The 66,931-nt window shown below is 50.9% G+C and overlaps 5 protein-coding genes across 12 annotated transcripts in view; 2 read left to right on the top strand and 3 right to left on the bottom strand.

Annotated features, from left to right (window-relative positions):
- The first annotated feature begins 3,258 nt into the window (after nt 1-3,258).
- Nucleotides 3,259-17,209, top strand: Ubtf (upstream binding transcription factor). Of its 2 annotated transcripts, XM_046442814.2 has the most exons (21): nt 3,259-3,396; nt 4,464-4,588; nt 6,107-6,282; nt 6,772-6,855; nt 6,952-7,107; nt 9,509-9,573; nt 9,851-9,971; nt 10,322-10,432; nt 10,779-10,912; nt 11,047-11,188; nt 11,489-11,530; nt 11,646-11,759; nt 11,843-11,998; nt 12,361-12,516; nt 12,598-12,708; nt 13,093-13,181; nt 13,284-13,473; nt 14,306-14,353; nt 14,451-14,522; nt 14,624-14,767; nt 14,854-17,209. In XM_046442814.2, the coding sequence occupies exons 2-21, from the start codon at nt 4,531-4,533 to the stop codon at nt 14,977-14,979; spliced, it is 2,295 nt and encodes a 764-aa protein (XP_046298770.1). In that variant the 5' UTR covers nt 3,259-3,396; nt 4,464-4,530; the 3' UTR covers nt 14,980-17,209. The 2 variants fall into 2 exon arrangements, with proteins under 2 accessions (XP_046298770.1, XP_046298771.1); XM_046442815.2 differs by lacking the exon at nt 10,322-10,432.
- A 6,149-nt stretch (nt 17,210-23,358) lies between these two features.
- Nucleotides 23,359-30,971, top strand: Atxn7l3 (ataxin 7 like 3). Of its 4 annotated transcripts, none has more exons than XM_046442816.2 (13): nt 23,359-23,551; nt 24,901-25,011; nt 25,305-25,437; nt 25,648-25,819; nt 25,975-26,072; nt 26,258-26,280; nt 26,582-26,648; nt 26,800-26,885; nt 27,292-27,360; nt 27,624-27,667; nt 27,931-28,002; nt 28,095-28,252; nt 28,357-30,971. In XM_046442816.2, the coding sequence occupies exons 2-13, from the start codon at nt 24,961-24,963 to the stop codon at nt 28,503-28,505; spliced, it is 1,122 nt and encodes a 373-aa protein (XP_046298772.1). In that variant the 5' UTR covers nt 23,359-23,551; nt 24,901-24,960; the 3' UTR covers nt 28,506-30,971. The 4 variants fall into 4 exon arrangements, with proteins under 4 accessions (XP_046298772.1, XP_046298774.1, XP_046298775.1 ...); XM_046442818.2 differs by having other exon boundaries at nt 23,360-23,551; nt 26,603-26,648; XM_046442819.2 differs by having other exon boundaries at nt 23,363-23,551; nt 26,857-26,885.
- Nucleotides 30,972-31,050: 79 nt separating this feature from the next.
- Tmub2 (transmembrane and ubiquitin like domain containing 2) lies at nt 31,051-35,119 on the bottom strand. Of its 3 annotated transcripts, XM_046442823.2 has the most exons (4): nt 34,967-35,090; nt 34,355-34,414; nt 32,483-33,049; nt 31,051-32,243 (listed from the first exon to the last, which is right to left on the bottom strand). In XM_046442823.2, exons 2-4 carry the CDS (start codon nt 34,387-34,389, stop codon nt 31,880-31,882), a joined length of 966 nt encoding a protein of 321 aa, XP_046298779.1. In that variant the 5' UTR covers nt 34,390-34,414; nt 34,967-35,090; the 3' UTR covers nt 31,051-31,879. The 3 variants fall into 3 exon arrangements, with proteins under 3 accessions (XP_046298779.1, XP_046298780.1, XP_046298777.1); XM_046442824.2 differs by lacking the exon at nt 34,355-34,414 and having other exon boundaries at nt 34,967-35,119; XM_046442821.2 differs by lacking the exon at nt 34,967-35,090 and having other exon boundaries at nt 34,355-34,879.
- A 7,192-nt stretch (nt 35,120-42,311) lies between these two features.
- Nucleotides 42,312-50,624, bottom strand: Asb16 (ankyrin repeat and SOCS box containing 16). 2 transcript variants are annotated; one of them, XM_046442904.2, is made up of 5 exons: nt 49,700-50,622; nt 46,928-47,195; nt 44,069-44,561; nt 43,591-43,704; nt 42,312-43,177 (listed from the first exon to the last, which is right to left on the bottom strand). In XM_046442904.2, exons 1-5 carry the CDS (start codon nt 49,998-50,000, stop codon nt 42,992-42,994), a joined length of 1,362 nt encoding a protein of 453 aa, XP_046298860.1. In that variant the 5' UTR covers nt 50,001-50,622; the 3' UTR covers nt 42,312-42,991. The 2 variants fall into 2 exon arrangements, with proteins under 2 accessions (XP_046298860.1, XP_046298861.1); XM_046442905.2 differs by lacking the exon at nt 43,591-43,704 and having other exon boundaries at nt 49,700-50,624.
- Nucleotides 50,625-54,219: 3,595 nt separating this feature from the next.
- Nucleotides 54,220-66,931, bottom strand: part of Hrob (homologous recombination factor with OB-fold) — a 13,863-nt gene continuing 1,151 nt past the window's right edge. Inside the window, exons 2-10 of the mRNA XM_046442896.2 lie at nt 66,775-66,825; nt 63,249-64,436; nt 61,669-61,752; nt 60,593-60,733; nt 59,900-60,008; nt 59,626-59,711; nt 59,117-59,239; nt 57,516-57,636; nt 54,220-54,789 (exon numbers count right to left, since the gene is read on the bottom strand). Coding sequence (XP_046298852.1) covers nt 54,698-54,789; nt 57,516-57,636; nt 59,117-59,239; nt 59,626-59,711; nt 59,900-60,008; nt 60,593-60,733; nt 61,669-61,752; nt 63,249-64,436; nt 66,775-66,825 — 1,995 coding nt within the window. The 3' untranslated portion in view covers nt 54,220-54,697. The remainder of the gene's footprint in view (nt 54,790-57,515; nt 57,637-59,116; nt 59,240-59,625; nt 59,712-59,899; nt 60,009-60,592; nt 60,734-61,668; nt 61,753-63,248; nt 64,437-66,774; nt 66,826-66,931) is intronic.

Here is a 66,931-nt window from a genome sequence, read left to right on the forward strand (position 1 = left end):
AGTAGCCAGATAGTGTGGGGATGGAGAAGGTAGTGTGCCAGGGGACAGTCCAAAGGGGGCTGTGTGACCCGCCTGGCTGAGATGTGGGCAGCAGCAGTGCCAGGAGCAGTGGCGCTGTCCCGTGAGAGATGGCCCAAACTGTAGGCTGGCCTGTTGGAAGTAGACGTCCTTCTCACTGTCTTCTGGTTCCCTGCATCCTGTCCTGATAACCTTTTCTCTGAGAAGGGAAGGCAAAGAGACAAGCCACCGCCGAAGGCCCTGGGAGGCTAGAGAGTGGCTCCCGCCCCGGACTTTCCTTCCCCCGCGGGCAGGATGGTGAACTGCGGACCGCCACCCGAAGGCCGCCGGGCTGCAGCTTCCCCGGCACGGCCGGGGTGCAGGGCTCCCCTCGTGGATCCCCGCTGCCGCCGGGGGGCAGCGCCCGAGGCCTGCTTTCTCAGGGCTGGCCGAGCCTTTTTGACAAGCTGATTGCGTAGCAGGGATTGGCTGGTCCGGGGGTGACGCCGGTAACAACAAAGGTGGAGTTGGAAGAAATTAGATTAAAGGAGAGGGGGGAAATAATAATTAAAGGGGGAGCTGGCAGGGGACAGGAGGCAGACACCGAGGGGGAGATGCGCGAAGCACGATCTCCCGGCTCCAATACCCCCTAGAAGCTCCTTTGCACAAACCCACCAGGATTTTGCTCTTCATCCCCACGCCGGCTCTGGCCCAGTTACCGAAGCCGGGGTAGGAGGGATGGCTGCTGCTTCTTGAAAATCCCAACTCTCACCCTGACACCCCTCACTACGACCCAGGGGGAGAACTTTTTACTCGGATTTCTCGGATACTAAGCCGGGTAAAAGTGGGGGGCAATGCGAACAACGAGGGACTCGCTCCGAAACCCGGAAGGCCCTCGCGGGGCACGGAGATCGGACCAGACGGGGTGCTCCCCCGGTTTTCCGATGTGTTGCAAATCTAAGCTTCTTTCTTGCTTTTTTCTTTTTATAACATCCCCCTTTGCTCCCCCCTCCCCGCTTTGGCTTCAGGGTTGCAAAAGCAAAGAGCAATAAAAAAAAAAAAAAAAAAAAAAAACCCGCGCACACACTCAGACACACACCAGTGGCGACAGGAGAGAGTTGGAAAGACGCAGGAGAAAAGCAGGAGGCAGCGGGAATGGAGCAATGGGAGCGGGAAGCAGGCAGGTTCCCTCGCAAATTCCCCTCCGGCCCCAAACCGCCTCGCCGGCCCCGGCAGGGGAGCAAGAAGCCGGGCGAGCAGATGGAGGAGTGGAGCTCGCTCTAGGCAGCGGGCTTGGCCGGAGAATGGAGGAGCCGCCAAGCGACCGGCTGATTGGAAGAGAAACGCAGAGCGATGGAGGCGGGGGTAGGAGGACGATTTCTCTGCGGGGACTGGCGGCGGCGTACACGCCCGGGTCGGGCGCTGCAGAGCTTGGCTGGCTTTCAACCCGCGCTCGCCGGCTCCAGCCCCGCGCGCCCCCACCCCCAGCCCTGCCGGCGGCTCCGCAGGTGAGTGCGAGCTGGGGGCTAAAAGACCCGAAAGTCTAAGCACGCCCGTCCTGCAAAAAAAAAAAAAAAAAGGGAAAAGAAAAAAGCATTTTCTTTCCTTTTTTAATTTTTTTTTTTTAATTTTCGTACAGCCCCCAGAGCAGTGGGAGGGAAGGGGCGAGGCTGAGCCGTCCGGAGGAGGCGGAGGGGCCAGGCGAGGCCGGGGAGGCCCGGGAGGCGGCGGCGCCGAGGCGGCTCTGACGGGCGAGCGCTCGGAGCGGCGCTGCGCTGCGCCGAGGCGGGCGGGCGGGCGGGCGGAGCGGGGCGGGCGGAGCGCGGCGCGTGGGGCTCGCCATTAGCCGTCGCTCCGCTTCGCCATCTCGGGCTTTGTCTGGCGACTAGCTGCCCCAGCGTCGGCTGCGGCGGAGCTGCAGCTCGGCTCTTCCGCCCGCCGCGCTCCTAGGTGCCTCCGGCCTGCGCTCCCATCCACATACTCGGTAAGTGAGCCTCCTTGCCGCGTATTTCGGGGGAGAGGGGTTACTACCAGCGGCGGCGGCGCCGACCTCCATGCGCCGGAGCAGGCCTGGGGAGCCATGCCGGGCTGGATTGAACCGGCTCCCAGAGCTATTCCACCTCTGGAGCTGGAGCCCGCTCGCGGTTTCTGGGCTTTAAGGAGCAAAAGGAATCGTTTTGTTTGGGGAGTCGGGGTGATATATATATTATATATATATATATATATTTTTTTTTGGTTTCGTGAGTGCCTTTTGGTAGCAAGGGGACCGCGAGGTGGGCGCTGAAGCCTGGCGCCGCTATCGGCGTGCGTGCGCCCCAGCCGGTGGCCACGCTCCGGGGATGAGGGTGGGCGCCAATAGCCCGCCCGGGAAGGCGAGAGAGGGTGAGGACTGGCCTGTAAGTACGATCCTAAGCTGGGAAGACTTGGAAGGGAGCTCCGGAGCAGGGCTGTTGGCACCCCCTGAGCCTTACCGGCCACCGGGGGGCCCTCCGGGCACCCTCTCCACGGCCGCACCTCGGCCCTCCCTTCAGCGCCGGCCAAGCCTGCTAGTTCCCCCGCGGGTCTGGCGAGGTCGCTCTCGGCGTCTGTACGCCCGCCTCGGCTCCGAGCCCCGCCGCCATCCGGGCGGCTGCGTGTCTCCCAGCCCGGCCCCCCCCCCCCTCCGGCGGCAGTGGCAGCCGCCGCCGCTGCTGCCGCCGCCGCCGCCGCCGCCGCCACCACCACCACCACCACTACCACAACTACTACCACCACCACCGCCACCCCCCTCCTTCCTTCCCTCCGCCTCGGCCGCCCGGGTCCCCCCAGCTCCCGCCCCTCCTCCCAGCTGCCCCCCGCGGAGCCCGCCCGGGCAGGCTGTGGGAGGGAGCGGAGCCGGCGAGGCGGGCGGGCTGGCGCTCGCTCCCCGGGGGTCGGTGTGCGCTCTACGGGGAAGGACGCGCTCGCTGCCCCGCTTCTCCCGCCCCCCCTCCCGCTCCTCCTCCTCCCTTCTCCCTCCTCCTCCCCGCTCCGGCGGCGGAGGCTGCTGCGGCGGCGGGGGGTGTGCGAGCTGAGGCCGGGGCCGGCGGGCGGGCGGGCGGGCTGCCTGCAGGCGGAGGGCGCTGTGCTTTGTGCTTTTCGCCGCGAGGAGCAGCAGGCAGCAGCCACAGCCGCCGCCGCCACAGCAGCAACAGCCGCCGCCCCAGCGCCTCCGCCGCGCCGGGAGGAGGAGCCGCTGCCACCGCGGGAGGGAGCTGCGGCTGTGCCCGGCCGAGCGGGGGAGGGCGCCGCCGCTCAGAGCCGGGGAGGGAGCCGCCAGAGCGGGAAGCCCGGAGGCCGCGCTGCGCCGGGTAACCGAGACGGCTAAGGACGCGCGCTAGGGTCGGGGCCAGGACCTGACGTCAAGGGAGCGAGCCGCGGGTACGGTGGACGCCGGGCGAGGACCCGGAGCCACTTCCGAGCAGGGGACTGGGCTCGAGCAGACCAGGGGACTGGGGAAGACACCGAAGCCGGGGGAGGGGAAGGCAGGAAGCGAGGCCCGGGTCGGGCCGGGCCACGGGCGGAGGAGCCCGCGCTTCTCGGAGCCGGCAGGCGCAGTTCTCGCCGGCCGCCGGAGGGGGCGGCGGGGCCGGTGAGCGCTGCGCCCCCGCCTCCCGGCTGCCGTCCTCCCGCCCTCCCTTTGGCTCGGCTCCCCGGAGGCCGGGGCGGGGGCGCCGGCGGGGCTGGGCCGCAGGCTCGGGGGAGGAGGCGGCGGTTCCCGCCGTGGTCGCGCCTCTGCGCCGGGCTCCTCCGTGAGCGTCAGGGTAGCTGGGCGGTGGCAGAGCCTCTAGCCGGGGTGGGTGGCTCGGGGGCTGGGGCCAAGCTAGGCCTCTTCTCTTCGGCTGCTCGCCCGCCCGGGCGGGCTGGGACGGCGTTGGGCGATCGGGAGGGGGGAGCGGCGGAATCCGGATCCGGTCCCCGGGGGCGGTGCGGCCGCTGCGCTCCGGGGCTGGCGGCGGCTGCGCTGCGTCCGGGTCCCCGCCGAGTTGCGGAGGCGGGGGGAACCGGCCGGGGGGAGGCGGGAGGAGGAGACTGGGGCGCGTGCCCGCTTCCGTGGCCGCGCGCGCCCTTTACCCGCCCTTCCTCCTCCCCCCCCGCCCTCCAGCCTGGGGCCTCCCCGGGGCGGGCGCACCGAAGAGGAGGAGATTTTTTTTTTTTTTTTGGTCCGGGTGGGGGAAGGAGGGCGGGCTCTCACTGCACGCGGGAGCTGGGAGCAGTCTCTCGCGTGGACAGGGGAGGGCGCACGCCGCGGAGCCGGGCTGCAGGGGCTGGGGGAGGGGGTTGGGAAGAAGAGGGGCGCACTTCCACACCCTCCGACCCATAAGTCTGAGTATCCTGGCTCGGTCTTACTGAGAGTTGGGACCTGTGCCCACTCCCCTTTGGGATGGGGGTAGGATAGAAAGGCCTCCACCTCTCAGCCTGAGTGGGGACTGGTGTCTCTTCTAAAGGGTGAGGTGGCTTTGACCCCGGGTTGCGGGGCCAGCGCGACCGAGGAGGTGGCTGGACAGCTGGAGGATGAACGGAGAGGCCGACTGCCCCACAGACCTGGAAATGGCCGCCCCCAAAGGCCAAGGTAGGGGTCCTCCACCCCCAGCCCTTTTTAACTTAAATCTTCTTTCCCACATGTCTGTCTGCAGGGCTCTCCTTCTAAAGGATTCTCCATTCTGCATTCTCTGATCTTGGAGAGGATGTCTTGAGCATAATTTTATAAGTTGAGCATCCTTCACACTTGGAAGGAATAATTTAGTTTGGCCAAATCCAAATTATTTGGCTTTGGACTGTAAATTGTGTCTTTCACACACCTCTCGCTCCGTGTTTGAGGGAGAAGGGAGACCCGTGAAAGTCGTCTTTTGAAAGTCGTCTTCTGGGCTTCCCCGTCATCCTGAAGTGTGTCCCCGCTCTGATTCCTGGGCTCGAAGGAAGGATGAGGATTGAGAGGGGGTGGGGGATGGGGTGCAGCAGGACTGGGAAGGCTTTTTAGGTTTTTTATTATCATTATTACTATTATTATTATTGTTGTTAAAAAATAAGGTTTTGGCCAAGGCAGGTGGAGAGTTAAGGCCCCAGGCCATGGAAGTTATATACACAACTAGACCCCGGCTTCATCCAAGAGGAACCTAGTATAGTTGGGCACGGGGAGTAGAACTAAGCTCAGCATCTGGCAATGCTTGTAGGACATTGAGGGGAGAAAAGATTATGGGGTCCATGTGACCCTGCTCTGCAGAAACCCTGGACCAGGTTACCATATGCAAGTAAAAGTGAGGAGCCTCTTTGACTTGGAGCCATGGATGGCTACTATCCCAGCTCACCTTCCAGGACAGTCACTCTTTAGAGAGGCCCCATGCTCTCTGAATTGCATTTCAGTGGCTGAAAATAGCTGGTTCAGATCCCCTTTTTTGTTCCCTAATACAACTTGGAATTGGGTAGGGAGGATGTCTCCCTAGAGCAGGGTCCTGAGAGCCTTTGCCCACCTACGTGCCTTGCCTCAAAGCTGCCCTATATAGTTCTTCATATCCATCCCATTTTTATTTGCGAGAAATTTTCTGGTCTCTCTTGAGGGACTGGGAGGGAGGAGGGATGATATATTCTGTCTCTAATGTAGGTTTCCAGCTGTGCTAGAGAGACATCTGTATGGAGTCTTCTTTTTGTCCACACCCCTTTTTCAGCACTTGGACATTTATGGTATCTACCTAGAATTTGAATTTGGCAATACCTTTAGATATGTTGCCTTCCTGCTTTCTTTCCTCTCTGATAAACTAATTGCTTTCCCAATAGAGTCACAGTTCACAGGAACTTTATTTCCCCCTGCCCTCTTTCTACAGTTAATAGGGGCCCATGGAAGCCTGGAATGTTAGAAATGAAAATATCCCTGAAGGAAGCCAGTCCTGGGTTCAAGCCAGGCTTTCTACATGTGACACTGGACCAGTCTCTGCCCTAATCCAATGTGACCAGTTTGCTTAGGGATAAGTTATACTTAAGGAAAGATACTTTTGTTTACATGGGAAACAAGGACTCTTGGAAAGAAAGGTTGGATAGTAGATCAGTATGATGGCATGAGCCAGGTGTGATGGCTTCTTTTACCCCTCACCAGACCGCTGGTCCCAGGAAGATATGCTAACTTTGCTGGAATGCATGAAGAACAACCTTCCATCCAATGACAGCTCCAAGTTCAAAACCACTGAGTCACACATGGACTGGGAAAAAGTAGCATTTAAAGATTTTTCTGGAGATATGTGCAAGCTCAAATGGGTGGAGATTTCTAATGAGGTAACTGAATCCCCGTCTTTCTGACACACATGAATATGCATCTACACATAACCCTACCTTGTCCTTCTTGGAGGGGGAAATGAAACAAAGTCTGTAAACAGGAAGGAAGAAGGCTAGAAAGGTGTTCATGTGGTCACCTGTTAGCTCTCTATTTGACCTTGTGCCTGTGGAGGAGATGGCACCATTAACATATCAGCCTAGAGGTCTTAATTCTGCCAAGGTCTCACAGGTGGCCATGAATACTAATTGGCCTGGGGCCTGGGGCTTCTGTTGCCTGAACTATTCCAATGAGGTACTTGTCCTTTGGTGTGAGCTCTGCAGCAGGCCTGGTCAGTGCCTGGATCGTGGAGATTACCTGTATTGTAGGGCTGTTGGTCTCTGTTCTTTCAATCAATTATCTGGTAGAGTGGTGGAAACCCATTGGGAAAGGGAGCTCTGTATGGGGTAGCATTTCCCAGCTTCTCCTACTCACCTCCCTTCTTCCTCCAGGTGAGGAAGTTCCGTACGTTGACAGAATTGATCCTTGATGCTCAAGAACATGTTAAAAATCCTTATAAAGGCAAAAAACTCAAGGTGAGTTACCAAGAGGTGGAGCGTGAGGGTCCAGGGAGGAGTATTCCAAAGAAGGATGGTGTTTAACCTCTATTGTGTCTTTGTCCCACCTTCCAGAAACACCCAGACTTCCCAAAGAAGCCCCTGACCCCTTATTTTCGCTTCTTCATGGAGAAGCGAGCCAAGTATGCAAAACTCCACCCTGAGATGAGCAACCTGGACCTGACCAAGATTCTTTCCAAGAAATACAAGGAGCTTCCCGAGAAGAAGAAGGTGGGGGGAGGAGGTTTTAGGTGCGGGGAGGGAAGAGACTCGGAGCAACTGGTGTGTGTAGGTTATTGTGGGGGTAGGCCTTAGAGGGACTTGGCATCAGGGACATAGGAATCAGCACAGCAGAGTGGTGTCCCAGGCAGCTATACCTGATTGCTCTATTCCAGGCCCATACACAGTCAAAACAGGTACCCTTGCAGGTGAAACCCAGGCCCAAGCAGTTGCTCAGACCAACCTTGTCCCCTATGGACCATTCACAGTGTCCTCTTCCATACACCTCTCCACACACATGTCCTTAGTGTTAGGCCTGCACAGCAGTTTTGGATCCTTCATATTTCCCCTCATGGCCTAATTTAATGCCTGTAATATCCTCACAAAGAAACCCCAGGAAAGGGGGGTTATTCTTATGCTGTGGGCAAAAAACTGAGGTGCAGGGAGGTTAAGTGTCATGTCGCACAAGTAATGATGCTAGAGCAGGACTTGGCCTTGGCACCCTAGGCTCCCTGTCTGCTACTTTTCCCCCTGCCACATCCACATGTTAAATGGGCTTTCTTCCCCATGTACAAGAATACACCTTATCTTTCCTGGCCTCATATTATCCCCTGCAGAGGTCAGACACTGTCCCAGACAGTCAGAGGTTGATGACCTCAGGCATAAGTTGCCCAGGTCTACCAGGCAGGGATGGACACAAGTCAAGGACAGCTCAGGAAGTCCCATGCAGTGATAAGAAACAAAATACTGAAGGAATCCTGCAGATGAGACATGTGTAAGGTGGGATGAGAGAGGTAGATGAGAAGAGATACTGTTTGATGAGATGGAGCCAAGGAGAGAAGTTGATGAGGGCCATGGGGAGAGGCCAAAAGGCACATTGACTGGGAAAAAAGACAGTTGTACATAGCCAGCCCTCAAAAAGTGACACCTATTGCCACACTCAGTGGACCTTTTCACTGGTTCATATATACTGGCTGTAGACACATATGCTCTTGGTGCTGAACCCAAAATGGAACCAGGTAAAACTAGCCCTCTGGCCACTGCCCAAGCTAAGCAGGAGCTATGATTTATTGGAGTTATGATTAACCCCCCTGATGAGGTTAAGGGACAACACAGAAAACTCATGGAATGGGAGGGAGAGGCAAAGGATCTGAGAACCAGGGATGGACAGAAGAAATGGGTAAAGTGACAAGATGCTGGCCTGGGGGACACAGACTTGTCCTCTTGGACTGCCACAACATTGCTATGTATGAGGCCTTGCGGTAAGTCAATTCGCTTCTCTGGGCCTGGTCTTGTTTATAAAGGCGAGCCATATCTGTGAGGTGCCTTTTGGCTCCAAAAACTTGTATGTGGAGGGCCAAGATTGTGCAGAGGAGACATTGTTCTGCTCTTGGTTTTCTGTGGGAACCACAGGGGAAAGTGAGCCACTTCTCTGTGCTGGTTGTGTACTCTGTGAGAGGCAGGGGTTGGCTTGATCTCCATGAGCCCCTGACTGCTTCCAGTGCTATTCTTGCAATTATAGGGAAAAAAAGGGAGGAAAAGAGATGGCTACTTTGATGGCTACTAGACAGAAGGTAGATAAGGAAGGGCAAGGATTGGAAACAAGGTATAAGTAGGGGGACTCCTAGAGGGAGGGAGGCAAGGAGAGGGAAAGGAAGACCAGGTGGAGAGGAGGGAGAGGGAAGGGAGCCAAGTGGCAGAGGGGAACAAGAGGCCTGAGAGGGTGCCAGTCAGCCAGCTGCCTGGAAGAAGGGATCAGAGGTAGGAAAGATGGTGGTAGCTGAGGCACCAAGAGGGGATGGTTACAGAATTGGGAAGGAATGTGAGGGGCAGATAGAGCCCCAGGGGTAGTATGGATGAGGAAGAAAAACCCAAGAGACAGATCTGCTGGGATGTGGTCTACCTTATAAGAATTCATTCTAAATTTCCTTCATTACAATCTCGCTTCATGCTTTGGAAGCAGGATTCAGCCACCTGGCCCTATGGGCCATCTCCAAATAGACACACTGATGTCAGCTTCCTCAGACAGTGGGGAGAGGGAGTAATGGGAGCAGGGTCTCCACCAGACTCAACGTTGGAATTTTCTGGTGTCAGAGAAAGGGGTGGGGCAATCCTAGTCCTGCCACTGACAATTTAGTGGTTGTGGTAATGCCAAGTCCCCCTTCTACAACTCTCTTACATAGAATAGGAATAAGATTCCATGTCTGAAAGACCACTGTAGTTCCCACTGTCTGGTTCTCAGCCACCAGGTCTGGTGTGTGGTGAGCCCAATCCACTGGAAGGCACAGGCTACCATCTGTCCACATCACAGCGGGAGGCAAGAAAGCTAGCGAGGAGGGTTCCTGGTGGCTTTTGTAGCTCCGGGTGAGATAGGCCTTGGGTCCTGGATGACCCCGTCCCCTCCTCCCCCCAGATGAAATATATTCAGGACTTCCAGAGGGAGAAACAGGAGTTCGAGCGAAACCTGGCCCGATTCAGGTAAGGCAGTGAAGCCCAGAGGAGGGCCATGGGGCACTGGGTGTGACAGTATAGGCTAATGCTGGCTGGAGGCTGGTGCTGGCCATCTGCAAAATATGGAATATGATGGGTCACATACAGACCCTAATGTATTATGCTCAGGGGCAGGGACAGGCAAGCAGCCTCTGTCCCACTAAGCCCCAGATGGAAGGCCTAGGAGGCTCTATGGGTGGGGCAGCTAACTTGGGTCTGCCCAGCAGTGTCCCCCATTGAACCTTGCTCCCCATGCCCTGGCTAGGGAGGATCACCCCGACCTTATCCAGAATGCCAAGAAGTCGGACATCCCTGAGAAGCCCAAAACCCCCCAGCAGCTGTGGTACACCCATGAGAAGAAGGTGTATCTCAAAGTGCGGCCAGATGTGAGTGTCTGGCCAAGGGGTGGGGGTGGAGGCGCACGGTGGTGGCAAGGGGGGAGCCGCGCCAGGTCGGCTGGGCACGGTGCAGGGGAGCAGGAGAGGAGGCCCCTCCCCAGGGGTGGGCTGCATGGACAGGGCCTGGGCCAGCTGGCGTGCGAGCGTGTGTGTGCGTGTGTGTGAGCCTGTCCCCTTGCACCCAGGCGGGATCCCCGCCTCTCTGCCTTCCCCTCCTGGCCTGTGGGGGACACTAATGTGACCTCCTGTGGCCTGAGGGGGCGGGGGCCTCTGTGCCCCCTACCCCCCTCCCCCTGCCCCTGGCTGCCTGTGTGTGTCTGACGGCTTTTGGTTTGCAGGCCACTACGAAGGAGGTGAAGGACTCCCTGGGGAAGCAGTGGTCTCAGCTCTCGGACAAAAAGAGGCTGAAATGGATTCATAAGGCCCTGGAGCAGCGGAAGAAGTACGAGGTTAGGCTTCCGCTGCGCTCCTCCCCATCCGGCTCTTCAAGAGCCTCTGCCCTCTGACTCTGTGCCACCGCATGCTGCGGGAGGCAGTCACTCCCCAGCCATCCATTGAGGGAGGGGCCTTCTGGGCCCCTCACCTCTGTCTCTATCTTCCCTACCCCCACCCCACCATGAGATCTCAGGCTAGGGCAGGGCAGGGCACCACGGTTCGGCTTGTTTTGTGTGAAATGGCAGACATGGCCATCCCCAGCTTTGCTCCCTGCCCTCCCTCCCCAGCGGCTCTCCCCCTTCCCCTGCCCCGGCTAACCCCACTCCCCATTGCCCTCCACCCCCCCACCTCACTCTGCAGGAGATTATGCGTGACTATATCCAGAAGCACCCTGAACTGAACATCAGTGAGGAGGGCATCACCAAATCCACCCTTACCAAGGCTGAACGCCAGCTCAAGGACAAGTTTGATGGGCGACCCACCAAGCCACCTCCGTGAGCACTGTCCTGTGGTGGGTGGGTGAGTGGGCAGCTAGGGAACTGGGCCAGTGAAGGATGCGCTCTACAGCGATGAGGTCAACTGCTCACTTGCTTATGGGGTGTGTCTCTCTTCCTGCCCGTTTTGATAGGAACAGCTATTCACTGTACTGCGCAGAGCTCATGGCCAACATGAAGGATGTGCCCAGTACGGAGCGCATGGTGCTATGCAGCCAGCAGTGGAAGCTGCTGTCTCAGAAGGAGAAGGATGCCTATCACAAGAAGTGTGACCAGGTGCTTCATAGCAGGGGGCAACCCATGGAGACTTTGGGGCCCTCCTTCGGGGTTTCAAGTGTGACCCCAGCAAAGCTCAAATCAGTCCTTGGTTATAGGTGCCTTGGCACCTGCTTCCAGCATGGCAGTGTGCTAGGTTTGGCATCTGGGCCTGTCAAGGCAGACAGCTCAGGCCTCTTGCCTACCATCTGTTGGAGGAGAGCAGGCCCTGAGGGAGGCTTTCTGAGGGTTCCTGTCCCTAATACTGGAGTCTCTGGTGAGCCTATCCCCAACTGACCCTGATTCCCCTCCCTTTCCCAGAAAAAGAAAGATTACGAGGTGGAGATGCTCCGTTTCCTTGAGGTGAGTGTTGCTCCAGGTGGGGACTGGGCAGAGAAGACAGGCTAGGCGGGAGAGCCCTGAGGATCCCTGGAGAGCAGGTAGACTGCAGCCCCACCCCTCTCGTCTTCCCCGCCAGAGCCTGCCCGAGGAGGAGCAGCAGCGGGTTCTGGGAGAGGAGAAGATGTTGAACATCAACAAGAAGCAGGCCACCAGCCCAGCTTCCAAGAAGCCCACCCAGGAAGGCGGGAAGGTGGGCAGAGGCACCATCGGCCCAGCGGGAGGGGAACGAAGGGCTCTTCGGCCTGTGAATCCCGACCCTCTGTACCTTCCCAGGGCGGCTCAGAGAAGCCTAAACGGCCAGTGTCCGCCATGTTCATCTTCTCTGAGGAGAAGCGGCGGCAGCTGCAGGAGGAGAGGCCAGAGCTCTCTGAGAGTGAGCTGACCCGCCTGCTGGCCCGCATGTGGAACGACTTGTCAGAGAAGAAGAAGGTTAGTCTTGCCCCTGAGAGGCGCCTCCCCACCAGTGTCCCCAGAGGGGCTGCTAGGACCACTTCCTCCCTTGGGGCAGCTGCGCAGCCTCGCCCCTGCCCCTGTCCCTATGGCTTACATGTGTGGCTGGACTCAGATGCTGGGAGCCCAGCGAGCCGACCCGGAAGGCGGGAAGCTGTCAGCCACGGCTGTTGGCTCTGGGGGGAGCGGCCGGTAGGCGGGGCGGAGCCCACGGGGACATCTGTGCCGCCCACGCCTGTGCCAGCCCCTCCTCCCTACCCAGGGCTGCTGCTGCTGCTGGTTGGGCTTAGTGCGCCCCCTAGGGGTGGCTCAGAGGCTGACACCTGTGTGGTCCTCCATAGGCCAAGTACAAGGCCAGGGAGGCAGCGCTGAAGGCACAGTCTGAGAGGAAGCCAGGCGCCGAGCGTGAGGAACGGGGCAAGCTGCCAGAGTCACCCAAGAGAGCTGAGGAGATCTGGCAACAGAGCGTCATCGGCGATTACCTGGCCCGCTTCAAGGTGGCAGGAAGTGGGACGGGTTTTTCCTGTAGCCTCCAGCCCTGGGTGACCCCTTCAGCTGATACCCTTGTGTGTCCCCAGAACGATAGGGTAAAGGCCTTGAAAGCCATGGAGATGACCTGGAACAACATGGAGAAGAAGGAGAAACTAATGTGGATTAAGAAGGCCGCTGAAGACCAAAAGCGATATGAGGTGGGAAGAGGACTGGGCCCACCCCCCATATAAGCTGGGGCTCTGAGCCAGAGATCCCAGCCTTGTTGTGACCCTGAACCAGTCTCAACTGGACGCCGCCCACCCCCCCAATTGAGCCTCAGTCTCATCAGTAAAATGGAGGAGATAGTATTGGCCTTCAGGGTTATTGTTGAGGGACATGAGTTCAATTCCAAAAATACATTGAAATGATAGTGCTTGACATAGGTGTGAGTTGTTAGGTAATTGTTCCCTGGCCATGCTTTGGTTTCTGCTCTTCCTGTCACATAAAAAGAAAACCAGTTAAGGCATGACAGAGTGGGGCAGGGGGCAGCAGTATTTCAGGGGGTGTGGGGATGAGTGTGACCCTTCCAGGTCTCCCCACAGAGAGAGCTGAGTGAGATGCGGGCACCTCCAGCTGCTACGAATTCTTCCAAGAAGATGAAGTTCCAGGGAGAACCCAAGAAGCCTCCCATGTGAGCCTGGGGCTGAAGCCTGCCTTGGTGTGGGGAGGGTGAGGACTAGAGGGCCTGTTGGTTGGGGGTCTTGACCCTCCCTTAACAACCCCCATCTCCCAGGAATGGTTACCAGAAGTTCTCCCAGGAGCTACTGTCCAATGGAGAGTTGAACCACCTGCCACTGAAAGAGCGCATGGTGGAAATAGGCAGCCGCTGGCAGCGCATTTCCCAGAGCCAGAAGGAGCACTACAAAAAGCTGGCCGAGGAGCAGCAGAAGCAGTACAGGGTGCACCTGGACCTCTGGGTCAAGGTGAGAGGGCAAAGGACCCTTGGGAGGGAGAGGGAGGCACCATCCTGTCTTAGTCATCATTTCTTTCAATACCCCAGTAGTCCTATGGGGCAGTGTTTACTGTCACCCTTTTAAACCAAAGCTCAGAGAGGTTAAATAATTTGCCCAAAGTCATACAGTAGGTAGAAAAATTGAAATCAGACTGCCTTTCCTCTCTCCATCTGGGACTGGGGGTCCTCTTTAGACTCTGGCTTGATTCCTAGTCTCTGAGCTTGGTTGAGTAGTAAGATCTGTAAAGTGAGGAGAATCATCTGTGTCCTCCCCAGCCACCCAAATTAGCCAAGAATTTGGCCAGAGATTAGACGCTCCAAATGTTAGATGAGCCCCAATGCCTCATCAGTGGCTCAGGGAACTCAGGACCAAGTAGAGTTGACGATATCAGGCTTTGTTGAGTCATTGTGGGGAGACGTCTAAGTTAAAGAAGGCCCCATCTATGGAGCCTCCATTTGGGTAGAGTAAGAAAATGAAAATGAGCAGTCTTGATGCATAGTGGCTTACATTAACCAGGAATGGTGGCACAAGCCTATAATCAAGGCTGAGGCAGGAGGGTGGCAAATTTGAGGTCAGTCTGGACAACTTAGACCCTGCCTCAAAATAAAAATAAAAGGATGTGGGGATGTAGCATCAAAAGCAGAAACTTGAGCTGTATTCCTAGACCCCTGGGGCACTCTTCAGAGACCAGGTATAAAGATGGGTGATGTAAAGAGGCCTATCGCCTGGCTGGAGCTCAGTATGCTCAGCTGGCAGTAATCTGGGGAGCGTTCCAACCCCCACCTTCTCTCTGTCTCCCCAGAGTCTGTCTCCCCAGGACCGTGCAGCATATAAAGAATACATCTCCAATGTGAGTTTGGGAGCCCGGCAGTGGCATGGTGGGGGCAGGGATCCCCAGGACCTGGAACTCACAGCTGCCCCTTGTGCATCCCCATCCTCTCCTACAGAAACGTAAGAGCATGACCAAGCTGCGAGGCCCAAACCCCAAGTCCAGCCGGACCACCCTGCAGTCCAAGTCGGTAAGGAGCTTCTCCCAGTTAGGGAGCAAGTATCTGTACAACAGGGTCCCAGTGCCTGGAGTGGCTAGGCCAAGACCACTGGTGTCTCTCTGCCCCTCCAGGAATCTGAGGATGATGATGAAGAGGATGAGGATGATGAGGATGAAGATGAAGAAGAGGAAGATGATGAGAATGGGGATTCCTCTGAGGATGGTGGGGACTCCTCCGGATCCAGCAGTGAAGATGAGAGCGAGGATGGGGATGAGGTGGGGCAGGCAGGGCATGGTGGGAGGGGCAGGATTGGGTTCCACAAGGAGGGCCACCTGGTAACTGTACATCTTTCTTCCTCTAGAACGAGGAGGATGATGAGGATGAAGATGATGATGAGGATGACGACGAGGATGAAGACAATGAGTCTGAGGGCAGCAGCTCCAGCTCCTCCTCCTCAGGGGACTCCTCAGACTCTGACTCCAACTGAGGCTCACCCCCCGGGGCAGCCAGGGAGAGCTTTAGAGCTCCCCTTCCCAACTGACCACCTTTGTGTCTCCCCCATGTTCTGTCCCCTACCCCCAGCCTCCCCCACTTTCTGTCTTTCTTTTTCTTTTTTTTTCTTTTTTAAACAAAATATGGTGGGGGTAGGGGACTGGAGGAGCCCAGGCCAGGACTCTGTAGCCTTGGAGCAATCAGCCCTGGGGGTCCTCCAGGGAGAGCAACCATCAGACTGAGCCAGCACTGGACCAGACCGGCCCACCCCACCCCTCTTCTGCACTTGCAGTTCTGGCATGGACAATGGACCAGGGGTGGGGAGTCCCAAAGAGTTCAGTGAGGCCCTCCACACCTGCAACCCAAATCAAGGTGGGGTGGAAGCTTGGGGAGGACTCCTTCCTTCCCAGAGGGGCTCACCACCTGGACCCCTGCATTGGAACTGGAGGCAGGGAAACTGTTGGGGGAGGCGGGCGGGTGCCTTTGAGAAAACAGGCACTGCCCTGATGGTCCTCTCCCCTGCCCCTGCAGAAAGGAGCTGCCTGGACCCACTCATGGGGGAGGGGCAGAAGTGTTTTTTATATATGTGTATATATTTTTTTTTTAAGCTCTGAGCTGTCAACGAGACGTTTCCTACCGATCCCGGCTGCCGTCTCTGTTGTCATTTCTGGGAGAGGGAGGGTTTAGGGGGTAGATTTGGAACTTTTTTTAAATGGTCTTGATGTGTGTGGGAGAGAGAGTGAGTGAGTGTGTGTGTGTGTGTGTGTGTGTACGTGTGCACGCGCACACGCTGTATATAGCATGAGTGCACCTGTGGGTGTGTTTGAGTGCGTGTAGAAGAGAGAAGGGGTCTGTCCTGGAGCCCACCTCAGTTTTTGTGAATCTGGAAAAGGGTTGGTGAGGGCCAGGGAGATGATGATCCCAGTGGGAACAGGCTGAGGCTGCCCTTCTCTGCATGTCTCCACTTTGCCTGGTCTCTGGTTCTATTTGGGGAGGGCACTGAAGCCACTCTTGATGCTTCCTATACAGTTTCCCTGTGCCAGGGTCATGTGCATCTGAGCTGCTGCTGGTCCCTACTGTCCAGCAGGAAGGCGGGAAGGGGCAGACAATGGTGTGAACCTTAAAGCTTTTCTTTGGTGGAAAAGGCCTTCTGGCTCATGTGAGGGGCCAGCCTGGCCACTCTGGGCTCAGAATCTGGGCATCAGGAAGTGTGTTGAGCTCTTATGTACACATCCCTAACTGCCTTCCCCCATGTCCTCTGGCCACCCCATTTCCTTTGATTTCTCAGGTCTGCTCCCCCTCTTCCTTGCCCCTCAACCTTATCGTTGGGAAAGGGGCTACAGAAGCTGCTTTCTGCAGCTGTCCCTTTAACCCTTGCCAGCCATCCCAAGTTTTTTGGTACCCTGATTCCTTGACTCTTAATAAGCCAAGCCACCTTATCTGTGGATTTAATTTTTGTTGTTGGCAGTTTTTACTAAATTGGTTTAAAAAAAAATTTTTTTTAAACAATCATGTCAGTGACCTATTTAATCGGGGCTTTGTGCTTCCCACCTTCCCCTCTGAATGAAAGCCAGGAATGGGGGAAGTGGGACCTCTGCCAAGGTGGTGGGGCAGAAAAGGTAAAGGGCCCCACCCCAGATAGGCTGTGGGTCTCTCAAATGAAAGCAGAGACAATCTGCTTTGCCTGGACCCTGGTGCTTGGATGGGGAGGCCTAGGGAGGGACACTCCCCACTCCCACTCCCCTTCCTTTATCCTGACCCAGGAATTAAGTACAGGAGTTTATAGGTTATTTCTTCCTAAGAACCCCTGCAAAGACCCCCCCACCCAACATCCTTTATCTGAATGCCCCTGCACTATTATGTTTTAGTGGAATGTGTTTTCATTTAAAAATAACTTTGAACAGGACACTTTTCCTGTTTTAAAAATTGAAAAATTCTTACAGTACAGACAGGGCCATGGGGGTGGGGGTGTTGGTGCTGTAAGAGGTCGCTCTGAGTGCATTTTGGCACTGGGACGGGATGGCTGGGGTGGGAAGACCCCCATTCCCCCACCTTTTTTTTCTAATATTTAAGGAGTGTTTTGTAGGTTTCAACAACAACCACACTTGAATTTGTATTATGGGAGGTGGGAGGGAATGGCTTAGAGGTGTCTGCCTAAGCTTAAGGCCAACTGTGGAAGTTTTGTTTTCCCTTTTTTTTGTACAATAAAGTGAAAAACAAAGGTCTGACTGCTGTCTGGTCACTGGAATAAGTGAAAGTGGGTGGCAGGGGTGACCCAATAGGTCAGATAAACTCTTGAAGCTATCTTTTTTGCCCATCTTACATCATTTTGTGCTACTGTTTGGTTCTTTCTAAATTCAGTTGGTCCACCTGAGGTTGTCAGTCACGAAGGACTGACAACAAGTTTTGGGAACAAATGCATTTTCACCAGAGGGCACCGCCTTAGAAAATGAGGTGATAAACCACTGAGGTCAAGGGTTCATCCTGGGCATGCCAGCCCTCCTGGTTGGTGCAGGATTTATCAAGTAGTGTTTGGGGCACCCTCCCACGTTGAGCCCTCAGCTCCATCTGGGTTCAGCATGATTTCTTAACCATCCAGGCCTCTGATAGGAAGTGGCTGGGACACGATGACTTGCCCTCTGCAGCTTATGGATGTCTGCTTTCCTGGGACAGGATTCTGTTGGGTTCCTGGAACAGCCAAGGGCTGCAACACAACCTCTGTCCAAAGACTCCACCCCTGACCCCTCTCCTGTTCTGGGCCAAACTTCCAAAACTTTCCCACTCACCATTCTCCTAAGAATACTCTTTACAGTCAACAACATGTTCATCTTTACACCCAGTGGACACTTGCCTGTGTCCTGCTTTCTTGGTTTACCTCTGCCCTCCCTCCTCATTCTGTCCTAGGTGTTGCTGTCTCTCCCTTGAACCTCCTGCTAAAAAATGAGTCCAGCCATATTTCCTGTCTCCTATATGCTTGCTTGCTTGCCCTCCCATCATAGTACAACAACACAGAGGCCCTCGCCAGATGCTAGCACTATAATCCTGGATGTCCCAGCCTCCAGAACCATGAGCCAAATAAAATTCTATTTTTATAATTTACCCAGTCTGATATCCTGATACAGTAGCAGAAAATGGTCTAAAACACCACTCTTCTACAGAACTGTGTAGATATCTATGCATCCTCTGGGGTATCTCAGAAACACCTTGTACCTCGAGACCCAAAATAATCAACTATGTAGTCATTCAACCTAGAAACCAGAGTGTCAGCCTTGACTCCTCTCTCCCTCTTTCATTTTCATGTCCATCACCTGGACGTGTCCATTCCACTACCTAAATCTCTCTGAAACCTGTCTAGCCTGCTCACAACTGCCATTCCCATCCTAGCATCACCATCACCCAACTTCCGCAAAGACCTTTTTTTTTTTTGTAATTTATTTTTTAGTTGGACACAATACCTTTAACTTATTTATTTATTTTTATGTGGTGCTGAAGATCCAACCAAGGGCCCTGCACATGCTAAGCGAACGCTCTACCACTGAGCCACAACCCCAGCCCTGCAAAGACCTTCTTAAACTGGTCTTCCTATTTGCACTCTTGCCCCCTACAGTTCATACTGCACACAGCAGCCAAAGTTGTCTTAAAAACAAATTTGGAGGGCTGGGGTTGTGGCTCAGCAATAGAGTGCTCACCTAGCATGTGTGAGGTGCTGGGTTCAACCCTCAGCACCACTTATGTCTAAATCAATCAATTAATTAATTAATTAAAGGTATTGTGTCCAACTACAACTAAAAAAATTTTTTTTAAAAAATTGGTGAGGGCTGGGGGTGTGGCTCAAGCGGTAGCGCGCTCGCTTGACATGCGGGAGGCGCTGGGTTCGATCCTCAGCACCACATACAAATAAAATAAAGATGTTGTGTCCACCGAAAACTAAAAAATAAATTAAAAAAAAAAATTGGTGGGCTGGGCTGGGGTTGTGGCTCAGTGGTAGAGCGCTCGCCTTGCATGTGTGAAACCCTGGGTTCAATCCTCAGCACCACATAAAAATAAATAAAAAAAAAAAATTGGCGGGCTGGGGATATAACTCATTTGGTAGAGTGCTTGCCTCACATTGACAAGGCCCTGAGTTCAATCCCCAGCGCCATAAAAAAAAAAAAAAAAAAAAATGGCTGGGTGGGTGGGTTGCTGTACACACCTTTAATCCTCAGTGACCAGGGAGGCTAGTGCAGGAGAATACAAATCCAGTCTGGGCAATTCAGTGATATCCTGGCTTAAAATAAAAAAGGGCTGGGATATACCTCAATGATAGAATGCTCCTGTGTTCAATCCTAATTAAAAAAAAAAAGCTAGGCAGTGTGGTGCACACTGCAGTCCCAGCTCTTGCAGTGCTGAGGTAGGAAGATCACTTGAACACAGGAGCTCAATGCCAGCCTGAGCAACATGTGAGACCCCATTCTCAAAAACAAAAAACAAAACCAAAAACCTCTGATCACTTCAGTTTTCTTCAGATTACTCTGGTACTTAAAATTTACCATGGCCATAGAGGATGGACCCTGCATCCTCTCTTTCCTTTTGCTCCACTCTTCCTAATCATTCACAGTGATCCAGATAAGTGATCTTTCTTTTGTTTCTTGAGCATGCCTACCACAGGGTCTTTGTACTTCTCATACATACAACTGGTTTTCTCATCTTTTAGGCCTCAGCTGACAGATAGGCCTTTCCCAACAAGCCTCCCAAAGAGGCCTCCTCCTACATCTCCTTGTTTGTTTACTGGTCTATTCTATCTCCCAAAGGAAATACTTTACTTTCTTGTTCATTGCAGTAATCCCACCACTTAAAACTGCCCAGCATATATATGATAACCAAGAAAAATGGTCTGAATGAATGACTAAGTATGGCCCACAGGTCCAGGATGGGGGGTCTGCTGCTCCTGCTGGGCTCTCTGCCCCAATTCCAGCCAGCCACATTAGCCCTCTATGCTTCAAACATACCACCTTCTCTTCTAGGGTCCATACACATGCTGTTCTCTCTGCCTAGTTAATTCAGAGTACCACTTAAAGAACCACTTCCTCTGGGGGGAGAGGGGGGCCCTGAACCCCAACAAAAAAAGGTCTCCATGTCATGTTTCTTTGGCAGCCTGGACCTGGATGGACACCTTCATACTCAAGACTTGATCTTCCAAGCCAGGTTTTGCTAGGCAATCAGCCCCATTAAGACAAGGTCTGTGTGACTCTCTTGTTGCTGTAACCCTAGGGCCTCACCCAGAGCCAGAACCAGATCAGTCCTTAGAGTTTATAAACTGGTGCTAACTGTGGAGACTGGGCCTGTGCCCAAAGAGGTCACCACTACAGAATAGCCCAGGCCAAGCAACAAATAAACAGTAAGTCCAGTGGTAAAGAAGTTTGGTACAAGGGGCTGGGGATGCAGCTCAGTGGTTAAAGCACTTGTCTAGCATGTGCAAGGCCCTGGGTTCCATCCCCAGCAGCAGCAACACCACAACAAAAAAGTTTGGTATGACAATGGCCATGGATGGGGATATGAGGAAAAATTTAGGTAAAGAGAGAAGAGCCATGAAGGTTTCTTGGGCATGTGCAAATTCCTTAGGGGAGGACATTGTGGATATGTTTAGGTAAGAAACAAAGCAGCATCACTGGACCAGAGAATTCCTGAAAGAGAGGTAGAAGACAAGAGGTAAGGAAGGCTGAGGCCATGCTGTATAAGTTCCTAAAGATATATCCTCTAGATCCAAGTTCAACCACCTTCTGAGTCTCTACAGGTTAGTCCCACAGTAACCCAATATATTCCAAACTGAACTTGTTGTCCTCCTGAATCCTCTGCAGAGTGCCTCACTAGTTAAACACTGGTTAAAAGTGTTTTCAGGACCTTCTTCTCCTTTACCCCATACAGCTCAACCAATAATGAAAACCTACTGCTTTTCAGAATGATAAACTTAAAGTGCAAGTCTGCTCAAGCAATTCCCTTGGAGGACTCCTCACTGCCTATAGGGTTAAAGCCCACAAACTCCTTGGTGCACACTTAGACCTGTATGATCTGGCCTGCTCACCTCCTGCAGTTCCCCCACCCATTCCTGTCCCCAAAAGTCCCAAGAGTGATCCCTATTCTGAAGCTCACTGTTGGGATATCTAATGCTGTCTTGACCTTCTGGTTCACCTTCCCCTGCAAGAAGCCTTTCTTTAGGGCCAGCTGCAGTGGCACACTCGGAAGGCTGAGAGTTCAAAGCCAGCCCCAGCAACTGTGAGGCGCTAAGTAATTCAGTGAGACCCTGTCTCTAAATACAAATAGGGCTGGAGATGTGGCTCAGTGGTAGACTGCCCCTGAATTCAATCCCCGGTACACCCCGCACCCCCCCCCCCCCCCCCCCCGCTAAAAGCCTTTCTTGACCAATTCTCTTACATCCTTTGCTGCTTCTTTCTGGCCATCTCTGAACTCTGTGCTTATCTTTTTTGTTTTTAATCACACTGTTATGCAATTATTTTCCGACAAATCTACCTACCTATCCCACTAGATCGTACGCTTCTTGAAGAAGCACACTGTCATATTTCATATTTGTATCCCAGCACCCGCAGCGCATTAAGACTAACAGCTAAACCGGAAGGGGTGGCCCACGCCTGCAATCCCGGTGGCTGGGGAGGCTGAGGCAAGGAGGATCTAGAGTTCAAAGCCAGCCTCAACAAAAGAGAGGTGCTAAACAACTCAGTGAAACCCTGTCTCTAACTAAAATACAAAATAGGGCTGGGGATATGGCTCAGTGGTCGACTTCCCCTGAAGTTCAAGCCCTGGTACCAAAAAAAGAAAGAAAAAAAGAATAACAGCCAAGATTTATCAAGCATTTACACTGACCTACATATCTCAGGCTCTGGCTTATTAATCCTTATGGTTTTTATACCCACTGACAATGTTAGAAACTGAGGTACAGGGAATTCACTTGCCAAATCCATTGAGCTAAATTCAGATCCTACTCCTTGGAAAACTAAGATCCAATCATGGTCTCAAATATGTGATTTCAGACTTTAACCCTATCTCCTGAGGGAAGAGGGCTGTCACACAATCATTCTAGGGCAACAGACAAGATTGATGGAAATGCCAGTCTAGGCATCTACTGCGGCTGAGAAAAGGTCCGTTCGTCCGGAAAGGTAAAGGGGACTAAAAGCGTGCGGAATGTGCACTCCCTCACACCCCGGTGAGTAGCAATGAGTCGGAGGAAGGGTCGGAGGAAGGGTCGGGCCAGTGTCAGGGAGGCAGGCTGACACTGGGGGGTCCAGTTTGAGTTCCGGAAGCAGGAAGGGCGAGCAGGTGTGGGATCTAAATTAGGATGAGAGCTGAAAAGGCGCTTCTCTCAGAGGAGCGCAGCTCGGCCTCCGCCCTCAGCGGCGGACCCTCATCGCGGGAGCTAGCTTGTAGGTTCACAGGCCTGGAGTGGGCTGAGACCCGCCCAGAAACCGGGAGAACGAGCGTGAACGAGCCTCTTCGGCTCCAAGGGTTTTCTGCCCTGAGGTCGTAACTACGCCCCACTTCAAATCCGTCCTCTTCTTAGAAGTGGCTGCACGCCTCGGGGTAAAAGTGGGGAGCGGAATGGAGGGGGGGGGAGAGGAAAGAGCGGGGAGCCCCGAGGGAAGGGCGGAGGAGCCTGGGCCGGAAGGCGTCCCAGGCTCGGCTGGGAGCCGGCGCTCTCTTTCGACGCCACCCGCTGCCCCCGCCCCTGAGCCGGCCGGGACGGCACAAAGTCTCCGCCCCCAGCGCACCGCGCACCTCACCTTGAACGCTGCCCCACCCACCCCCGTCCTATTGGGCCTCCGGTGCCGAGACGACACAGCGATTGGCTGGGGTGGTCTACGAAGGCCCCGCCTATTTCTCCGCCCCCGGCCCTGTCCGCCGGTACTTTGGACGGCGGCGTGGCGCCCCTCCTCCCCTCCCGGTCCCCGCCCCCTGGAGCAAATGCTGCCGAGCTGCGGCCGCGGGGCAGATGCACGCGCTCGGGCCCTTCTAGCAGGCGCGAGCCGTCGCTGGGCGCGCGAAAGCGAAAGAAGGAAGTGGAAGGGAGGGCGAGGGCGGGGTGTTGAGGAGGGGCAGGAGGAGGAAGAGGAGGAGGTTGGAGCGCGCTCGCGCCTGGCCTCGCGCCCGCGCGGAGGGAGGGGGAGAGGGGAGCGCGCGCGCACGCTCGCGTTCTCGCTCGCTCCATCCATCCATCCTCCGGTCGCGGCACGCGCGCGCGCTCCGGGCTCGCGCCGCACCCCCCGCCCGGGAGAGGCGGGCTGGAGTGGGGGGCGGGGGGAGGGGCGCGCGGACGGCGCGCGGACTGCGCGCGGGCGGGGTGAGGTGAGGAGGAGGAGGCGGCGACGGGACGAGAAGGGAGGGGAAGGGGCCATGGCCGCCCGGTGAGGCGGCGAGGCGGGGGGGCGGCCCGACCCCCCGGCCCCGGGCCCTGGGCCCCGGGGAGAGGCGAGGACGGACCGACGGACATGGGGCTCCGGAGCAGCCGCCGCCGCCGCCGCCGCCGGAGGACGCGGCCCTGAGAGGCCGCCGGGCCCCGGCGCGGCCCCCCGGGCGGGGTGAGTACGGGACGGAGACGGGAACGGGGGAGGGGCCTGTGGGGGGCGGGGGGCGGGGCCCGAGGCGGGGCTTGGGCCCCCTCCCCCCCAGGTCTGGGTCAGCGCCCCTTCCCCTCCCCCCGGGCCGACGCGGAAACGCCCGGCTTCCCCCGGCTTCCCGGCCCGGCTCGGGCCCCCTGCTCTCCCCCTGGCTGGGTCCCCCTTGGGCGGGGCAGGGCCGGCCGGGGAGGGGGCGCGGGGCCTTTGTTAGGGAGCCAGGCCCCAGCCCCCGGGACAATAGACACCCTCCTGGACTCCTCTCCCTGGCCGGCCGGGGCTGTCGGCAGGCGGGGACCAAGAGGGGCCGGGACGCGTCCCACTCTGCCCACTCTCTGGGGGTCGGTCTGTCCCGGCCCGGCGCCGGCCTCGGGCGGCTCGACTCTCCTCCCCCCAGTCGGTATGATGCAGCAGCAGTGCCGCAGGGACGGGGGAAGAGCCGCGGCCCGGCCTCCTACCCTTCCCAGTGCCCCTGGCTCGTTTGTCAGTCCCCACCCCACTCTAGGCCGGCAGCTCCTTAAACTCGTACCCACCGTTCAGAGGGGCCCCCGGACTGTGGGCGCTGTTTCTGAATCCTTTGGTGGGGGTTTCTGGACTTTGGGGCTCTTGGAGAGACTTCCGGGCTGGTCCTGAGGGAGGGAGGGTGTTATCTAAAAGAAGAACAGGTAAGGGGAGTGCCCACTCCTCTAGTGCTAGCCCACAGGGCTGTACCCCCTTCTGCTCCAGGTGGCTGGAAATGCCCCTTTGACTTTGCTTGTCTGAGCTCTGCTCGTCTCCATGCAGTGGCAGGCTTATTTCAAGGGAAGACAGTGGGGTGAAGGTTGTAGGGTCCTAGGGCCATTCCTACTTCTGGTAGCAGTACCCCCCCAAGTGGACATCCTGGCTGAAAGCAGAGGTGACTCTGAGGAGAGCCTTTAGGGAAGGGGGTGTCTTTAGGATTCTGTGCAGTTCTTTGCCACACCCTGTGGGTTTGCTTTGAGGCCTTAGAGTTCCTTCTCCTCCCCCTGCTGCATTGCACCATGGGTATCAAAGAGGGGTTTGAGTTTTGGGGACCTGGGGTGAGCTGCTGCCTCCTAGAAACCCAGACTCTGATTGGCAGTAGAGACCAGGGCCTGATCTCAGGCCTGGGAAGGACTAGGCTACCTCTGGTTTTTAGTCTCTGAGGGACTACCCAGGCTTAGTGGTCCTGGGCCTTGGGGAGGGAGATACTCTGATGCCAGGATTAAGCCCTGGGCAGTGAGGTGAGGAGGGGAAGTGGCAGTCGTCAGAGATACCTTGTACTCACATCAACACCCCCATCCCCATGTGTACAGCCGTGTTGCCGCCCGCTGTGCTATGAGCAGTCAGAGCACCGTCTCCACAAGAGTTTACAAATGAAAATGGAGGAAATGTCTTTGTCTGGCCTGGATAACAGCAAACTAGAGGTGAGGGCTCCCCCACGTGTGCCTCTAGTTCTTTCTCTTGATGTCTCTACGTCGCTATATCTGGCATCCACGCCAAAGAGGAATTTGGATAGTCAGCCTTGTTCCTTAAAGGGAATAGCCAGCTGAAAAGACCCAACAATCAGGGAAGAAGAAAGAATTCAAAATCAAGATGGGGAAAATGGCAAAGAAAGCATGGTATTTGGCCAGGGCCAGGAGATTTGGTTGGCGAGAGTCACTGGCAGTCCAGAGGGCTGTGACTCTTGTGACTGTGGATATTTTCCCCTGGGGCTCAGGCCATCGCTCAGGAGATATATGCGGACCTGGTCGAGGATTCTTGTTTGGGATTCTGCTTTGAGGTACACCGAGCTGTCAAGTGTGGCTACTTCTTCCTGGACGACACAGACCCTGATAGCATGAAGGATTTTGGTGAGCTTCAGGGTAGAAGGAGAGTAGTCTAGCTAGCCCTGCCCAAAGAATGCATGGAGGGTTCTTCTCTGGAAACTGCCCTAGATGTGGATCCTGGAGCTCCTGCTAGTTTAGGCAGGGGGTTTTGAAGAGGCCATGGGACCACGCATGGGTGGGTACAAGGAGAGGGTTCCCTGCCCACCCTGATCGCCACGCCTCTCCTGTCCCCAGAGATCGTGGACCAGCCGGGGTTGGACATCTTTGGACAGGTATTCAACCAGTGGAAGAGCAAGGAGTGTGTTTGCCCCAATTGCAGCCGCAGCATTGCCGCCTCCCGCTTTGCTCCCCATCTGGAGAAGTGCCTGGGAATGGGGCGGAACAGCAGCCGAATCGCCAACCGCCGGTGAGGATAGAACTAGAGCTGCTCATCTTTTGCATCCTGTAGGCCCCTAGGGCATTTGTAGAATATAGAGGGTGGGTTGTTCTTGACCCCAGATGTTCCACAGTACCTTTAAAAGTTGTAGGCACCATAACCTTTCTCTCCCCTACCTTTGGCAGGATTGCCAATAGCAACAACATGAACAAGTCTGAGAGCGACCAAGAGGATAATGATGACATCAATGACAACGACTGGTCTTATGGCTCGGAGAAGAAAGGTGTTTGGGGACCTGGGGAGTCTTGGGGGACACTGGGATGAGGTGGACAAGCAGGAATTGAGTATACGTTGATCATAATTACTGTTATAAATAAGGGGGGGAGTGTGTTTTTGCATTTTTTAAAAATAGTCTTAGATTGAAGACTTTTTAAAGTAACCTTGCTTTATATCCTTTCACCCTCACAGCCAAGAAAAGAAAATCAGACAAGGTGAGAGCCGGGGCGAGCGTGGGGGAAATTTGGGCGAAGGACAGATACCCTCCCCTTTGGGCAGGGAGTCCTCAGGTGTCTTGACTCAAGTCTGAGGTCACTGGTCACCTCTGGGTTTGGGGATGAGGGTGTGTCTGTGGTGGGCAGGGAGGCAACAGAGGCCTTGGCATGGGGGAGGAAATAATAGGCAGACAGGCCTCTTAATGGGGGAGAAGAGTAGGAATTTGAGGATATTCTTTGTCAAATCTTTTTTCCTTCCCTGGGTTCTCGGCTCCCCCTTATCGTTGCCCTTTCCCCAAAGCTATGGTATCTCCCATTCCAGAACCCCAATTCCCCTCGAAGATCCAAGTCTTTAAAACACAAAAATGGTAAGTGGGGCTGGAGCAACAGGGGTGCTGCTAGCTGTGTCTTCTGGGATTCATTGTGGGGCTGGGGTGGAGGGAGAGGTGGGGGATAGGGGTGTGGAGGGAGGGCCTATGATCCTTCTGTCACCCCCACTTCCTCTCTGGTTATTTTCAGGGTTCTCTGTCTGTACCTCTGCATCAAACACCCTTCCCCTTCTTTTTTCTTCTTCAGGGGAACTTAGCAATTCGGATCCTTTTAAGGTGAGTATAGGCTGCCCCCCTTATGCTCTTCCTCATTGTCTTTATGAGGTGGCTGGGATTTGGATAAGTAGGATCAGAATGTTGACAGCCAGAAGCATTAGTTGGGCTGTTTGAATCTTGTGTTTATTCTTTCTGCGTCCCACTCCCTTATATGTGTACAGGTGGAATGAAAGGACTCAATGGGAAAAACTTTTCTATCACAGAGGCAGGAATAGGAGGGACTAATCCTCTGCTCCTTCGTGTGTGTGTGTGTGTGTGTGTGTGTGTGTATTTTACTGGGCATTGAATCCAGTACCTCACATGTGCTAGGCAAGTGCTCTACCACTGATGTACATCCCCAGTTTCTGTGCCCCCTTTTTGTCTGTGGCTTCTTTACTTCTCTGACCTGCACTTCTGGTTCTCACAGTATAGCAACTCAACTGGGATCAGCTATGAGACCCTGGGGCCAGAGGAGCTGCGAAGCCTTCTCACCACGGTGAGGAACTGGGGCTGGGGAGGCTGTTGGGAGTGGGCTGGAGCCACAGACAGGTCAAGACCCTGGAGGAGGCTGGTGACAGCAGTTAGAGCCATAGAATTCTTACTCTAGAAGTAGGTTTCCTGGCCCACAGAGGTCTGGACTGTATTGACACCCTGGGGCCATTTCTGCTTGTGCAGTCTATCCTTGATGCAGAAGGGAGCATCTAGTATCTAGAGTAGGTTTCCTTCCATCCCTCCTTTCAGCTTATATTCCTCTTCCAGCAATGTGGGGTGATTTCTGAACACACCAAGAAGATGTGCACAAGGTGAGCACAGAACCTAGAAAGGGGTTTGGGGCCCCTCCTGCACACTCATGCTGATCATGTGTCAGGAGTACCCCTGGACTTGAGCAGTGGGGCTCCCGCCCTTTCCCTCCCTTCCTTCAATGATCAGGCCTTAGGCTTCCATCTGGGGTCTCTCCACTTACCCCTTCCCTGTCCTTTTGGCCTCTGCTGAGGGGAGGGGCTCTCCCTGAGTTCCTCAGGTCCTTCCCTATTTTGTCAGGGTCTGATAATTATGTCCCCACCAGGTCTCTGCGCTGCCCCCAGCATACGGATGAGCAGAGGCGAACTGTGCGGATTTATTTCCTCGGGCCCTCAGCGTAAGTGATCCTTTCAGAAGGTTGTGGGTTGTAGCAGGTTAGGATGGTGATGGTTATCCCTAAAACCCTTTTTTGACGCCTTCTCTTTCCAGAGTCCTTCCGGAGGTTGAGAGCTCCCTGGATAATGACAGCTTTGACATGACTGACAGCCAGGCCCTGATCAGCCGGCTTCAGTGGGACGGCTCCTCTGATCTCTCACCCTCTGATTCAGGCTCCTCCAAGACGAGTGAAAATCAGGGATGGGGTCTAGGTATGTGATACAGTTGGGTCCCAGGAATTTTCTGTCCACACTCAACCGATTGACACCTCTCTTGCCACAGCCCTATTGTCATCCCTTATAACTTTTCTCTGCAGGTACCAACAGCTCCGAGTCAAGGAAAACCAAGAAAAAGAAATCCCATCTGAGCCTGGTAGGGACTGCTTCTGGCCTGGGCTCCAATAAGAAGAAGAAGCCAAAGCCACCGGCACCCCCAACGCCCAGCATCTATGATGACATCAACTGACTTGGGTGCAAGGGATAGCCTTTGGCTGAGCAGAGCCCTCTCTCCCAACCCCCACCCAGGTGGCATAGCCTGGCAAATGGACGGCTGCTGGGGGTTTGGGCTTGGGAAGTTTGGTGGGCCAGGCAGGCAGAGGATCCATTTATGCACCCCTGGGGGGTGTCAGGGTCCTCTGCAATAGAGCACGACCCCTCGGCGTGCAGGACTCAGACCTGGACTTATTATGCCTTGGACATAAGTTTGGTGGGGAGGCAGTTTTCCTATTTATTCTGTGAGTTACTGGATGTCCAGCTAGGCCAGGGGCCTGATCTGGGCACTGTGCCAGTGCACTGCCTGTCCCCCACCCCAGGAACTGGACTAAGCCCTGCCGAGGGGCACTGTGGCTACCCGGGAGGCTGTGGGTTAGAAGCTGAGCCTGGAGGGGGCCTCCCCTGGCTGCCCTCAGCAATGTGAATGGGTCCGGTGCTTGGAGCTGAGGGGCAGGGCTGGGTGTGTCCTGTCTGTGTGCAGCATCCTATCAAGTGCCCCCAGTCCCAGGGGTGGCAGGCACAGAGTGCTGTCTGCTGAGGTAGGCGTCCAGAACTGCCGCCGCCTTCCCTGCCTCACAGGGCAGCCCTTTCCCCTCAATCCCCGTGGGCCTCCTTGGCAGCAGGAGCTGTCCTTTTGTTGTTGGGTGCCAGGAAAGGGCCTCCAGCCTCTACAGCTTCAAGGAATGGGAAGGGGAGGATAGGAGGAGGGAGCTGCGTATCAAAATAACTCCCCCCTTCAATCCCTCCCTGACCCAGGGCTGGTGAGGAGTGGGGCCCCAAGGTGAGAGGGAACGGTGCTGCTTTATTTGAAATGTTTTCTTACCTCATTCCCTGCCCCAGGAAGGGGCCCAGCCTCACCCTCCTGGGGTGGCCCCATGTTCCTCCTGCCCACCCTGCCCCACCGCCCTGCTGGGGCAGCCTGAGTTCCCAGCTGCTGCTTGCCACCCCTTCACCTTGACCAGCTTCAGTTCCTCTCAATGCTCCTGCCTCCAAAGCCTGCCCTGTTTCCCCTTCCTTCGCCGCTTTTAAGTTATTTATTCTGTATTTGTGGTTTGGGGCTCTGAGGAAAATCCTGATCTTGTGCCTCTCCCCTTTGCTAGGAGTAGGGTGGGAAGAGGGTGGTCTCTGTGCCCTGGATTGTCAGTGGAGAGGGAAGGGGTATCATTGCCTCTCTGGGACTGTCATGCTAGTGTGCCCACCTGCCTGGTCTACATCCTGAAAAGATGTACCGTCCCACCTCCACGCGGGCAACACCACCCCCAGGAGCCGAGCTGGAGGACTGCAATCTGGGCTGGGAGCAGAGCTGACTGACACAGGGATGGAGTTGACCCTGAGCCGAATTATCTGGCACTTGCTGGACATGTCCCCTGCCCTTCTCCCAGGAGGAGCCACTCCCACATTTGGGTAGCTAGTACCCAGGACTGGTTGGACTGATTTGGGTTAGGGATCCTAGAGGGTTAAGGGAACAACAGAGATAGGGCAGCAATACCCTGTCTGGAACCCCAGTCTCCCCCTGGGGTGGTTCTGATTGTGGCTGATGCCTGGTTACAAATTGGTTTTTAACCCAAGCATTGTGATTATTTTTTAAAAAGCCAAACCAATTTTGGCAGGAGTTAGAATAAATCCTGGGGCCTGGGCTCCTCTGGTCTTGGCCCTCCATAGCCTTTTCCCTCTAAGGGGAAGCCAGAGGGTGAGGAGGATCTCAGCAGGCCTCCAGCCACTTCCAAATGAAGTTTTGGGAGTTGGTTGAAGGTGAAGGGAGGAAGGCCTAGGGCCACTCTCCCTTCTGAGAGGCAGCTGTAGCTCAGGCCCTAACATACCCTTTCCCCTCTGGCCTCCTGCTTTCCCCCTCTGGTCAGAGGAGGGAGAAGTGGGGAGTAGTTTGGGAACTGGTTTATCCACATAACCTTCCCCATTATTCCTTGGCCCACCCTCAGGGCAGAGCCCCCTGCCCAGGCTGGGTAAGAGATGGGCTTGGTCCAGCAGGGACCCTGAGGGAGCAAACCCCTTCCCTTCTGGGGAGAGTGCCCCCCCTACCATGTAGTTGAACAGGGGCTAGGAGCTCCCCGCCCCCTCCCTCTAACAGCAGGCTGTGTGGGTTTCAATTCCCATCCTCCCCGCCCCGGCTAGGTGTCGTCCGCCCTGTATCCTATCATGTGTCTGAGTGTGTGTGGGGGGGTTCTGTACTAATTTCCATGGCCGGTGGCTTTTCCTTCCATGCATCACTCCCCCCCCCGCATGCCCAGGGGCCACCCGCCTGGCATTACCGCATGCTGGGGTCATTGGGGGAGGGGGGTGGGGCTCACGCTGTCCTGTGGTCTTGAGATTTTTATTTTTGCATATGTAATCCATCCTGTACAGGTAGCTAACTTTGTAAACGCTGTGTATTCTCTCTGCCCCCATGGCTGCTGGTGTAAATAAACTGCATCTCCCGTTGGTAGCTTGGCCTACCCACCCTCATTACCATGTGCTGGGGGCAGAGCAAAGCCATTCTCAATGTCACAGAAAGAGGCTCCATAGCCACAAAATGGAACTTTTATTTAGTTAGACACTAACCCTCCATCCAAGTGTCCCAGAGGCAAGGGCCCAGGGCTGAGTGAAGCATACCCAGAATTCGTCCTTGGAAGTCAGGGTAGGATGCTGGCTGAAAGCCAGTGCTGTCTTGCTTACAGCCTTAGGCCTAGGGTAGCAGCAGCTGTGGCCTAGCCTCTCCCAATGCTAGGGGCTTGGCCTTGTGCCCCAACCCCCTTCCTGACTGAGCTCTGTAGAAGACTCTTTAAAAAAAAAAAGTGCTTTGAAAAAAAGGGGGAACACCCTATTCCTGCTACAGGGGTAGAGGGAGGAGGTGGAAGCAGCTAGGTGCCTGTAGGGTGAGCTGGCACAACCTTCATCCCTGTCTCAAAAGACACTAGACTAAGGAATGGAAGGATACTCCAGGATCCCTACAGAAGTATGCCAGGGGTCATGCTGAGCTGCCCTGGCAGTGGCCTTGGGTGCTGAGGGATAGACATGCAAGATACAGGGAAGGGCTAGGGCCACAGCTGGGAGGGACTCAAAGCCTAGCCTTTCCATTCAGCTTGGCCTTTGGCTATGAGTTCCTTCAGGATTCTAAAAGTATAGGAAGGTGACATCCTTGTTTCTACCTGAGTTGTGCTTGCACAGGGGGGAATGTCTGTACCCCTGTGGACATAAGGGGAGGCCCCACACCTGCCTCCTGTGTCTTATGGATGGGGTGCCCACCACATCCTTTCCACCCCTCCCTCCCAGGCCCTTGGGCCCAGCTCTGGCCAGGAAAGTGGGGAGGCCATAGAGGAGGAAGACCATGCCTTTCATTTTCTCCCTATGTCCTTATCGTCCATACATCCCAAATATGAGGAAGCTGAAGAAGACTGTGACACCCACCAGGGAGACAGTAGCAGGTGCTGTGAAAAACTGACGGTAATTGATCCGGAAGTACCAGACTACACCCAAAAGCACTACAAACACGGGCACCATGAGACTGCCCACACTGATGCCAAGGCTGGGTGGCTCAGTGGCCGAGGGTGCCAGAGAAGTTGAGGGGCCTGTACCAGGTGCCCCTGGGGGTGAACGGTGGCAGTGAATCACACAGTTGTCAGTAATGTTCAGAGAACGCAGTGTGCGTGCTGGATCTTGTAGCAGGCGGCCCTGGTAGATCAATTTCATTTGGCTCTCCTGTCCAGGGAAATATTTGCTGAAAGGATGAAAAAGAAAGAGAGGCTGAGGCATAACAGGGCAAACAGGCCTGGACCAACAAAGGTGGGCAAAGGGAAAAACTGATGAGTAGATTTCTAAGGAAGTCTCCTCTCCACCCTTGGTAGGGGCCAAATTTTATGACCCCTTGCTGCTCTCAATTCTGCACCAGTCTCCTCAGAGGACACAAAGCCTTGGGACATGGGACATGAGCAGCTTCCCACTTTTCAACCCACTCACCTCTTCAGGGCACCCACAGTGTCCTCTGGCCTGGCAACAGCCAGCTCCTCAGTATCATTGAGGAACTTAAGCCGAACGTTGATGAAGCTGGGGCTGGGAGAAAGGCAGGTGCTATCCTCAGATCTCAGCAGGGCTTCTGGACTGCTGTTCTCTGTGCCCACTTGTCTTTTGGACAGGCCTTGGATGTCAAGGAGATGCTCAAGACTGGACTCCACACCACCCCCAGCAACAGGTTCCCCTGTGGAGTCTCCTCCACCTTCGCCAGTCTCTTCAGTCTTCTCATCATTACCCTCTGATGGATGGGGAAGTTCGGTAGGCTCTGAGGTGTTCTGGCCTGCCACCAGCTGGTCCACATGCCCTAGGTGAAGGACGGATGTGTCGCCTGCTGACACAATAGTGCCCAGGAGCTGGTTGCTACCGCTGTCTGCTACGTAGGTAGAGAGCCAAGCTAGGACCAAGGCTAGAATCAGCACCACCACACCTGCCACCACCATCACCTCATTACCCACACCCTCAATGAGGGTGACATCAGGGAGCTCCATGGTCTGGCTGCTGACTGGGTCCACGCTGCAGGAACAAAGGGGAATAGCATCAGCAGAGCCAGAGGGGTTGCAATAAGGCTCCTAGTTTAAGTTTTGAACTAAGCCAGTCCTGAAAATAAGTGGAGTTCAATATTCTGGGGTGGGGTGGGGTCGGGGGGACGACAAACCTACACAAGGATCACATGTATTTCACTTTGTACTCTAGACTTCCAACCTCAAGCTAAGGACTTGGCCTTGGGCACTATTAGAAAACTAGCTCACAGATGTCATGCCCACAATGAGCACAGATCATCAGCCTTCTCATCATTACCCTATGAGGAAAGCCTCATAACCTTGCTGCTGTGTCTCCTGCAACTGCTTTTTTTTCTTTTTTCTTTTGGTCGTTGATGGGTAAAACATTTGCTTCTTTGAACTTGGAGTTTCTCTAGGATTTCTAACACTTAGTCAAGCAAATATGCCCCTTAAACAGCCTCCAACTTAACTTCTGAGAGACTAAAAAGCCTGAAATACTTTATTTTGGAGCTCCTCTGGAGGTGTTATACAGTCACCCTTGTTGGACTGTCTCATAAGAGCCCCATCTCTTTCATTGTCACAGTTCATACCCAAATGTCAGGGGCCAAAGAAAACTAATCTACTGTCAACAGAAGAGTTAGATTACCCTAAAGGGACAATTCTTTAGGAGCCATAAGCAAACAGTAACTCTGCCTCCTCTCAAATTCTCTGACAGGCCCTGGGGAAATCTATGGGACAAACATCAGAAACACTACCCTTCTGGGTCACTGAGGGCTCACAACTGCAAAAACCGCTGTCTACATGTAACTGATTTGGAAATGATTCCACAACAGCTCTCACTATCACTAACTCAGTCTCTCATATTGTGAAGGTTCTCACTCTGCAGTTTCTTACACGGGAAGGATTTCTGCTTGGTCCTTGGAATACCTACTTCTTCCCTTGGAGAATCTGTTTTCACAGCTGTCCCTGGGCAAATCCATCTGACGATTATCATTATCAGACTATTCTCACAGCACCTATAAAATTTCATTATACTTATCTACCGGTCCATTTATTAGACTTCTAGAACACAAGGCTCACATGTATTTTTCTCTTTGTACTTAAGAGCCTAGCATAATGCCACCGTAGTTACTTCAAAAAGAGTTGTGGAACATATCAACATCTGAAGAGTTTACACATCCTGACTTAATAGACTGACCCTGAAGTCAGAAAACAAAACGAAACTATAATCTTGCCTCTTACTGGCCATGTAACCTGGATCATCTTTCCCAGAGACTTAGCCTTCTCATCAGTAAAATGGGTTAAAAATAGTACCTACCTCATAAGGTTGTTTTGAAGATGACGTGAAATCATTGAAGCAAAATAATCAGCACAGTGCCTGGCACATTGCAAATGTTCAATAAACAAATGGTAGGAATTATGTATCACTCCCACAATTAACCCCCGACAGTAAGAAGGTTAATGCCATTAACCGTGGTTTACAGAAAAGGAAACTGCGGCGGAGAGAGACGAGAACGACTGGCACAGACACAGGGAACTGTCGTGGGGAAGGGCCGGGTAGGATCCCAAGTCTTCTGCCTCGGAGGCCTTTGCTTTCTCCTCAGCCTGTGAGCCACCCTGACCACGGTAAGGAGGGGTCCCGGACCCGGCCTTTTCTGAGGCAGACTCCGCGTCTGGGCGGTCTTATTTTCGCGGGAATGGAGTGAAGTCCATGAGCCCCAGAAGCCAAAGGGCTACCGGGTCCAGGCCGCAGAGCTCAAGCCCAGATCTCTCAGTCGATGATGGAGAGGGGGGTCACAAACCGTCCACACCCCTCAAACTTCGGGGCGGGGCTGGGGAACTAGGGGCGGGGCTTGAGGGCGCGGGGAGTCATGGGAAATTAAAAGGAACTTGGACTGGTACTATGCTTGGATAGGAAGAAGGTCCTCACCTGAAAAGTCCAGGCTAAATGTTTTGACTTCACCAGGACAACCCCTGGACTCGTCTTCCCGTTCGGGCCGGGGGAGGGGCGGGCAATCCTCGATTTTGCTCAGGGTCCGGTCTCTTCCGGCCTTTCCCGGAAGCTGTTAAACTAGGGACAGGAAATCCCTCCTCCGCGCCTTACACTGATGACGCAAAGCTACGTAAGGCGGGCTGACGTAAACGTATTCTTTAAATAAAAGGGACAGGTTTCTCAGAGGAAAGAGGGGCGGAGTCATTGTTGGCGGGATCGTGGCCCTCCCTGCATGGCACGCCTGGTGGGCGGGGCCTTAGGCTGTCTGGAAAAGAGGCAGTGCCAAGAGGGGAGGAGTGAGTTGAGGGAGGTGTTTGAGAAAGGGGCGTGGTTTCCCTTCTGGAAGGTTTTCTCTGGTTGGCGCTACTGGGTAAAGAGGTTTCCCGCTTCCGGGCTGATGGGATTCATTACTCCTCTGCAACGTGCCCCAAATTCTAGGATAGTGGGATCAGTTAGGTCTGGTCTTTCTGATCTCCAAGAATTCCTCTATGAGTCGGAGCACGCCAGCTGCTTGGAAGGCTGGTAGAAGGGTCGCAAATTTGCGGACAACCTGAGCAACTCAGGGAGACCCTGTCTCAGAATAAAAAAGGAAAGGGTCGGAGATGTAATTCAGTAGTAGAGCGCCCTCAGCTCTGTATTAGTCAGGAAAACATACAAGGAGACAAGTTATTTGTCATCCAGTGCATGAAGAGTGCGGTCCAGATAGTGTGGGACCTTGATAATTTCGGGAAAGCACTTCAGGGACAAAGATTCAGCGCAGTCTTAAGGCCCAAGAAAAGCAGGAACCAAAAAAAGAAAAATTTCAACTTATAAGAATTTTTCCAATTTATTTTTTTTTCTAAAGACATGCTGGGGGATTTTGTTTTATGATGGACTATATTTCCTTTTTTTTGTGTGTGTGTGTGTGTGTGGTCCCGAGGATTGATCGTTGGGGTGCTTAACCATTGGGCAACACCACCAACCCTTTGTTTGTTTTTGGTACTAGGGATTGAAACCAGGAACACTTAAACACTGAGACACATCCCCAGCCCTTTTTATATATTTTATTTACAGACAGGGTCTAGCTAAATTGCTGAGGCTGGCTTTGAACTTGCGATTTTTTTAATATGATAATTACTCATAATGTAAAATTTACAATTTTAGCTGAAAGTGTATCTCGGTGGTAGAGTGGATTCCTGGCATGTTTGAGGCCCCTGAAAAAATTTTTTTTTCATCCCAGCACTGGATTTTTTTTTTAACATGTATACATGTCGAGTTAAAACTTTTTAACATGTATACTTCAGTGGTATTGAATACATCCACAACATTATGCACCCATCACGACTACTGTCCATTTGCTGCACCTATTAAATAGTAACTCCCCATTCCTCCTCTTTCTCTAGTCTGTTTTTTATCTGTAAATTTGCCTATTCGATTTTGCTCACTTAAGAGAAATCATGTAATATTTGTTCTCCCCCAACCCCAGTTTTCTTTTTCTTTCTTTTCTTTTTGAGATGAGATCTGCTATGTTGCCCAGGCTGGCTTTGAACCTCTTTTCCCAACTATCCAAGTAGTAGCAGGGATTATAAGCATATGCCACAAGCATATGCCACTGTGTCCATCAAGTTCGTTGCTTTCTAAGATTAAATAATATTCCACTGACTGTATATACCATATTTGGTTTATCTGTTCATCTGCTCGTGGACATTTGGGTCATTTCTACCTTTTGGCTATAGTGAATCATACTATTATGAACATTATTATACAAGTATCTGAGCTTTTTTTTTTTTCTCCGCCATGCTGGGAACTGAACTCAGGAGAGTTCTACTACTGAGCTATGTCCCCATGCCTTTTAATTTTTTATTTTGAGACAGGGTCTCACTAAATTGCCATGGGTGGCCTCAAACTTGTGATCCTCTTGCCTCAACCTTCCAAATTGCAGAGATTATGAGGTATGTGCTACCACACCTGGCTTGTATCTGTTTGAGTCCCTGCTTTCACTTCTTTGGTCTGGCTTTTTTTTTTTTTTTTCTCCTCCTCCTAGTGGTGAGGATTGTAACCAGGGGCTTGGACTTGCTAGGCAAGTACTGTACCAATGAGCTGCACTCTGAGCCTTTCTTAAAATTTTGAGACAAGGTCTTACTAAGTTGATAGAGATGGCCTTGAACTTGCCAGCCTCCTTTCTTAGTCCGGAGTCGCTGTGTACCACAATGTCCTGCTGTTAAGGTCTTTGATACATGATGTCACATTGTCCTCTGGGGAAATATATATCTAATTCCCTTATTCCCAGCTGTGTGTTGAGGTACCCCTAAAGTTCCCTTCCCCAAAGATATAAGGTAGAGTCTAGAGAGGAACAGACTAGATGGGGGAGGTTTTAAGAGATGAGAAAATCCTAAAGATGTTTATATGCCAAGAAGGAGAAGCAGAGTAGGGAAAGAATGAAGAAAAAAGGCAATTTGAGAAGGGAATCATTACTGAGTAGTGTTCTCTGGAAGTAGAGAAGGGTCCATCAGGTGATTGGGCTTGCCCTGGGCAGAAGGTGGGGTATCTGGCCTCCTCAGGGCACTGGGCACCTGACCCATCCATTTGGGTGGATTTAGATACACACACACTATGTTCTTCCCCTCCTCCCACTACATGGACTGACATCTGCCTAACATTACACTACATTTGTCATTTTTCATTATTGTGTCTTACCAAATTGCCTAAGATCAGGAACTGTTTTTTTTTTTTTCTGTCACCCCCCCCCCCACCAAATCTGTTTCAGATTACTTGATACAGATTTTTCCCCAGTACTGAACCCAGGATCTTGCACTACTAAGCAAGTGGTCTACCACTGTGCTACATCCTCAGCCCACTGATAAAGATTTATTAAGTGAATGATGGTTAGATTCAGCAAAGTTGTGGGAAGAGGTGGGGAACTTGAGAGACTTCTGTCATCTACTGGCCAGAGGCGATGTCTCAAGATAGTCTTGTCAGTGAGGTGAAATAGATGGAAAGAAGAAGGAAAGACTTGTTAGGGCTGGAGACATACTCAGAATGCCAGCACCTGGGATGAAGGGTTGGAAAAGTGAACAAAGCTGACAAGTTGATAGAGATGGCCTTGAACTTGCCAGCCTCCTTTCTCAGTGTGAGAGTTTGAGGAGTGTGTCCAGCAAAAGAAGAAGAGGTAGCTGACTTAAAGGTGTCTTGAAAGAGGGGCTTTTAGGGTTGGGTTTTGGGGGTGGAGAAATTGCAAGAGGAAAGCAAGAAAAGAAGTAGGCTTCTTTATATAAAAATATAACAATTCTATATATAAACATGTTTCTATTTCTTCTATATAAATATAACAATTATATTTAAAACTAAGCTTTTTGTTTTTGTTTGTTTCATTATCAGGGATTGAACCCAGGGGTGCTTAACCACTGAGACACATCCAGAACCCTTTTAATCTTTTATTTTGAGACAGGGTCTCACTGAGTTGCTTAGGGCCTCCTTAAGTTGCTGAGTCTGCCATGTGACCAGCGCTGGCTTCATAAAAGAAGGTTCGATTCATGAGTAAATGCTAGGGAGTTTTAAATTAAGGAGACGAGACTCTTATTGCCTTTAACACCAGCTCCTAGATGGCTTCTCCTAGCTCCTGCCTCCAGCCACCTAATGCTGTAGCGGGGTTTACAGAAGAGACTATCGAGAAAGAGAGAACACGCCAGGGAGTGGACTTTTATTGGGGAACAAAAAATTCCAGGGAAAATCCCATCCAGTGAAGGTTAAGGGGGGCAGCATCCCAAGGTCAGGGGCGACGATTGGATCTTCGGGGCAGTGGCCAGGCACGCCTCTGCACGGACAAGCAGAGGAGAAGGGTGGGGAATAGCTCTGACACAGCTGTGTCTAAGTGCCTCTCACCCAGCCAGGGAGGTAACTCAAATCATGTGCGAGGATGGCCTCCCACAGTTGAGGCTGGCTTTGAACTTGTGATTCTCCTGCCTCAGACTTCTAAGCCACGGGGATTACAGGCATACACCACCACACCACCGTACCCAGTTTGACAGACTATTTTAATGGATCCTTGGACATTTTAATGATGTAGTTTATGAGATGTTTATTTTTATTAACTATTGAACTTAGGCATTTTTATGCCTTTATGTACAATTATAATAGCTATCGAATGGTGACTATATCTCTAAATCCTGCCTTAAATGCTTTTAGTGAATGCATTTTATTAAAAAATAGGACTGAGAATGGATATAGCTCAATGGTAGAGCATTTGTGTAGCATGTGTGAGGCCCTGAGTTCAATCCTCAGCCCCACAAAAAAAGAAAAAGAAAAAATATATACAGAGAAATGTATATGTGTGTGTGTATAATTTCAGAAGAATTCATACCCTTTATTTAAAAAAAAACAAAAAACTCAAATACCACAATAAAAAAATCCATCAGCTCAGTCCCTCTCCCTCTCCCCTCTCTACAGGGGAATTCTTGGTCACCAAACTTCCAGGTCTTTTTATATTTTATTCTCATAGAGTTTCGTTTTGTTTGCTGTAGATATCATATTCCAGACTGTTTTTGTCTCCTTAACAACGGTCTTGGAAATCTTTCCAAAGCAATACACATACTGGTCAGTTGGAATTCCTTCCCAGTTCTATCTTGCTACTACCTTTTGTAAAGGCTAAATTGTATTCCATAGTGTGGAACCCACATTGGGTTGCTGCAAGCAATGCTGAGATGACTATTCTGGTAATTGCCCACCTTTTATGTAAATGGGGAGCAATGTTTACAGATACTGCCAAATTGCTGGCCAGAGAAGCAACAGGATTTGCAAGAATCCATTTCTCCATCTCTTATTATCATTATTATTTTTTGGGGGGGAATATACTGGGGATTAAACCCAGGGGCACTTATCCACTGAGCCACATCTCCAGCCCTTTTTATTTTTTGAGATGGGGTCTCACTAAGTTGCTGAGGCTGGCTTTGAACTTGTGATCCTCCTGCCTGTTTCCTAAGTCACTGGGATTACAGGTGTGCACCACCAAGCCCTGCTCATTTTTTAATTTTTTCCAGTACTAGGGATTTAACCCAGGACCTGGGGAATACTAAGCAAACACTCTACCACTGAGCTTCATCCACCCCTTTATTTCTTCATCTCTTCACCGGCACTGCATACTACCAATCTTTAAATTTTTTTCCAAACCAGTGAGGGAATGATAATGTTTTATTTGAATTTGTATTTCCCTGGTTGCTGGTGAGGTAAAGCATCATCATTCATTTATTGACAGGTATGTGAGTGTCTACTCTCTGCAAGGCACTGAGTCAGCAATGGTGGATAAACTGGGTGCAGTAGCTCATGTCTATAATCCCAGCCAATTGGGGAAGCTGGGGCAGGAGGATTGCAAGTTTGAGGCTAACCTCAGCAACTTAGCAAGACACTTTTTTTAATATTATTGTAATTTTTATACCTTTATTATTTACTTTTTATGTGGTGCTGAAGCTCGAACCCGGTGCCTCACATATGCTAGGCAAATCCTTTGTCACTGAGCTATAACCACAGCCCTGAAGACCCTGTCTTAAAACAAAAAGTAAAAAGAACTGGGGATGTAGCTCATTGGTAAAGTGCCTCTGGGTTCAATCCCCAGGATCTCCCTCCGCACCAAAAAAAAAGTGGTCCTTCCTGCTCTCACAGATTGAAGAAATGAAGAATTAATGAAATAATACATATTTATACATGTATCTTTAAAAACAAACAGGTTATCTTGTAGTTGTAATAGAAAAAGGGACTGAGGCTAGGGCTCAGTGGTGGAGCGCTTGCCTTGCAAGTGTGAGGCACTGGGTTCAATCCTCAGCACCACATAAAAAATAAAGATATTGTGTCCAACCTAAAAAAAAAAAAAAAAAAGAAGTATTAGAAGAGGCTGGACTGGCTGGGGTCTGTCTGCTATAACAGGAAAGTTTAACATCTGAGTCTCCCAGCCAGGGAGATTTCCTTTTCTTCTGTTAGGCCTTTTTGGCTCTGTGAAACTAAAACAAAACTTCCATCCAGAAAGGAGAGGTTGCTGCTCTGCTTAACCAGGTCAAAGACTGTCTTGTGTTAGTGAAAGGGAATCCCTGCAGACACAACTCCCTGGAGAAGGGAAAGCCCAACAGGCTGCCAGAGGCAGACCCAGGGCTCCTGATCTCTGTCACAGCCACCACTGCTGCCAGACTCCAACTGGCAATGGGAGAGCCCAGGATCCCTCAGCTGAAGGACAGGAGCTCAGGCTTCTGGGCAACCCTCTGTTCCCTCCTGTGGTGGCTGCCATCTGCTGATCTGTGAGGGACCTTGTGTTCTATAATGTTTTCCTATTACCAGTACTAGTAGCTCAGGGCAGAAAACTTGGAAGCCACAAAAGAGCAGAGTGGGAAAATAAACAGTGATGGGACCTTAGTCACATTGAAACCTAACAAAGTCCATGCTTTTGTTCTATGCACAGATCATTTCTTTGCATTCACAAAAACTGGCTTGCCTTGAAAAGCTCCCTCCTAAAAGTAAGTGTACTTTTGACTCTGGGATCAGAAGTGACAGGGGGAACAGCTGGTCCTCCCATCATGGGCCCTCAGAGATTATTTTGTAGTGACTGCTATTTAAGATACCATGTGTTACTTGGGGGTGGGGAGGCCACATCATAAATGTCCTAGGCTTTAAGCATTTTCTGAAATGCCTGTTTAAGGAACAGAGCTCTAGTCTCAGCCTAGTGGAGGCAGATACTGGTACTTAATAAATAAGTACTAAGCCAGGGAAGGCTACAGCTGGGATGGTCAAAGGAAGGTACTGAACTGACTCTTGAGGATCTATCTGAACTGAGTCTTGAGGATCAAATCAACCTTGACTAGGCCAAAAAAAATGTATATCAAGCAGAGGGAACCACACAGGCAGACTCCTGAAAGCAAAGAAGAGCCGGTCATATCCAGCAATTGGTAACTAGTTTACTAAGGTTGGATTCCAGGAATTTGGGACGAGAAGGGGAGTCAGGAAGCCAGAGAACATGCAGAGGCCAATGTCTAGAGACTTCATTTTGTTGAGGTCTTTTTGTTTTTGCAGTACTAGGGATAGAACCCAGGGCCTTGCACATTCTAAGCAAGTGCTCTACCACTGAGCTACACCCCAAGGACCCCTTTTGTTGCGTTTTGATTTTGCCTGAAGGTAGAGAGAGCCACTACTGGAATGATCAGAGGTGTGACTCAAAGATTATTTCAGCATCCATTCAAGGCATGGGTTTCAAGACCCGCCTTGAGGTGACAAAGGCAGGTTGGGTGGGTGCTGCAGTCTGGCTGGGCACAAAATCACGAGCCACTCAAGCAGGAACAAACTTTATTTTTGAAACTGCCGCCAATGCCCCGTAGGCTCCCGGGAAGATTGCCGACCCACGCGGCTTCTCCAGAGTCCCAACAGGAAGTCCCTCCTCCGGAATTCCCTCCTACCGCACTTCCCCAACCAATGGGAACTCTCCAGGAGTCCTGTAGCAGGCCAAGGTGAACAGCAGGAGTCCAATATTCATATGAATGCAAATCTTAACATAATCATATCATCTCAATGGCTTGCTGGCATCACCTTTCAACCAAAAATGCCATGCATCATATTACTTGGCTGTGGCTCTTAGCAGGTGGGAACAGGGCAGGCAGAGGCAAGACCTTGTCACTCTTTAAGAGGCAGAACAGGTATATGGGTGGCGGGAGAGAGAGGCACCAAGGACACCACAGTAGATGGAGGAGCCATCCAATCATGCCCAGGCAGGGGAGGTGAACATTCTTTGAGTCTGGGAACAGGCTGAGTATAGATCTTCCCCTGGGGAAAGGGTCTGAAGCTCAGGATGGCGGATGGTCATCAGGTGGCTCAAGAAGCTAGTGGAAGGATGAGCTGGTCCAGGAGGGTGTGTGAAGCACAAAGATGAGAGCCAGCAATCATTTCCCTAGGGTTGAGGACAGGGATAGATAGAAGGGGCAGGACAGCTGTGGCAGTGGCCTGTCATGGAGCTCACTGGATGCATCCCTCCACACGAAGCAGCAGGTAGTCTCGGAGAAGTGGGGGCAGTGGGAGCTGGGTGGCAGCCTGCCGACAGCGACTACCCAACTGGGCTCGCACTGCCAGTCGGGCCAGGTGCTGCAGCCGCCGCGGCTGGTTTACCATGCATAGGGCCGAGCTGTAGAAGGCTTCATGCTCCTAGGCCAGGAGGGAAAGAGGGTCAGTTGGCCCAGCTCCCTTGACTCTGCCCTTCCATCTAGGGCAACCTAGCAGTGAGGTGCTGGGCTTCTGCAACCTGCATCCACTTGGTATATCTGGAAGGACTTGGATTCATAGGTGAGAGGCCCTGGCATGGTAGGGGAGCTGGGGCTCCCTACACCTCAGGGCAGGGTCTCAGCCATGTTGGTGAGCGAGGCTGGGCAGGTGTGTAAAAGCAGAGGTCAGCCTGTACTACAAGAGTTGGGAGGCCAAGGGTTTCACTCTGCCCATCCTCTTCTGCAGAGGGCTTTCCTGCGCCTCCCTCCAGAAGCTGGTCCCTGAGGGACAGGCGTGTGGCTCATCTTTTCTCACCATCCCCTCAGGAAGGAGCTCTGCCCTTGGGGTGGACATACCTGCCACAGCTCAGGAAGCACTGCCTCCACCCAAGTATCACAGGATGGGATGCAAGGATAGGCATTAAGCAGAACTTCCAGAGCCCGAGGGAAGTTGGCACAATGTTTTAGCATCTAGGAATCAAAAGAGGGTCTTAGGGGCTCCTTGCCTCCCCCATCCAAGGGCAGATCCAAGCTCAGCCTAATCCAAATCCCCACTCACACTCTTGTTTGGGGAACTAAGATCTGAGTTTCTCATCCTTCATCATGCTTGTTTCCCCAGCCTCAAGCATGCTCCAACCTCTTGGCTAGAGTTTCCTTCAATGCTTGGACACTGCACCCCCAACCCTCTCTCCACTCCCAAGATGGGGAGGAACCTCTGGCAACTGAGGATGGCCTTTCCAGTCTCTTGGAACACTCTCTTTCCCAGAGGCAGGGCTGCTGCAACTCAGCCCCCAAACCCTCATCCCAGCCTCCTTCCTCAGCCTCCCCCACTCACCTCAGGGCACACAGGCTGGGCCCCATAGTCCAGCAGCACTGAAAAGAGGACCTCGGGTTCCCAGTTGGGGGCATCCTGCACAGCCTGCAGAGCGCAGTCCATGGGTGTGTGGCCCGCTCCGTTGGGGAGCCAAGCGCAGGCTCCGTATCGCAGCAGCAGCTCAGCCAGGGCCCCGCAGCCGTTGGCACAGGCATTGTGCAGTGGTGTATGGCGCTTACGCCCAGCTGCCCGGGGGTCAGCCCCGGCCTCTAGGAGGTGCCGTGCCGCAGCCTCATGCTGTCGGCTGCTGCCCGGGCCCTCAGCTCCAGCGCAAGCTGCGTTCAGCGCTGTCTCCCCCTGGCTGGTGCGCAGGCCCACTTTGGCACCTTTCTGTAGGTAAAGAACCACGTGCGCCTCCAGGCCACGCGCTGCCGCCACGTGCAGGGGCGTCACCTCACTCTCCTTGGCTGCTGAGTTCACGGTTGCTCCTGCCTCCAGCAGCAGCTTGGCACACCTGGAAACAGGAATGCAAGGGCCCAAGGTCAGGACTGAGAGCAACCCCCCTTCTTCCCACCCCTCTACTTCGAGGTACATACAGCCTCATGTTCTCCAGATCACAAAAGCCCCATGACAGACACCAGAGATGGAAGGCCCCATCAGAGCTACCAGAAGCGTCTTAATTTTCACATGAAAAAATTAAGGTCTTGCACAGCAGCTAAGGACACATAACAAATTAGTGGTTGCACCAGAATTAGTACTCCCTCCTTGATTTCACCCTTACTCTTCATTAAAATGGGACCCCAAGGCCTGAGCTTAGATCATTTGCCAGTGGTCTAACATTTTGATAGCACAAGATTTTGAAAACCCATTCCTATGTGCACTATGAAACAAATTTAAAGCACATGAGGCAAAACAATAAATAAATAGAAATCTTAATATTATCTCCCTGCCTCCAAATTTGAAGACCATTCTTCTAGACCAAGCCAGGTTCATTTGGGCAAAGGAAGGTACTTGGGGACCTCCCTACTCAACTTTCCCCCTAGACAAAACAAAATTAAACAAAAAGCGTTTTAAAGAGCACATGTTTCACAGTCTCCAAGATCCTGGAAAAATTATTGGCCAGAACACCACTGCCGCAAACATGCATTATTACCCACCGTGGACAAAACCAAACATGCAACAAACTAATAATGATGAAACTAAACTAAGAATCATTTATAATTAAAAATCCAGAATGGGGGCTGGGGTTGTGGCTCAGCATTAGAGGGCTGGCACAGCATGTGTGAGGCTCTGGGTTCAATCCTCAGCACCACATAAAAATAAATAAATAAAATAAAGGTATTGTTTCCAACTACAACTAAAATAAATAAATAAATAAAGCCAGAATGGCAGTTGCTGGAAAGCTAAAAGCAGATTCATCAACCCCAGTGAAACTCTAATAATCAGGTATCCTTTCCCCAGATGGCTAGGATGCCAAGTTCAATAGGTGTTTTTCTCAGTGTCCAAAAGTCAAGTAGCAACCAGTTTTCCAAGAACTACTGAACTCATTTCCTCAGCGAATTCTAATCATGGGCTAATTTTTGTTTCTAAATACTTAATTTAGCAGCTGGACATGGTGGCACATGCCTGTAATCCCAAGCAGCTCAGGAGGCTAAGGCAGGAGGATCTTAAGTTCAAGAACAGCCTCAGCAACTTAGTAAGGCCCTAAGCAAATTAGTGAGACCTTGTCTCTAAATAAAATATATAAAAGGGCTGGGGATGTGACTCAGTGGTGAAGTGCCCCTGTTTTCAATCCCTGGTACTAAAAAAAAAAAAAAAAATTAAAGAGCCAGGCATGGTGGCACATGCCTGTAATCCGAGTGGCTCAAGAGGTTGAGGCAGGAGGATCCCAGGTTCGAAGCCAGCCTCAGCAATTTAACAAGACGTAAGCAACCTAGTGAGACCCTGTCTCAAAATAAAAAATAAAAAGGGCTAGGAATGTGGCTCAATGGTTAAGCGCCCCTGGGTTCAATACCTGATATCAAAAAATAAATACTTAAATTTAAGTAACACTTAAAATTTCATTCAATAGGCTTCCAGAAAGTGGCCATTTTCACTTTGCGTAAAAGAATAAGTCTGTTGGGAAGTGCTTGTTCCCAGCCACATCAGACACACCCATAAAAACCTAAGAAAGAGTTGGCAAATTTGGATCACTTCCCGGTCCACCACTGGCCTAGATCTAGCAGGGAGAGAGATCCCCAGCATGTGGGCTGTGCAATGTCTTGAATCATTACCTGCTAGCCCAGTCTGTTGACTTGACTTGTAAAAGGGCAAATATCATGTAAAAGGGGTCAACCACTGTTGACCTTAAAAAAGGAAGGAAAAGCAAAGAAGAGGGACTGATGGTGAGGCTGGGAAACATGGCTAGATGTTTCCTGGTGCCTTTCTTAATCTGACTATAGAGGATTCACAGGGAATTTGAAACTAGAATTGGAACAGGGGTTTTCCCAAAAGAAACAAGGCTTCTGCCTCCTGAGTTTAACACATGTGATATTGGACAAGACACTAAATCTTTCTGAGCCTCAATTTTCTCATTTATAGACTGAGGCCTGTCTGCAGGTTGTTATGAAGATGTATATGGCAGTGGCTCACGCTAGCAATCCCAGTACTCAGGAGACTAAGGCAGGGGATCCTAAGTTTGAGGTCAGACTGGGCAACTTAGCAAGACCCTATCTCAAAAAAAAGGGGGTGGATTGGGGTTTGTAGCTCAGTGGCAGAATGCTTTGGGAACCACAAAGCTGGGTTTGGATGTCAAGTTCTTCTTGTCTTGGCCATGCAAGCTAAAGACACACATGCATACACACACTCCTGCCCAAATCATCCCCACCCACGGGCACCTACTGCAAGGACTCAGGGGTTGTGCAGAAGTGCAAGGGTGTAGTGCCCTCCTCTGACAGCACATTAGCCTTGGCACCGAAGGTCAACAGCAGCCGCACACAGTCAGTCTGGGCTCTGGCACAGGCCTCGTGCAAGGCAGCCCGGCCTCCAACACGGGCATCCAGCTCTGCCCCCTGCAGGATCAGGTGGCGGGTGCAATCCATGTAGCCTCTGGCCGCAGTGATGGTGAGGGGTGCTGTCTGCTTGGTCTTGGGTGTCAGTACCCAGAACCCTAAGAACAAGTAGAATTGGTGGACTGGATAAGATGGGTGGGAAGGGCAAGGTTGGGGATACTGGCTTGTAGCTGACAGTTAGGGCTGGTCTCCCCCTGCAGAGTCCACTAAACACAAGCACTGTCCCAGGCTGTATCTGTGGAAAGGAACTCAAGGCCTGAATTGGGAGTATAAATTAGAACAGCTTTTTAGAATATTTTCTCAGTCTGTAAGAAAACATAGTATGTATCACAGAAAAGAATAATTGCTATAAAATCACAACAGCCTTGGGGCTGGGGTTATGGCTCAGCAGTAGAGCGCTTGCCTCGAGCGAGGTCCTGGGTTCGATCCTCAGTACCACATATAAATAGTTATTGGGTTCAACTACAAATACAAAAATAAATATTTTTAAAAAATCACAAACGCCAATTAAGGAAACCTTAGGGTCTTTGAGCTGCTAATGGATTTGGTGGTTCTTTTTGTTCACCTCTGGCTTTGTGGTGCAGTAGTTATGCACAGGTGGGCCTGGGCCTGAGCCTAGGAAAGGCCAAAGAACAAAAATGAGTTGTAGGATACTCCTGGGCAGAGAGAATTGGGTGGAAGTAGGCGGAATGATGGAGGGGGAGGATTAGAGGTGGAATGGGGAAAAAAAAGGATTGAGGAAAGGGGAATGATCATGTGACTGGTGTTAGATTCAAAAGTTGGAAATAGTCCAGGACTTATTTAAAAGACATTGATACTTAATAGGTTATTTGCATGCTAGCAAAGTAAGTCCTTGGTTTCTCCAAATCTTTGGTAAAGCATGTTTTGCTTTTTATTAGGATTGAAATTAAAGCTAAGCCCCATCCAGGGAATAAGCTGCGGGACAAGACCAGGAGGCCCTGGGTGAGGTCACAGTCTCACTATCATGGTCAGACAGAATTTCCAGCATGGAGTGACTGTGATTCATCTGGATCTGTAAGCTCTCCCCAGGATTTTGAAGGCCCCAATCCAAGGATGGGGTTTGAGACAATCTTCTGCTAATCTTCATTGCAGTCTCACTTGAGGTATTCGGTTGATATGAACAAATCTGCTAGCCAGAATGCATCCTAGAAAAATCATTTGGCAAGTACATAAAGATGTTCATCACACTGCTATTTTAAACAGTTAAGGGACCATGAGGCCCTGAGTTCAACAAAAAAATAAAATTAAATTAAAAAAAAAAGTTAAGGGGTGACTGGGGATGTACCTCAGTGGTAGAGTGCTTACCTAGCATGCCTGCATTTGAACCCCAGCACCACAAGAAATAAATAACTAAAAGTTAAAAAAAAGCTTCTTTTTATGGGGAGGGGGTACTAAGGATTGAACCTGGGGAGCTTTATCACTGAACTGCCTCCCTATTTATTTTGTAATTTTTCATTTTTAGACAGGGTCTCTCTAAGTTGCTGAGGGTTTTGTTAAGTTGCTAGGACTGGCCCTGAACTTGCGATCTTTATGCCTCAGCCTCTCAAATCACTGGGATTACAGGTGTGCACCACTGTGCCTGACTTAAAGATACTTTTTTTAAAAAAATAAACTAATCTATCGTCTGTATCTGGGGGCTTGTTATATAAATCATGGTGTACACCTGCATAGAATTTATGCACCTATTTAAAATATTTTATAGATTTATGGTTATTGGCATGGAAAGATGTTACATGAAAAAAAAAATCAGGTTATAAAATTGCATGTGAGGTGGGGGTGTAGTTCAGTGATAGAATGCATGCTTAGCATGCAAGAGGCCTTGGGTTCAAACCTCAGCACCAAAAAATAAAATAAAATTTTATGTGGGATGTAATTTTATTCTTTTTTTAAAATATTTTTTTTAGTTGTAGATGGACACAATATTTTTATTTTATTTTATGTGGTGCCAAGGATCGAACCCAGTGCCTCACACATGCTAGGCAGCGCTCTACCACTGAACCACAATCTTGGCCCCTCATTCTTTTGTTTTTTTCCCCTCTTAGTTGTAGATGGACACAATACCTTTATTTATTTTATTTTGTGTGGCACTGAGGGCTGAACCCAGTGCCTCACTTGTGTGAAGCGAGCACCCTACCACTAAGCTATAACCTGAGCCCTGTAATTTTATTCTATGAAAGAAAAAAAAAATTCAAATGTGTGGGAGATATGTCTATTCAATTATTTGTCAACTAAATATAAAATTTACACAATCTGTATATAATACGCTTAGAGATTATAACTTTTGGGCTGGGGTTGTGGTTCAGAGGTAGAGCACTTGCCTAGCATGTGTGAAGCACTGGGTTTGATCCTCAGCACCACATATAAATAAATGAATAAAATAAAGGTCCATCAACAATTTTTTTTTTTAATAATATAACTTTTAATTCTGAAAAGATACATAGACCACCACTTCCGATAGGTGGTGGCAAGGGATGGTCTAGTTTTGGGTGTGCAGGGAGAGGATGAGCCTAGATTCTCCCCCTCCCCTCCCCCACCCTTCTTTGTTCTCCCTCCTCCCTGACCTCTCCCTGGTGCTCCTTACCCTGTTCTGCTGACCAGGCCAGCTGGTTGCTCACAGTCTCCACAATCATGTTGGCAGCCTCTTCATCTTGGAACAGAGCTTGAACCTGCTGCAGGTCACCAGAGAAGAGGGCATTGTGGACAGCTGGGTCCCGGCAGGAGCGGCGAGGCCTTGTGAGTCGGGCCTGGAAACTTGAGGGGCACCTGTGGCTGCGGCACTGCTGGGCAGCTGCCCGTCGCCGATCCTCCCATTCCAGCCACTCCCGCTGCAGGCGGAGAGCACGCAGTGTAGAGGAGGTGAAGGGGAAGGTCTCCCCTGCCATGGGGAGGGGCCCGGGAGACTGGGCAGTGGCACCTGGACAGATCCTTGTTCCTCAGCGGGACTACCACCCTCGCTCTGGAGAATCAGCCTGTTTCCTCCCCCTTCCCCGTGAGCAGGGAGAAGAGCAGCTGAGACTATAAATAGGCTCTTCACTACTCTGGTAAACAGTTTGCCGACAATCATGATCCTGGTGCAGAGATGGTGCTGGGCCAGCTCCTGCCCCATTTGATTGGTCAGCAGGTCCTCAACTGAGGCTACCTCAGGACTCCAGGACCGCATCCTCCTACATCTCTAGTGTGTCTCGGGTTGGCAAGGTCCAAGATGAGTGAAGCAGGCAGCCATGGGATGGGATGGGATGGGAAGGGCCAGGCCGAGGGAGGGTGATACAGCCTCTGTGACGTTGACTAGAGAGCAGGAGCCCAGGTTGGCCCATAGGGAGGAGAGAGGGCAGATCTCAGCACAGGAAGTAAGGGGAGGTTGGGACTGATAACTGAGAAGATGAACAGCTCTTCCTGGCACCTATAGTAATAGCAATATGCATGTGGTGTGAACCTTTACAATTTAAGTCACGTTCATATCCATCTTCATTTGGGTGACCAGGTAAATAATACAGTAATACAAAACAGGTTTTGACAGTAAATGATATGGTTAGGTTAATTATCAATTGAACTCCCAAGTTGGGAGGTCTTAGCTCTGTTTTAAGATTTAAGGCTTAACAAGGAAAATCACTAGCTCATGGTCGCATGGCTTGAGGGCCAGAGCCAAGACCCCATCATGGGCCTGATGCCATGGACAGTGCATTTTGGGCCCAGCTGCTGTGACCACATGTGGTGAAGACAGTTCTGTAAGCCTCCCCACTCCCTGAGCGGGACAGTGTGGTCTTTGGTCTCCACAGACTACCCTCAATGATTACTGTCCCTCCAGCTCCTAAGGGGATGCACATGCATGCCTGAAGGGGGCAAGGGATTGACCTTGAAACTCTGGAGACTGAACTAGAGAGATCTTCTAGCTGCAAACCTGTTTACTCTGAAGAGAAGGCAGCTCTGCTTCCAGGAGCCTCTAGGGGGAGGAATGAGACCGTGAAACCACCCCAGCTGGTGTGACTGACAGGCTGTGGAAGGGGAGGGCAAAAGGACACCACCCATGGCCCACTGAAGTTCTTCTAACTCCAGAATTGGCAGGCTGAGGCTGGGCTGATGTCTGCCCCACAGTGCAGTGCGCTCTTGGTGCTCCTCCCTGCCCTGGCCCTGCCATAACCTCTGCATGGGTAGCTTACACTTTGTCCTCTCCCTGGTCCCTGCACACAGACTAATTCTAACTCCTGTTCTCACATTCTCAGTCACTGTCAAGTTCAGGCTCTCAAAGCCTTAAAGCAGGATCAGCCCAACTTGATTGGTGTTCCTACCTCTGGTCACACCTACCTCTATTTTCCTGCCAGAATGATCTAAAATGGCAATTCACTTGTTTAAAAACTAAAATTTATGCCAGGTGTGGTGGCACACGCCTATAATCCCAGCAGCTCTGGAGGCTGAGACAGGAGGATTGCGAGTTCAAAGCCAGTAAAAGCAAGGCACTAAGCAATTCAGTGAGATCCTGTCTGCAAATAAAATATAAAATAGGGCTGGGGATGTGGCTCAGTGATCGAGTATCCCTAAATTCAACCCTCAGTACCCCCCTCGGAAAAAAAAAAAAAAAAAAACCTAATAACTTCTAGCACCTGTCCTCTCCAGCTAAGCCCCAGTTCCTTGGGATGGTCCCATGACATTAGCATTCTCCTCAAGGCTCCTCCCTCCTGCCTGCCATTCCTGCTCATGCCGTTTTATACTCACTCCTCCAAGCCCACTTCCAAGATCACCTGCTCTGGGGAGATGTCTCTACAGCAACCCCAGGTGCTCTGGCCTATAGTTCCAGCTACTCCCCAATCTGTGCTTCTAAAGAACTCCAGGCGGCTTTGCAAGCACCTATCCCATGCTGTAGACATTACTCTACCATGCTGCATGGGGCTCCAGGGCACACAGTCAGTCTGGATGTGGTGTCTAGGAGCACTTGGCTCAAGGCAGGCCAGACTTTTAATATGTAGTGCATTGAATGGAGGCCCCTACTCTCTGCCAGAGCAAACACTCATCCGCCCACCCAAGTGGGTGGCAGCAGCTTGGGCTTTTTCTGGCACTGCCCTGGCCCTCTGTTCACTCACTCTCTGCCTGCCCCCAGCATCTTGGTAGCATTCCAGGGTGGGGGATCCCAGAAGAGGAATGAGGTCATGCACAGTGAGGGCTTGGAGATCCTCAGAGAAAGGCTCCTCTATAGATGAAGCTGTGATTAACCCTATTGGAACCCATTCAGTGTTTTATTTGTCCCGCCAAAGGCCAGGCTGAGCACCTACAGCTGGGTTCCCAGGGTTGGGAGTCTGGTAAGGCCAGCTGGGGCCAAGAGGGGCCCAGGTGGTAGGCGTCCCCTTTCCCCCTAAGGCACTCAACAGTTCCAGCCCAGCCTCTTTTCCTGCCTCCATGTCACACAAGCATGAAGGTGCTGACTACAGCTCTGTCCCTTAGAGATCCTGTGTGTGGGTCTCCTTGTACTTAGCATTAGCTTGCTGAAGGCAGAGAAAGCAAGCCTTTGCTTCAGCCTGCCCATGGTCTCACAGGAGCCCAGAAGTGCTGGAGGAAACAGTGCCAGGAGATTCGATGCCCAGCCTGGCTTCTGAGAGCTCAGAGCCTGAAGCACCCAAGAAACCAGGACATGCAGTAGTTTGGGATGAGTCGAGGCTGAGCAGTGGGGTCCAGGACTCAGAAGTGTCTGGAGTGGGGGATTGTAGGTCAGGGTGCTGGGTGGTCTAGCTACCATGGGATAGATGGGCTCTGTCCCAGATCTAACCTACAGAGGTTAAAGCTGTGAACTGTGGGCGGAAGAAATGCATGGTATGTTCAAGTAGGAAGACCAAATGGGAACGTGAAGGGGCAAGAGTGCTGGGAAATTAGCCCTCTCCTGCCAGGCCTAGGAGCACAAAAGCCTTCTGGAACAGGGCCCGCTTCAATCAACAGTCAACTGAACATGGAGTTTTCAAGGTGCTTGTTCACTTCTGCCTCTATAGGATCCACTGCTCTTTGGGAAAAGGAGATTAATACCTCCTCCCAGAGCAGTGCAGAGCCCAGGTCCATGGGAGGCCCCTGGCTGAGGCAGGGGAGGCTGGTGTCAAACTGGGATCTTTAACCTGCCCTTGCTTGTCCAGGAGTTGGGAGAGTTTTCCTCTCTGCCCTTCATCCCAGGAAGGAAAACAATGTTTGGTAACTTGAATAATTAATCCTTTTATGCCACACCCATGCCATTGTCAACTCCTGTCTGAAAGGTAGTATTGAGAAGCTCCAGCAATGAGGAGTTACTTGGCAAAGAAATAAAGAACTATTTGATTACAACCCAAAGTATGAAATAAATTCCTGAGTCCATACTGATATAAATGATTGAATAAATGAGGGAGAACAGACAAATTTCCTGTGCAGAAGAATTCAAAATAATATATGAAGCTCTTCTACCTTTAAAGAGGTGGAACAGAACTCCCTCCGCTGAAGTGTGCACTGTGCAGGGCGACTTCCAGCACAACAGGAAGGAGAAGGGAAAAGAGCCACTCAGCAGCGCAGAAGCCTGAACCTTACCCCAGCCAGGTGACCCAGGGCCACACGAACCCTGACAAGATGTTAGGGGAATGGCACCTTATCTCTTTCTTCCTCCCCAAAACCTATATAACCCCAGTCCAATCATGAGAAAAACATCAGACAAATCCTAACAGAGGGCATCCTACACTATGCCCAGCCAGTGCTTCTCAGAACCGTTGAAGTTGTCTAAACAAGGAAAGTCTGAGAAACTGCCACCAATAAGAGAAGCCTAAAGAGACAGTAAGATTAAATGTAATGTGGGATTCTGGATTGGCCTCTGAAACTGTGGAAGGACATGAGGGGAAACTGAGTAAATCTGAAACAAGTATGAAGTGAGTTAGTGATAATGTACTGATATTGGTTCATTAATTATGATAAATGTACCATATTAATGTCAGAGGTGAATAATAGGGGAAATTGGATATAGAGTATATGGAAACTTGCTGAACTATTTTTATAGTAATTCTGTAAGTCTAAAATTTTCTAAAAGAAAAGGTGTTAAAAAAAAACAACAACAACAAAACACACACACACACACACACACACACACAAAAAAAAAAAGAACCAGAGTTGCTTGGCTCTGCCTGAGGCTTCTTATTTCAGAACTAGTACAAAAGCCCACACGACTGCCCCTGCACCTGGGAACCTTGTCTTTGTCATGGTACAGGGCTTCTTAGCACCTCAGCTTCCCTGAGACTGGGGAGTAAAGGGACAAGCAAACTAGGTCTAACATCCCCTCAAGTTCAGCTGAAATGAAAAGATGATACAACTTTCCTGTTGGTGACCAAAGGAATGGAGGGCCAGAGGGCTTGAAAACAGGAAGGCTAAGAGCCAGTCTTTGGCTGAGGTCTGGGATGACAATGCCAAGGACGTCTCAAAGCCGCAGCAGTGCAGAATCTGAGAAGAGGGACTTTTCAGGTGCAGCGTCCAGGTTAGGAGCACCACAGAAGCCCAAGCTTTGGCAAGTTTCCAGTCTTGTGGGCCTTCTTTCCCTTGGATGTGACCAGACATACCCAGAGCCTTGCCTGGGAGCTTAGAGGCTGCTTGCTCATGGTGGGTGCCCTGCCTTGGGGCAGTCCCAACTGCTGGTCCCACAGAAGAAGTCCTCAGGGAGCTCACTCAGAAGTCCATCCAAGTCATCTGCAGGGGTAAGGAAGGCAGCCTCAGTGACAACATTAAGGTTCTGCTTGCCTGGGGTCTAAAGTACCTATCCTTCAGGAGGGACAGGGCCTGGCCAGACAGAGAGGTAGCTCCTCCCAGTCAGTGGTGCCCATGCCAGTGGGCCTGAGACTGACCTGACTTCCATCTCCTTCCACTCCCCAAGTACACATGCACAGCAAAAGGCAGGGCATATGCCTGGGCTGTTCTGGTAAGAAAGGGGGTCCCCCTGGGCTCAGTGGTTCCTCTCCTTTCATCCAGAGGCACAGCACCAAGCAGGAAGGCTTCTGAGGTTCCCTATGTGACTCTCTCATTGGATAGCAGAAGGAAGATGCAAAAGCCACTGGATATATTCAAAATCACAAAGCTCATTAATCTGGTACCTCTTCTAATGGTTGGAGAGAGCATCACCCCCTTCCCCAAAATTCCTGTGTGGGAGTAGGGAATGAAAGTAACCATTCCTGCCAGGTAAGGTGGCACATGCCTGTAATCCCAGTTACTTGGGAGGCTAAGTCAGGAGGATCATAAATTCAAGACCATAAATTCAGCAACTTAGTGAGACTCCATCTCAAAATAAAAAATAGAGATGGGGTTGTAACCCAGTAGAAAAGAGCCTTTGGGTTCAATTCCTTGTATCATACAATTAAAATATTGTTACCGACCACAGTTCTCAGATAATGTATGCTTAAGTCCAAGAATCTGGAAACAGAGCCAACCTTGTAAACCCCTCCTCGCTACCCTTTTTTTTTTTTTTTTAGATATTGGGGATTAAACCCAGAGGCTCTTTACCACTGAGTTACATTCTTTTTACTTTTGGAGACAAGTTCTTACTAAGTTGCTCAGGCTGTTCTCAAACTTGCAATCCTCCTGACTCAGCCTCTTGAGTAACTGGATTCCAGGCATGCAGTAATCTTTTCTTTTTTGGTACCAGGGATTGAACTCAGGGCACTCAACCACTAAGCCACATCCCCAGCCCTATTTTATATTTTATTTAGAGACAGGGTCTCACTGAGTTGCTTAGTGCCTTGTCATTGCCAAGGCTGGCTTTGAACTTGCAATCCTCCTGCCTCAGCTTCCTAAGCTGCTGGGATTACAGGTGTGCACCTCCACGCCCAGCCTGCAGTAATCTTTATCAACCTTCTTTTTGTTAATAAGAGCAGCTAATAACTTACTGAGTACTTTCTCTGTGTATCAGTAACCTTTCATTAGGGCATCTCATGGTGGTTCTGTGATAAACCCCACTTCACCTGAGAGAACAGGATATAAAGAGGTAAAACAAGTTTCCCAAGGTGAGCATACTCTGCTTCCAAGTGATACCAGAACCACTATTGGTAATCCTTCCTGAGTAGGAACAGGAAGCCCTAGGAGTTAAGTCAGACTGTTCGTATGCTACACCTAAGAGCCTAGTTCCAAGTCTAGCAAGAGCACTCATGCAGACTGCTGCTGTGTATTAAAGGAAGTAGTTACTTTGGGAAGCATTCAAAATTTATTTAAGGTGATTAGCACTGTACTTAAGGAATCGCTCTGCATTAGCAACCACTATTTATTTTGGTACTAGGGATTGAACTCAGGGATGTTTTACCACTGAGCTTCATCCCCAGTCCTTTTTCTTTTTTGAGACAAGGTCTTCCAAAGTGCTAAGGGTCTCACTAAGTTGCTGAGGCTAGATTTGAACCTGTGATCCTCCTCTCTCTCAGCCTCGTGAGTCACTGAGATAACAGGCATATGCCATCACACCTGGCAAACAACATTATTAAGATGATTGGGCTTATCATCAAGCTTACTTATAAAGAGAGAGCACAAGATTCCAGACAATGCAAGAGCCCAGCATAGGGAGATATTCTTTCACAGAATATAAATAAATGGGTTTTAGTCTATCCATTGGCATATTGTGAATTGTTAATGTGAGACAACTACCCATAATCTCATGAACTTTGGGCTCAGACAGGACTGAATTTCTGGAATCAAAAAGCTAAGGAAGCACCAGGCTCGGTGGCACACGCCTGTAACTCAGCAGCAGGGAAGGCTGAGGCAGGAGAATTGCAAGTTTAAAGCCAGCCTCAGCAAAAAGCAAGGTGCTAAGCAACTCAGGGAGACCCTGTCTCTAAATAAAATACAAAATAGGGCTAGGGATGTGGCTCAGTGGTCGAGTGCCCCTGAGTTCAATTCCCAATACCTAAAAAAAAAAGCCTAAGGAAGCAACTCGGGACTCTGTTTCACTGGGTGATGCAGCCTCCTGGGGCCTGCCCACAACAGGTCTGCATCTGGGCCTCTCTAGTTTGTATCCTGGGCCCCCACGTAAGTACATGGAGATGTGATTTCTCAGCACCCTCTAGTGGGCCTTTGAGCTTAGTCAGAATGGGGAAATCTGCCTCTATGGTCTGGTCATCAGCCCACAGAGGAATCAAAATGTGGCACAAAGATAGTGCCTGTCCATCTGGACAGAAGATGGTAGTGCATCCTGAGGTGAAAAGCACATGGCCTGGAGGCAGGGGAGACATGTGGATCACACTTTACATGGCCCCATCACACTGTCAACTAGTTTGTGGACTATAGCCTTGACAAACAAGATACCATATTTGATTTCTATAAAATTATACGAGGTCCAGAGACTCATAGGAGAAGGAACAAAATGTAGCCAGGAGGATTCTGGCCCAGTTATGCCAGAGCAAAGAGATTTTCCTGATCCTGACAACTGACTGTCTTACCTGTTTCTGGAAGTTCTTCCTCAGGGGACACCCCTGCCACTGGGTTCTGTGCTGTTCTGAGATCTTCCCTGGGCTTTGCGGCCACATCATGCTGGAAGCCATCATGGAAGCTTCCTGGATCCTGGGGACAGAGGAGCTGGTCACCAATACCCATGACCCTGAAATCCCTCCAGATGGTACCAACTCTACCCAGATGACCTTAAAGGGCCTGGTGGGGGGCTTAGGAAAGAAACATAATGGAGGAGTATGGCAGGGGCTGGGGTCACCCATGCCCAGGCTGGGGAAGGGAATTGAAAAACCAAACACCCAAACCAGCAGACAATTAAAACAAAACAAACCATTAGGGGTGAGTTTCTTTTCTAATTTTGTTGATATCTAGTGTTCTAGGGAATCTATATAAGTGGAGCAGTGAGTAAAGAGGCCACTCAGAAATATGTTGAAGAGTTAGCCTGAGATTAAATATGAGCTGTTAATAATCTCCAAACTCGCTAGTATATGGACAGGTAATTAAAACTGGCACTTAAATTGTTAACTATGGTTAGCCCTAGGGGATGAAAAGTGGAAGAAGATGACTTTCATTCTTTGCTTTTCTATACCATTACAATGAGTATGATGATTAGAAATTTAAAAGAAAAATAAGGATTATTTTTAGAAGTGGGGTGATTTTAAGAGAATGTGAGGGACTGGGGTTGTGGCTCAGCAGTAGAGTGCTCGCCTAGCATGTGCGAGGCACTGGGTTTGATCCTCAGCACCACATAAAAATAAACAAATAAAGGTATTGTGTCCATCTTCAACTAAAAATAAAAGAATGTGGAGGTGTTAAGGGGAAAAAATAAAGGAACTATAAGTAGAAAAATTAGAGCTAATGGCTTAAGTGGACTATATGTTATCAAGTCTAAAACTCTTGTACTGTAGATGAAGCAATGGCAGGGTAGGAGAAGGGACTTGCCCAAGGTCACAGCGGAAATTATCAGCAGAACTGGGACAAGACTCAAGTCTCCCGCCCTATTGGGCCAGGATCCCAAGAAGGGTGCAGACAACTAAACAAGCCTGGCTCTGCACTCTCACCTTGGAGAGGAGCTGCCTAGAAAGCCATCACCTCAGAGACAGTGAAGCCACCTTGGTTCCTAGAGGAGCGCTCCCAGTGCTTTGGGTAGTGTCTGCCTGACTCAGCAAAGGCAAAGGCCGGAGGGAAGACAGAGCAAGAGCTAGTCACCCGAAGGTCCACTGTGGCTTGCTGTTCTTTGCAGATACCCACCCCACAGCAGATCTGACCCTTAGTCATTTTCTGTCACCATCCCTGGTGAGCCCTCACCTTGGTTAGTTCTCAAATGACTGCTATCCTCTCAGATGTTCAAGCCTGCCATCAGACACTCAGGGATCACCAAGAAGCCAACTGTGCCTCTAGGTACTGTTACTAACCTGTCTAGCAGGTGGCTAGACCAGGAACAGGAGGAGATAGTTCTGTCCCCAAATGTACCTTTTGGCCTCAGGGCAACTGTCCCCTTCACACCTCTGCTTCTCAGGGGGGAGGAAAGAAGAACCGAGAAGATCCAGGCAGAAGGAACCCTCTGTGAGTTCATCCATCCTGCTCCTCTTACCTTGGAGAAAGGCTGAGATGGCTTGAGGTTCCCGTCCCCAGAATCTGGGCTATATATATGGACCAGGTTGTTGGGTGTCACGTTGAGATAGTGATTTCGGAGTGAAGGAGAAAACACTCCAATCTGGAATTGAGGAAGGGGAAGGTCAGTGACCTGAAGGAGAACTGGGTGCTGTCAGATGGCCACCTGGTACTCGCCTGTTGCCTGTTAAGAGTCTTCTGCATCAGCATCACACAAATCACTCCTGTCCCAGCCTTGGTACCAAGTAGAACCCTTACCACATCTTTCCCCTCAACCCTCCATATCCATCCATCTCCAAGGAACAGGAGCAGCTCAAGGGCCTCAGGCCTGCCCTCAGCTTTAGCAAGCCAGGGCCTACCAATAGTCCAGTCCCTCCTTGCTTGGGCATAAGGAGGGAGGCAGCCAGCCAGGAAAGAACACAGGAAACCTGAGGGTTCTCTCCAGGGTGGGAGGGGTGGAGGGCTAGCCCCCAATTAGAGCTCCCATACCTGCTTCAGCAACAGCACTGAGCCAGGCTTCAGCTCATTCTGGCGTGTCTCCAGCAGTACCCTGTGCACGGTCCCTTGCATTTCTCCTGCAAATACCATATGGCCCATCAGTCTCAGGATCAAGGGCAATACAGCAACTGGTTTGAGTCCTGGCTGGGAAGTGGGGTTCTCATTGCCTCAATGTTTCTGCCTGCAAATGGAGGGAGTGATTTCTCCTCCTCTCTTGACCTCAACCGAGGCCACAACAAGACATTCCCAGAACCTAACTCCTTACCTGTAGGGTCCTTGAAAACCACACTGGCGTCCATTGTACTCCGAGTCAGGGATTTGATCATCACTGCCATGTTGGGGACCTTGTTCCTGGGGAGCTGCTTCAAGGCTGCCTACTTACAGAGAGAGGCATTCACAGAGCTGATCAGGGCTTACCTGCACCTTCCCAAGTCCCCAAGTGTGCTGGGGGTAACCAGGGACTGGTGATGATCTTCCGTCATGGAGGGCAAAGGGGGCAATTGGAAGGGCATATCTTATCTTCTCTGGCAGGCCTGAAGCTGGCAGTCCTTCATGTCTCTCCCCTGCCTCCTTTCTTTTGTGTACATGTATTTATATAGCACTCCATCATGGTGGACATGGGAAAGGATATAGCATATACATGTACTAACATGTATCTCCACGTGGCCCTTGATGGCTGGGGAGCTCTGAGGGTAGCACTGTGCTTAACTCCATCCAGTGCCTAGAAGTGCAGAGGCATACCCAGAGCCTGCTCTCCTTGTGCCCAATACTGTGGATGACAGTGAATAGGGAGGCCAGCGAAGATACAACCAAAGGAAATTCACTCATGCTGCTCCTCAGGGATAGGCCTGGGGTAACAGGAAGCAGATAACCCCCTCTTACGGTGGACTAGGGCAGTAGATTGTTGAAAGGGAGAAAAATGGTCTTCTCATTGGGTCTCAGTGCTCAGAGTCCTTACCTTCCGCAGTACCATGATGATGCTATAGGTACAAAGGAAGCAGGTTGGGTCTCTCTCATCCAGGCCCAGAGAAGATTTCATGGTCAGCCAGGGCCCTCGCTCAAAATCCTCCTCCACTGATGACTGGGAACTAACAACAACCTGGTATAGAGTAGAGTGGGAGCCTGCGTTAATAGGTTTCTCTTCCTACAGACCCTTGACTGAGACAGGATGAATGGTGGGAGACAAAGGGTAAGTCTCTAGGAAAAACCATAGCATGGTAGTCACAGTCTCCCAATTATCTCCAAGGTCAGAAAAGGTTATGTGAAATCTTGCTGCATATCACATTTTTCACTAAGCATCTACAACAAAGGTGCTTTTTAAAAAAAATCAAATCTTGACTTTAATTACATTGAAGCAATAGATTAACCATGCTTGTCTCTTGTGGTACTAATTTGGGGTAGGGATCCCCCATATATGTATATAGGATTCCAGGAGTGTCTTTGCCATTTTGAATTCTGTAATCTTATTTTGTCTCTGGCTTTAACCATTAGCCTTATTATATTAATAACTGATTTTAATTCAGATGACTATTGCCTGGTTTGGATCTGAAATGGACTGGCAAATCTGGGGAACTGCAGCAAAGAGAAGAAATACTTCAGAGAATTAAAAGCAAAAGTGGGCCCAGGGGTAGAGTAGGCCAACAAGAACTCCAGAGAGGAGAAAAGCTGTTCTCACACATCAAGAGAGACCCCCTTGGAGGCAAGATGAAGGCAGATTCTCCCCTGCACAGTTCCCAGAAACCTCAGAGAAAAGGTTCCCAAAGCACAGTCTCATAATATGTATTACACTCTCTTTCCCTGGGGGAAGATGGAGCTAGCTGGGCCTTTATTTCTTAGATAGGAAAGAAGGCTAGACCCATGGCATTGGTTAATGGCTGGCTGGCATCAGGACAGGCCTTATTTTATGCCAGTAAAAACATCACCTCCTCCAGCTGCCTTCTCAGCAGCATTTAATTCCCAACTCCCCCAATATGCAGGGACACCCCATACTCTCAATGATGCCCAGGAAGTTAACATTTACATGGAATAAGTTACCTCTGTCCGGAATTTAGCCAGAGCACCATGAGCTGGAGTCTGGGGTGTGGAAACCATGATTTCCTCCAGATTCTTCCCACTATGCTAAGAGGAGAGAAAGAAGAGAAGGTGAGAGCAAGCTCAGCAGCTGTTATTTACAAGTACAGCGTCTTGTCTGGATTACATAATGAGTTCAGGAAACTATCAGGGACAATTAACACATATTACATCCCTCCTAACGCAGTCTCAAGAGCCTTACTAGCAGCTCAAAAAAGACACTTTGGGGATCGTTTTAGGAATGTGAGGAAGCTGGAGCTGGCTCAGGAGCAAAACCCAGGGCTGCCCAAAGGGGGCAGTGACCCAAATAGAGGGGCCAGTGAGGAGTTAAGGGACAGTTTTCCCCAGGTCCCTTCTCAGGAACCTAACCCTTTCCTCTAGGGAGATCCAGCCCAGAAGGAACATGGACAGCCTCCCTGGTTTCTCTTGAAGTGTTGTGGAAGAGAAAGTTACAAGCAGAAACTGTTTCAAAACACCCAAGGAAAGGAGCTGGGTACAGTGGCACAGGCCTGTAATCCCAGTGGCTCAGGAGACTGAGGTAGGAGGATCGAGAGTTCAAAGCAGCCTCAGCTACTTAGTGAGACCCTAAAGCAATTCAGTGAGACACTATCTACTGCTTAAATCCAAACTTTCAGCAGAGGTGTCTTCCCTCCAGCCCTGACTTCCTCATATTGACCCCCCGCAACAGCCACAGTTACCTGTTCTGTGGATCTCTGAGAGCACCTGCTTTTGGGCATCTGTGCTTTGCACTGGCTCCTCCCTCTTCCCTCCTCCTGTCTTCCCGCACTGGACTGTCCTCCCCTCCCCCATACCTCTTTACCTCCTTCTCATCAACCCAAAGCCACCCAGCAAGCCCAAGGTAAGCTATGTCTCCCCAGCAGCCAGGGAATGACTCTTACACTGGGCTCTTTGTGCCTAATTATTTGTTCACAACTGTTTCTTCTACACTGTAAGCTCCTTAGGACAGAAATTGTTCCTCTTTATTTTTTTTTAATATTTATTTTTTAGTTGTACACAATATCTTTATTTGTTTATTTATTTTTTATGTGGTACTGGGGATCGAACCCAGGGTCTTGCACGAGCTAGGCAAGTGCTGTACCACTGAGCCACAACCCCAGCCCCCTCTTTAATCTTTGTATTTTCAGTTCAAAGCAAATTGCCCAATATCTACTCCTCAGCAAATATGAACAAATGAACCTCCCTGCCCTAGTAGTAGGAAAACAAACATGAAAACCAGGAAGTTCTCAGAGCCTTATGCACACCTCTTCCCTGGGTGAATTTTCTAGCATTCTTCCTTCCCACTTCTTTTTTTGCCTGGAACCTGGGCCTCACAAATGCTAGGCAAGCGCTCTACCACTGAACCACATCAACAGGCCCCTTCCCACTTTTTTTGACTTCTTCCACAATTTTACAAATGCTGCCTATCTTCACTTCCTTCCTCCTTGCCCTTCAGGAGAAAGATGTTCTAGGGTTGGATAGGGGACAGTGCTGGACTATTGCTTTTCTCCCTTATCTCTGCTGTCTTAGAGAACCAGGTCACTCACCTGGTGAGGTAGGAGTCCTGCTGGGCCAGGGAAGCGGCGCATTTTGGCTCGGGTGGAGGGGCGAGTGGGCTTCTGGGGAGTCCGGTTGGCAGCAGTGACCAGCTGCACCAGGTGGTTGGTGACTATGGGGGTCTGCAGAGCTGCCTGGGGAACCTTTTGGGAGGAATGGGGACCTTTTGGGTTACTGACAGGAGACTCAACAGAAGACACTGGGGCTCGGGATTGCAAGGGATCCCAAGGAGAGACCACAGAGCTGGTCTTCGAGGGAGTAGACCTGGAGTTGGGAGTTCGAGGTCTAGGAAAATGAGGTTTGCCACTTAACCAGGCACTGGGAGACTGAAATGGCTGACCAGGCAAACGATTTTGAGGGCTGCTCTGAAGAGGTCTTCCAGCAACTTGGAGAGGCTGGGGTATGGGAACAGGGGGGGTTTGGGGACAGATTTCCCAGTGGGGTTGCTGAGTAGGAACTGCTAAAGCAGTTGGCATAGGAATGTTGCCTGCAGCACCAGGTTTCATGCAGGGCCGTGGAGTCCTACAGTGGGAAACAGGCTCTAGAGGCTCATCCAGGGCTGACATGAAACCTGTTTTGTGGGTGGCAGACATGGGCCCCTGCTGGCAAGATCCACTCAGATCAGCTACCCGGGCCTTTTTAGCCAAGATTGTGTCCTCCTGGTGTTGGGCAGGTGAGATTTGCGTGGCCTCACTGCTAACACCAAGTTCCAGCTCCATGCTAGCTGCCTCCAGCTCCATGCTTGCCAGGACTTTATCAAATTCGTCTTGTTCAGGCCCCTCAAAACCACCCAATCCCTGCTGTTGGCTCTCAAAGGTGAGGAGGGGGCGGGAGGCTGAGGACTGGGGTCTTGCTGACTCTTGGAGCACTTCTGGCAGTGTCATTCTTTTCTGATTGCCAGTCCAGCTGCTGGAAGCTGAGGCAGGGCTTGTGGGGACAGTTTCTGTAGAAGGTGGATCCCTGATGGCTCTGGGCATGCTGGAGGTTGGGAGGCAGAGTCCCAGGGTTGGCAATCTCAAAGCCTCTGAAGAAGCAGTGGGATGTAATGGTAGTGACTTTGAGGACTGCCCCTGCACAGTCTCCTGTGGCTTGGAAGAAACAGGTCGTAGGCGCCCAGCATTCACAGGTAGTGAGCCAGCAAATTGGTTCTCTGCATCCTCCACAGCAGATAAGAAATCCTACAAAGAAGCAGAGACAGTAGATCTTTGCATCTGGAAATTTTTATTTTTGTTAATGTTTTGGAAAAATTTTTTAAAAAGCTCTACTTTTACTGTGCAGGCATGTAGTACATATGTGTGTGTGCTTGCAAGTGGGAAAACAAGGTGTAAAAGACAACAGGGATGTCTCTCACCAATTGCTTATAACCTTGCCCATGAGCCTACCACCAGGCTTCTATCAGAAACATTCTAAGGCTAAGTCTGCAAGTAGTTTGTCTCTTTCTTCAATCTCTAGATTAGGCGCAGAAAAGCAGAAACAAATGTCCCAGAGAACTAGGGAGTCAAAGGACTCACCCAAGGACATGCACCTTTCTCAAGAAAACTAGCTTTCTGGTGTCCAATCAATGCAATAGGGAGCTATACACACACACACACACACACACACACACACACACACACCACATCAGTCTTTAGTAAGCCAGAGAACCCCTGGATCCAGCAAAATAGGTGGAAGTTAAATATAGCTTTTCAGGCAAGTTAAATTAAGTATGGATTCCAGTTGGGAAGCAAGGTGAGATTGACACCTTCAAGAGCAAAAGACCTGTTCTGAGGGTGTTTTTGAGTCAGAACTGCTGATTTAACTGACAGAAAGGTCCCCTCCACCTACACCCCTGCTGCCACACTATATTGTCTGGGCTAAAGAAAGTTTTGTTTTTTTTTTTTTTTTTACCTGCTTTGTATATTATCAAGAGTCCCATACTCTAGCAGGAATACTTTAGGATTTAGCAATAATAATATTGATTAGCATTATAGAAGTAATAAAACCCCAATGACCTGGATATTGATGGATTCCTTTTTTCCCAAAGAGCTCACTCTCAAATATGTCATGTGTCTTAGGAAGAGGGAAAGGGACTGGTCTGCCATTTTCAAAGAACAGAAACTTGAACAGTCCCTTAATTCCATTACCTGTTAAGACCCAAGAGGGTCGCCTTTTCAGCCTGTAATCACACATCTCCAAAGCTGAAAGACAAGGACTCATCTCCTTGACAAAGCTAGTAATTTTTAATTATTTGTAAAAACAAAAATTAAGTTCCAGGGCTGGGGATATAGCTCAGTTGGTAGAGTGCTTGCCTCTACAAACAAGGCCCTGGGTTCAATTCCCAGCATCACAAAAAAAAAAAAAAAAAAATTAAGTTCCCCATGTAATAACAAAAACTAACATTTTCAACCTCACTGTTCTAGGTACCATGTATGTATTTTACTACAATTTTCCCAGATGGACACAGTGGTGCAGAATTTACCACCATACCAGGGACAAGTTCAACATCTGAACATAATGGAATTTGGGGGAAAAGCACTGGGAGACAAAAAGTAGTTTTTATTGGTGTTAAGGGTGTGCATCAGCAGTAGAGGCATGCTGAGTATGCACAAGGCTCTGGGTTTGATTCTAAACACCCCCCACAAAAAAAAGGTAATTATTGAATGGCTTGTCTTTGGAAAATAGAAAAATTCTATTCTGTAAATGTATTTTAGTAGGTTCCATGTCCATTAGATTGGTATCAAAAGGCTGAGTCCTCATCCTGGCTATTTGTGCTATATTGTCAGGCAGGCAAGTTAAACTTACCTCTTTGGGCTTTACTCATTTAAATCCTCCTCTTTCTAAAAAGGATCCGAGGTGGTAATTTCTAGCCTCCTGGATGAGGTTATATCCATTGGTTCTAAATGTGAAGACAGCTACAGAGACCATTAGTTCAGAGGTCTCTGGCTGTACTTCAGAAACACCCCTGCCAGCACCAGAAATTCTGACTTAATTGGCATGTGGTAGGGCCTAGATAAAGGTGATTCTAATACCCTGGCTTTAGATCTAGTCGAATTCCTCAGCTTCAGGAGAATGAGTGGGAAGGGAATAAGATCTGAGGCAGAAGAATGCCCCTTATATTGTAGAACAGAAAGCGGAAGCAATTTGCCCTGGTTCACATGGACGGCTGGTGACCACAAACCAAAAGCCATCTAGTAACTGTACTGTCTCCTACACTATTTATTTAGGCTCTCCAAAAACCTTCTTCCCACCTCCAGTATGCTATCATGAAAGTGAATTAAATCATGTACACGACAGAGCTTCTGAGAAAAAGGCCCTAATAACTTAGAGATAGGACAATTAAGCAACTCATCTCTGGTTTTTTTGTTTGTTGCTAAGACAGCTAAGTAGGTTGTTTACATTTCTTATCATTTCAATGTTTTCCATAGATAAAAAAGATATACATATCAATGGAAAGGAGGCTGCAGCAGGCTGCTCCAAAATGTTCTGGACCTGGATGTTTATATCCTTTGCCATCTCTGATTACCAACACTTCCTTACCTCATCTTCAAACTCCTCTTCCACAGTAAACAGCTTCCGCAAACTGCATGCCTGAAAGGAAAACAAAGCAATTGAGGCTGGAGGAGAAATGCCATTTGCAAGTACATTCTGTCCTCATTGCTTCTTCGCTAGTGCTGGGGGAGGAATAAGGGATGAG

The sequence above is a fragment of the Marmota monax genome, unplaced genomic scaffold, assembly GCF_021218885.2.
Source record: "Marmota monax isolate L192 unplaced genomic scaffold, Marmota_monax_Labrador192_F-V1.1 WCK01_AAM20220418_F8-fsc00205, whole genome shotgun sequence".
NCBI classification, from domain to species: Eukaryota; Metazoa; Chordata; class Mammalia; order Rodentia; family Sciuridae; genus Marmota; species Marmota monax.

What these genes read in the sequence shown, in the direction of transcription:
- Ubtf (XM_046442814.2), top strand. Translation starts at nt 4,531, where the DNA reads ATGAACGGAGAGGCCGACTGCCCCACAGACCTGGAAATGGCCGCCCCC. An exon ending in CGACCCACCAAGCCACCTCC is followed by an intron (nt 10,913 to 11,046) that starts GTGAGCACTGTC and finishes CCGTTTTGATAG; the next exon opens with GAACAGCTATTCACTGTACT. An exon ending in AGAGCGAGGATGGGGATGAG is followed by an intron (nt 14,768 to 14,853) that starts GTGGGGCAGGCA and finishes TTCTTCCTCTAG; the next exon opens with AACGAGGAGGATGATGAGGA.
- Atxn7l3 (XM_046442816.2), top strand. Translation starts at nt 24,961, where the DNA reads ATGAAAATGGAGGAAATGTCTTTGTCTGGCCTGGATAACAGCAAACTA. An exon ending in AGCCGAATCGCCAACCGCCG is followed by an intron (nt 25,820 to 25,974) that starts GTGAGGATAGAA and finishes TACCTTTGGCAG; the next exon opens with GATTGCCAATAGCAACAACA. An exon ending in GTCTTTAAAACACAAAAATG is followed by an intron (nt 26,649 to 26,799) that starts GTAAGTGGGGCT and finishes GGTTATTTTCAG; the next exon opens with GGTTCTCTGTCTGTACCTCT.
- Tmub2 (XM_046442823.2), bottom strand. Translation starts at nt 34,389, where the DNA reads ATGATTTCACGTCATCTTCAAAACAACCTTATGAG. An exon ending in CTTCAAAACAACCTTATGAG is followed by an intron (nt 33,050 to 34,354) that starts GTAGGTACTATT and finishes TTGTTCCTGCAG; the next exon opens with CGTGGACCCAGTCAGCAGCC. An exon ending in ACTGTGGGTGCCCTGAAGAG is followed by an intron (nt 32,244 to 32,482) that starts GTGAGTGGGTTG and finishes TCATCCTTTCAG; the next exon opens with CAAATATTTCCCTGGACAGG.
- Asb16 (XM_046442904.2), bottom strand. Translation starts at nt 50,000, where the DNA reads ATGGCAGGGGAGACCTTCCCCTTCACCTCCTCTACACTGCGTGCTCTC. An exon ending in CCCAGCCTGTGTGCCCTGAG is followed by an intron (nt 43,705 to 44,068) that starts GTGAGTGGGGGA and finishes TTTGATTCCTAG; the next exon opens with ATGCTAAAACATTGTGCCAA. An exon ending in TGCTTCCTGAGCTGTGGCAG is followed by an intron (nt 43,178 to 43,590) that starts GTATGTCCACCC and finishes CTCCTGGCCTAG; the next exon opens with GAGCATGAAGCCTTCTACAG.